A 72,089-nucleotide genomic window follows, 5' to 3' on the forward strand; every position below is an offset into this window, starting at 1 on the left:
GAATTGATAGATTGTTTTGTTCATCGAGTCATGACTATGCTGACAGGAAGCCCTCCACCCAGGATAAGTCTAGAGATCAAAAGGGTCCTTCAATTTTCTAAACAGAGCAAAGTGGGAGATTGGTACCTTTACCAAAACCGCATAGAGATAAGAATTTATGGTTGCCAGCTTGCACCACATAAGCTACCCAAATACCTCCCCATGAGGTTATTTTCTCTAGAGTACTATAGACAAATAATGAACTCTGATGAGATAAATTTTGTCTCGACCAAGAAAAGATCACAATTCAAAGTAAAAAACTAGTTAGGCCCCTTCATCTGCAATTCTAGAGAGGCGGGAGAGGAAGCAGACCAAATTTTACAGCGAATGAAGTTCCAAAAGAGTTTCATGTGGAGGTATGACCCTCAAGAATTTATGACCAGATTGAGAAAGAAGGCCAAGTTGGGACCTTATATTCACCACCCCATACGAGATAGAAAGATATGCAAATCAATCTGAGTGGGTGGAAAACACTCTTGTTGACAGAGACAGTACAAAGGTAGATGCATAGAATGCCTTATGTGACTTATAGAGACAATCTAATAAGAGCTCTTTTCTACAGGTACTTGAACAGCAAGAGTCAGCCATGAGCACTCTTCCTATCATGCAGGCTCCTTAGAATGAGGAAAAGAACCCCAAAAGGACCAGGGAGGAACCCTCAAGCTCAGGAATGGGCACATCAAATATAAAATATGAGACCAATTAGAGAAAAAAAACCTAGGCTAAATCCTGTTTCAGAGCAGGAAGACACAAAAGGCTCAGTAGAGATAACTAATACTAAGATGGACAGAAGTAAAGGCACAGCTCTATCTGAGGAAACATAGGGGTCATCCACATCACAGACCCAGATCTTGGAAAGGAAGCTAAGTGTAGAAGTATCATCATTCAGTAGACCTGCTGATAAGGGTAAGGATATAAAAGATAGATATAAAGAGATCAGGATGAGAAATGAGAAACTAAAGGCCCAAACTTATGCTCAGTATCTCAAACTCACACCTACTAATCAGACCAAGTTGATGTCTGCTTTCGACATCAAAGAAGGAAAACTACAGATGTCCTTCATAAAACCAACTGCACAACAGCCAAGGACATCAACAGATTACAAGAGAATTGATTTTGAAGTGATGGCAAGGGATATTCATCTCATAGACCAAATTGAGTTTCATAAATAGGCTGGAGAAATGATTTACTCCACCCTTACAGGTAAAGCCATAGTTGCCCATCAACTGCAGAATTCATTGAGCAATATCTCAGCTCAATATCAATTAGAGAAGGCCTCCTCACAGGCCAAGGATACTAGAATAAAGTCTTTAGAGGACTTAGTGATTGAATTGGGACATGATCCCAAAGACATTAAAGCCACTCAGCAGATTATTAAGAAAAAGAATGATGACATTGCAACACTGAAAAAAAACGATTGAAGATACCTCAACTACAGCATCCCCAAACACAAGAACTGTTAGAGAGCCAAACCAGACATGAAGAGTTGATGGACTTGGTCCTAAAACATAATTATCAGTTAAAGGAGACAGAGAAATAATTAGACACTTTAATTCAATTGAAGCAAATTGATATTGCCACTACATCTACAAAAGTCATCCAAACAGTCTCAACAGCAGTCCCTTCAATGTTGGAAGCCTCATTGGCTCCCACAGCTCCCATGCCTACAGCACAACCAGTTTCAACTGAGTACATTAGCAGTAGGTGCATCAGGAGAAGAAGTAGCAAAGTTGGTCAGAGCCATGGAAGAAATGACCATTAGGGCTACAAAAATGAACAAACTGAAAGAAAAGGTGACAAGCTTGGAAACAGATTACAAGCTTGCCAAGATCATGCACAAGGAAGAAGTGCAGAAAGCTGCCAGAATGAATGAAAGGTTAAAGGCCATAGAGAAAGATCTAACACTAAAGGAACCCCTTTGGCAAGCCAATGAACTATTATGGGCCAATATCATTGACTCTGTCAATGATGTTTGGCCATCCATTCAACTAATTTTTGAACAGATGGGCCTGATAAAGATAGCTACAGAAGCTATCTAGAAATTCAAGGAAGAACTAGGAGACATGCCTGAAGATGCTACCAGAATTATCCACTTCCTCAACAGTAAAAAAAAGTATGAACTCCAGGAATTGGATATAGAGGATCAAAAACAATTTTGGAGGTAAGAAAGGTCCTTTCCAAGAGAAACTTAATGTTAAACTTGGAGGACAAGTGTCAAAATATGCAAGTATCAGTTGACAGGTTTATGGCCAAGTTTCAAATTTTGAGAGAGAAAGGGTTACCCAGTCCCTTGATCATAAATGACAAGCTCATGACACAACAGGATCATGACAACAAAATCAGAGAGCTAGCTAAATAACAGGCCAGTACATCATCGATAAAGGCATTGCCAACAGGCAAAGTTCTTTACCAGACATTTGAAAACTTGTTTTTCCTCCAGCATCAAGTGAAACACCTATTCATCACTAGGCCTACTTTTGCAAAGTACACTGAGGAAAATGAGATATATAGAAGGATGTTGAAAATAAAGTTACCTGATGCTGAATTATGAGATAAATTGACTGATTTACAATAGTAAAATGTAGTAAAAAGGTTAATATGCAGCCAACAAGGTAAAAAGTAAAGGCAGGTCAATGTGGTTAAAGAGTATCAGAGCCAAAGAGTATCAGATGAAAGCCAAAAGTAACTAAAGCTTCCAACGTGAAAGTTCAAACAACAAAGAGCATAAAGGACTACAAACCAAACTATAAATGCCAACAACACCACAATAAAAGGGACGGCATGAAAGCAGTTCAATAGTTGTCTCTATCTTCTTGCAAGAAGATATTTGTATTTCCTAGATTAAATCTCAAGTTAGTTTGAAATATTTTATAATAATTTTTATATAAATACTTCACAATTCGAAGTATGTAGTGTGGATTCTTAGACATTTCTGTAGACTTCTTGATCAAAACACTATAGAGCTATTGTATCACTGACCGAGCCAGCAAGCTGGTTTGATGAATAAAGACAAGATAGTTCACAGGATTCATGTGTTGAGCGAAGTGCAGACAAGTATTTTCTCACGTTGTTGTTTTCTTTCTTAAAAGTTTTTCCAAAATATATATCTTAATCTGAATGCTATAACTGGAATATTATCTCAGAATTTTTTTAATTACACTTTGTTTTAACAGTTAGGCATATAAATGTTTTCTACTGATATCTAAGTTAAGGTATTCTTAATTGCTCCTTAGTTTAGGTTGTCTCTTTATCATCTATAGCAAAGGATTCTTAATTGCCCTTTTTTTAATTACCCTATGTTCCTCGTTTAAGTCCCGGTCTGAGAATTCTTGATTGCTCTCACCCTGATTCAAACCATTTCACCCCTCTGGCCCAAAGACCCACACTCTACTATGCTATCTTTCCCTTTGAACATTCCATTTAGTGAGTTAATTCTAGTTTTGTTTCCCTTCTATTGACTCCATAGTCCAATGGTCTAAAGACATCATTCTATCAATCTGTTTGAAGGATTCCACCATCCAATCTTGAATACAAATAAAAACCCCCCTGAACATTCATAGCTAGCCTGAAATCCCAGAAAACAAAGCTAAATCATATAGAGAGAGCCCTCTCTGAGCCATAGGTTGGCTAGAGCCTATGCTTAAAAGTTGGTTTGTGGTTACCTCGGACATTTTCTTTCTTCTAATAACTTCTAGAGAAAATTCTGAGTAAGAGGTTTATCGCAGAAGCTATGTGGAAGGCGCAGCAGGTCAGCGATGATGACATGAAGAAAGCACAACTGGTTACAGCGCTACAGGAAAGAGTTCTTACCTAGTACATCAAATATAGTATGACTCATCTAGTTTCTTTGCTAGTTGAGACGAAGGACACACTGAATGCATAATTTAGGAAGCTGGAGTCAAAAGCTCAGTGTGTGACTAAAATAAAGGAGATCAAGAAGTGGGTTAACAAGTCTGCGTGGGATATAGCTCAGCGACTGAAGTGTTTACTGAGCCAAGCTAATATTCATATTTCAGATGAAAAACATAAGTAATGGTACATAGCTATGCTATTGCCTCACTTAAGATTGTCGTTATCTCAGCAGAAGATTGGGTCTCAGGCCAAAGCATTGGAGATAGAAATGAAGCTAGAAGCTTCGTCGATCCAAGACATGAATATAGGAGTTCAACAGATCTAATCACAGTTAGCAAGCCTGCATATGGAGTTGCAGAATATAAAGAATGGAAAGGAGGTTGAATCAGAAACACATTTTGAAGCTTGGTTCATGAAGTGTAAGACTGAAGGTCATCATAAATATCAATGCCTTGTATTCCAGGATAATATAACTACGAGGGGTCCCAACTCGCTAAATCCATAATATCCTACTAGATCATGAACTAGTGCAAGTGCATGGTGTAGCATCTGTGAAGTGTTAGGACAGCACTCGATATATAATTTTTATCTATTGCATAATTTTGTACGACCTCCAAAGCAACTCTTTTGTAAATTTTGTAAATCGATTCGTCATGATGAAATAAATTGTCGAAGTTATGAATTGATGATGGAAATGACTCTGATGTATATAATGCATGCTAAAAACCATGCACAGGATGATCAAGGCTCACCTTTGGCTCACAGAGGATTCCAAGGATAGGGAAGAGGATGAGGAGGAGGAGCTGGAAGAGGTCGGGGCCAGATCATTTGCTACAACTGTGGAGAACCAAGACACTTTGTGCGTGACTGTCAGAATCCAATTCACCCTTCTTGTCAATACTATTGGAAATTTGATCATGTTATAGAATATTTCCTAGTATTAATAATGAAGATGCAAGAGAAGAAGAACCAACAGCCAACGCAGAATATTCAGATGATGAGATCTGAGCTGCGTGAAGACGATCCCAATATCAACATAGTCACGCTAAGCAGTGTAGCCATTGGTGAAGACAAGGTCGCATGCAAACAGATAGTATTAGATCTATGGTTTCGAAGAGCCAGAGAATAATGTTGTGTTTTATTTACATAGATAAAAATAGACTTTCATGGAGGCAAGAAAAAAATTTATGGATCCAGGTGCTTCTAAGTCTAAGAATCAAATGTCGCTAGTCCCACGAAAGGAGAAACCTGAGGAAGTTACTGCGACGCAGGATTCAAATCCCACAGTGTTAAAATAATTTTTGTAGACCCACATGAAGTTATTATGGGATCATAAGGCAATTGAAGGACTGCAAGAGATGATATATAGTTGCACCAACAAGGATAAGTCATTACCAGAATATCGTGCAGTCAATAAGGTGAACCGAAGCAAGAAGAGAACTGGTAGGGAGATGCGGTTGACAGCACAAATTGGTGATTTCGAAATGGACCATGTAATCCTAGACTTGGGATCTTATGCTAACTTACTACCAAAGAAAACTTGGAAACATATGGGGAAGCCTAAGTTACAGTGATCACCAATTCAATTACACATGGCGAACCAGCAAAAGATAATTCCAATGGGTCACCTTCATCAGGTAACTGTAGACATTGAAGGCACAAGTGCAATGACAAATTTTGAAGTTATTGAGATGATAGATGACAGTAACACATACCCAGCGTTGCTTGGGATTGATTGGACCTTTGAAATCAACGCAATCATTACTTTAAAGAAGCGAAGCATGGTATTTGAAAAGAATTATCTTTGAGTGATTGTTCCGTTGGATCTAGCATAAGGTGCATGATACATAGAACCAGTATGTGATTATTATGAAGACGAAGACATTGAGCACATATATAAGCTAACTGTGTGAAATGAATATTGGATCAATCCCACTGTGGATGGAAGTGTTAGTTGGGAGAAGGATAGTTTCTTCCAATCAGAGTCAGATGAAGAGTTAGAAAATTGGTAGAATCAGTTGCATGAGATATCTACGTTGCAATGCAATCATCTTACAAACTCGCTACAATGTATATCTTCTGAGGTACATAAGTTTCCTTATTATTATGGCTTGGATGATGTCAATATGTTTCTTGACCATTTTGAAAGCGATGTGCCAGAGGAGAATTGGTTCTAGGCCTTAGATATAGAGTTGAGAGCTACACCTGCAATATGGTGGGGTACGCACAATGATAATATCACTGACTGGAAGGAATATCGTAGAATGATTCTAATAAGATTTGGCTACGCAAACACCCGACTCATTGAAAAATACACAGGAAAGGATGATCCACGGGAACATCTAGCTCGATGGACTAAGGCATGGGGTGAGGTACCTCAACTAGAGTGGGTGCATATCTTTATTCATACCTTGGATGTTATCCAAATGAACTGGTATTTAAAGACTAATCTGCAACACGAGACTGTTGATTGGGATGAAATGATGGAGATTTTCTTGCTGACATTCAGTTTTGAAGACGACTTTGAATGCATTGATGAAGTGCTTTAGGAGATTAAAGCAGCAATCTTCCAAACACCCATAGAGCCTCACTTGGATATAACTTTATTGGAGTATGCAGCTACAATCACCCATATCAATTGAATCCCAAATACAAGGAAAAGGTAAGAGAAGAACTTGATAAGATTCTTGTGGCAGGAATAATTGAGCACGTAGAAGAATCAAAATGGGTAAGTCCTATGGTGGTCTAGGAGAAGAAAATGAAGGGTGATATCAGGATCTGTGTTGATCTACTAAAGTTAAATGATGCATGTGTACATGATCCATTTCCTACGCATTTTACAGATGAAGTTCTAGAAAATTTTGGTGGGAAGGAAACTTAATCATTCACAGATGAATTTTTTGGATATCACCAAATTAAGATTACGCTGGAGGATAGAAGCAAGACTATCTTCGCTACATAATGGGGCTCTTTCCAATATATAGTCATGCTTTTCGGACTAAAAAATGCTCCTGCGATATTCTTAGTGTGGTAGTCGCAGCGTTTAAGGAATTCATTCATAAATTTTTGGAAGTCTACTTAGATGATTGGATAGTTTTTGGGCTAGTCAAGAAGTATGTCTCTAGTTTGCGCCTCATGTTGGATACATGTAGAAAGTATCAAATTTCCTTGAATTTGAAGAAATGATTTTTTTTGTACCTTATGGAATACTTTTGGGACATGTTGTCTATAATAAGGATTGATGGTAGACCCTACTAAGATTGTTGTAATTATCAATTTGGATCCCCCTATGAACGTAAAGCAGCCACGCATGACTTTGGGTCATACTGGATACTACATGAAGTTTATTAAGGCGTATGTGTAGATGACTGTGCCCATGGAGAAGTTGTTAAATAAGGATGCTATGTTCTTATGGGACAACAACTATTAGAAGAGCTTGGATATCCTTAAGGAAAATATGGTTATGGCATCAATCCTAGTATTCCTGAATTGGATGAAGGAATTTCATGTGCATGTGGATGTGTCTTGTATAGTGTTGGGAGTTGTCTTAACTCAACCAGGGACAGGAGATATTGATCACCTGATATCCTTCACCAGTCTAAAAATATCTAAGGCAGAGAAGAACTATTCAACCACAGAGTGAGAACGATTGGTCACTTTAAAATGTAAACGGACCATTCTACTTTGAAGTACCTGTTATCGGGAAATCTAGTGTCCACTCGGAGCTGCTAGTCCCACTAAGACTGGTAGCTATCTTAGAAAAAAAATAACTAAAACCACTTTCTCTTTCCTTTATGAGAAGTAGATAAGAGGGGAACAAAAGATACCAACCTCAGTCTTGCGCTTGGTTCCTTGCTTGGTTCCTCTCCCTTCTGACAGATCCTTGCTGCTTTTCCTTCGTCTACCTAGCTTCAAAGAGCACCTATGGAATCAAAGCAGCATAATACTATCGAAGAACATAGATCTACAATCATAAACAATATAGGACCAGATATATATTGACCACACAAATGCATATATCATCAAACATACAAGAATGTGGAGGAAAACTCAAATAGCTTTATTAATATCAAGAATAGCAAAGAGTATTACAACCAATTATTCTGACCCAACATCATCCTCCCATCATGAAAGCCCTTCTTCACCTCATGAAAATCTTAGATCACCCAACACTATGATATTCCACCAAGAAACCAACAGCACTTCCTTACAAGATACAAAATTCCAGCCTCCAGATCTCTGTGATGAGGGATCCATATATAGATGATTGCAGGGGGGTGAGTCAGCTTCTGGGATTTTGATTAGTGTCCTCTCTCTGATAGTTCTTGATTCCACTTGGAGATTGATGATCTCTTACTCATCCCTAGGCAAATTCAGAGAGGCAAGTGTCACAGGAGAAGTTTCTGGAAGATTCCATGATGATCCACCTTGCAAACTGTCTCTGCCATTTGTCTACTCTCGCCCATTGCACCCTACAGAAGGGCTTTCTAGTATGCATTGCACCCTTTACACTGAGCAGGTGGGATGCATCGCACCCTCTGCACTGGGCAGTCTGTATGGTCCAGCTTTGACCAGTTCTGAGCAGTTTTCTGTGGAGAACTTCTGGGAGATGATGTAATTAGCTGACCTTGTTCCTTTAGGGTGTGAAGCAATACTTTTAGGGACTTAGGAGCCCTTGTTTTATGGACATGTATGATTGGGGTTGTAGTGCCAAAAAATGTCTATAATAGTTGCCCCCTAAAGCATGAGGTCGTTAATCTTTTGATGTCGGGTGAAATGCTTTATCATGAGAAACCGAAGTTTTTTCGAGCTGGAAGGCGACCTGTAATAAGATACAATACAATACATTATCTTCATAATATTTTTCATGATCTAGCTGAGGCGAGCATTCCCATGCTCAGCTTTATAAATTCATTTTCATGTACATAAGACAGACAACCGTCTGTGTTGCAGACTGGTGATTCTGATAGAGCCATCATCCTTTGATTCAGATGATCATCTGTACAGCAATGATGTACATTTGATGTCTTTATTTTCCTAAGTATATCATATCCCGGATGGATGAAACTATATCCGGGGTCTTCAAACTCGTCCAATCTTCACTGGAAGTACAAGTCGATCCATGTGAAAGATGTTTTGGAGTCGAACATGGAAAGACATTGCCTGATTACCAGCCAATGATGTAAGTTGTTAACAAGCGCGAGAGGAATCACCGATAATGATGATGGCCCTCAAGGTACTACAGTACAATTCGCGTGGTGTGAAAAAGGGATTTGGCGTCGAACACCACTCAAAATCTTTCGGTCAAAGGCCATTGATGTAAACATGTCACTGGAAGTGAGAAACTTGCCATTGAGGCATGCAAGCTTCAAAGTACTGAAAGGGTTGTTCTTAAGTCAACTTCTTGGATAATGAGCTGATGTCGACAAGAAGCGACCCATCATAGGAGGGCCTTAATGAACCCCACATCTATGATACGAAGCGGAGTAAATTATTTTGGAGGTGAAAACGATCTAATGATACAAGGTTCACGGTGGCAGTCATGAAAGAATGGAGCGTGAATGTATTGCAGCGGATGAGATACAGGTGAATTATCTGAGTGAATTCTCTTGAACATACCAGCGACACTGACATGGATTGGTAGCGTTAACCCCAAATATGGATGGTGCGATGGACCAATGGTGATATGACCGGTGAACGGAATAACCCAACCCGACTCGGACATGGAGTGAAAGTGTCATGTTCAAGAGCGACTTACTACCAATAAAGTTTCTTCAAGTTTTCTTCCCAATTTTTCCCCAGTCATTGCTGACCAGTACCTCTTTATTTTTATTAAAAGCTTGAGGAGGATAACATATTCTTGTTCTATAATTTTCCCTTCGGGTAAACCCGTCACTATGTTTTAATGAGCCTAGCGACAGTGAGACTCGTTCTTGTCTATATAGACAAGTTTGTCATTATTGGTTTTAACGAGTTTAACGACAAAGATAACTCGGTCCTTTTCAATTTTAGAGAGTCTGAAAGGGATGTAAAGGAAACTCCAATAATCCTTTTTCGTCATATAATCCCTTAAGTCCAAAAAAGTATAAAATAATACGAAAGGGATGAATTTTCGGTAATTTTAACGAGCCGAACAAAACAAGCACTCGATATTTTTGTGTAATAATCCCTCAGGTCCAAAAAGATTAAAATTTAGAGGAGGGATAGCACTCCCAGTAGCTTTAATGAGCTGGAGAGGCCAACTTCTCCGTAATATTTTCATATTTTATGAGTCATACGAAAAGAGCTTAAAGGAGACTCATTTTTTGAGGAACGAGTGATAATTTCAGGTAGCAGTTGATTCCAGGTAAGGTTTGGAATTTTCCAATCACGACAGTGTCACAAGGATGGCTAACAAGACCACTCTTCACAGTTGTTCCTCAAAAGGGGTAAACAATCAAATGGAGGTGAATGATCGGCTAAAACAGAGTGGAGGTGATGGTAAGAACACGACCAGGGCTCAAAAGCTGATGATAATGCATTCACAATGGTTATTTGTCGGGGATTGGTTCATTTTTTAATGAGCTTAAACTCTGGGGGAACGTTTGCTCATTGCTAAGGTTTAATTTTAACGAGCTTGAACTTCGCATAAAAATTGCTCGTGCCAGTCGTATAATAAGGTTGTCGCATTGATAGGTTCAATTTTTAGGGAGCTTGCACCATTTGAAACTTTGCTCCGGATCCTTTCATTATGCAAGCTAGGAGCAACCAATCCTACGAGTTTAAAGGGTTGAGAAACTACAAACTAAGAAAATAAATGGTTGCTCTTTACTTTCAGGAAAAAAGGTTTGCATGCCCCCAGGCATAGCGAAGTAGAGTTTCCAGGTTACCATATGAAAGTTCTCGCATTTGCAAGATTTCTCCATCCGCGTTGTAGAAAAAACACTTCCTTGGCGATGTCTACCAAAATAGACAAAGGTGAGTGGCGCGGTTGCCTCCACTCACATAACTTTGACGAGGGAATCTTATTCCAGTCTAATCCCATTTTCCTAAACGGACGGGTGTGTCAGACTAGTCATATATCCTCCATGGAAACCTACCCTATACCCAAGGTTTTCCAGCTGAAAGAGACCAGGGTGCATGCCCCCTGGGTTTCAGTTGTGTTCCCCTGAATTACTCGCATTCTTCAGGTGGACGGACCGAAGATTGATGAGACATTCCTTGCATAAAAAGACTAATTAGGGATGGCATTTGACTATTAGCTATGTGTGAGCCTGAGAATGAAAGCTGGTCTACAAGCTGGACCACTCGGCCTTCATGCGGAAAACACAATACTCTAAAGAGTGAGGAGATAATGGCTCCCATGCTATAAATATAGTCGCGCCGAAGGAGTAGATTATAATCTAGAGGTCCTAGGACTACTATTACGTTCATATAAATGGTTTTCCTTCCCAACGTTATGGGTACATTGGGAAGGATCCCTGATGGTCGACTGGTTCCTTTGTCAAAGCCTATCAGATTTCTCATCTCAGGCAGGAGCGATGGCGAACCAAGCGCTTTCCAAGCAGTTGAGGAAAGGATACTCATAGAAGCCCCTTCATCTATGATGGTATCGACCATGATCATTTTGTAAGCTTGTACAATGATTCAGAATGGTACACTAGCCGGTAAACGGGGTCTGCTTAGTAGATTCCAATCGAAGGAAACGACTAGGTTGCTTGGAGGTGGGATGGAATAGATGGTCGGTTATGACTCTGAAAAACTTCCTTCCTACGGTAAAGGAACAGGTAGATTGCCCCCATGTTCATCGGAGTCTGTGTTTACGAAAAGAATTTGAACGGTGTCGTTCTCATTCTCTTCGGTGATTGTATCATCTGAAGATGGACCTTTCGAAGACAAGACCGAGTCGACTGCCGCTTCAACCTTTTGACTTTCGTCTGGTATGGATTCAGCGGGTTTATCTTCAATGACAGATGCTTTGACTGACCACAATGGCGTGTCGGTCGGATTCTCAACTAGTGATGGACTCGGCAAGAGTTTCTTATATCCAGGAGGAAGCTATAGCAGTGAAGCAGGACAGTTATCCAAGACTCTTTTAGCTTCATCTAGGAAGGGACAATGCTAGACGATGTGATCGCCTTCACACAGTTTACAAGGAAGTTTACATTTCCTTTTCTGTCCAAATGCTTCGCTTTCACTAGTTGATGGTGTATTTTCAACATGATCTTCAGAGGTTGATGACACCGGATTGTGCAAACAAGGAGACCAGTCCCTTATGATCCGAGGGATGCAAATACAATCTCGATGATAGTGGTCTCCTTTGCAAATGACACATGGATATTTAGGCTTGGACGGTGCAGTGTGTGGATTTTCACTAGATGATGCCCGGTTACCCCTTTTTGCCTTTGGCTCCTTCTTCTTCTTTTCTTTCTTCTCCTTTCCCTTCTTATCCTTCTTAGTTACTTGATTTTTCGCTTTATCAGCTTCATCAAGTGAAGAGGAAGGAGGAGAGGTAGAATCAGATGAAGTAGAAGGTTAGGGGGTAAATTTAGTATCATCTAGTTGCTGACTTGATTGTTCAGGAATCACGGCGTTCTAAATGACGAAGGTGGAGAAGAGCCATATTGGCAAGCCAATCGTCAATCTTGGAAGCGACAATGTGGCCATATGAGGTGCACCAACATCTCCCCAAGAGGAGAAAGGACTAGGATTTCCTCCAAGGGGAAATCCTTGGTTGGTGGACTCCATTTTCCTCAACCTAAGACCAATGCAGGAATGGTGATATTATTCCGATTAAAATAAATTTTAGACACTTTGACACAACTTGTTTTTTCAATTTTCAAGTGTCGAGAAAAAACAAAAGATGACTCTAGTCGCCTTCGATTTTTAATGAACCTGAAGTGACAAGTGCTCAGATGGACCTTTTCCTTTAAGGAGTATGAAAAGGAACGAAAGAGACTACTCTAGAAATATAGACAAAGGGATTACCAAACCAATCGCAAAACTGCAGAATACTTTTTACGGTACGGTAGTCAATCTTCCTGAATGTTGTGTTCAGTGCATTGCGATCGATAGGGCGGCAGACACGGCTTCCTATGGATAAAGGATATAGCCTGTTGTGGTCTCCCAATATATAATCGACGGTACATGGGAGCACAAGTCCATATTGGCACTTGTCGTCTCAGAGAGGAGGAATCACCCAACCAACAATGAAAGCGACAATTACCAGGCTTTACGACGCTGTAATACGTCTCTAGCCTAGACTTCTAGATGTTATGCATTAGGTTCCAAATCGTTTTTATGTTCATTAAATTTATTTTACAGTTGATCTTTCTTAAGAAATTTGCGTTTCAGGTTCACCACGTGATGTAGATATACAATTCCTAAAATGCAATCTAAGATGATAAACAATCGTTTAATCTTCTTTTTGCAATGAAAATCCTAGCTTCTAAAGAGAGAGAGACGATATTCTTTCAACATAGAGCAGAGAGCACACACTAGATGCACTGTCCTAAATCAAACCAACAAGAAGTCTAAATGCAAATGCACATGCATGTATTTTTTTCAGCTTTCGTAATGTGTGAATGACAAGAAGAATGCTAAGGACAAATCTGAATTATCTTTTCAAAGTGACAGTACTAACAAATTTCTCTTCAAAAATGAAAGGAAGATAATGACGACACTTTGCTATTTTGAATTGAAAATTGCTTTTGACACTTGAAAAACTACTAATTCAAATCAAATAAAAGAGTAACTATATAATTGACCATCAAGAACAATTGAATTCTTTTCTTTGACTGAAAACGACACTTGCGACACTTCCAAATCAAAAGACGACAGTTTGATTATGTTACTTTTTGTAAAACAGAACTGTAAATGGCGCACAATACATAAAAACATTCACAATTCTTTGTACTATGGAGGCGGAATCATGCAAAGAAAGGGAGTTTCCACAGTGGTATACTGATCACAGACAGCAAAACTCCTGAATAAAGCTGAGGAGAGTGAACACAAAACCAAAATCTGAAAGCAGAAGAGGTCTTGTCTGATCAGAGCACCTGCAACACAAGGAAAGTGTGATGCAGCGTACCTACTACACACGGGAGGTGTGATGCATCCAGATTCCCAAGAGGAGAAAGTGCGATGGTCCAGGGACGAGACTTCAACTTGGTTATGGGTCACAGTTTGCAGCTTAGTTCATGGTTTAGGCCGAGCTAATGATAGTTAGTAAATAGAAATCACAGGGGCTGATCTAATGAGGTTACTAGAGCCACCACTAGGGAAATTAGGATGTTTGCAAATCGATTGTTCAGTTTATAAACAAAACCTGGAGATAGACTGAAGCAGCATTGATCTACTTTGCACTTGCATAGAAAATGTAGTTCGAAGGCTAGCTGGCTTAACTTCAGGCTCTATCTGTAAGTTTATAAAACAATCAAATATGGACAAGCAAACAATCTATCCGCTCCCCAGCAGAGTCGCCATTTTGTTATCGGGAAATCTAGTGTCCACTCGGAGCTGCTAGTCCCACTAATACTGGTAGCTATCTTAGAAACAAACAAACTAAAACTACTTTCACTTTCCTTTATGAGAAGTAGATAAGAGGGGAACAAAAGACACCAACCTCAGTCTTGTGCTTGGTTCCTTGCTTAGTTCCTCTCCCTTCTGACAGATCCTTGCCGCTTTTCCTTCGTCTACCCAGCTTCAAAGAGAACTTGTGGAATCAAAGCAGCATAATACTATCGAATAACAGAGATCTACAATCATAAACAATATAGGACCAGATATATATTGACCACACAAATGCATATATCATCAAACATACAAGAACGTGGAGGAAAACTCGAATATCTCAAGAATAGCAAAGAGGATTATAACGAATTGTTCTGACCCAACATCATCCTCCCAGCATGAAGCCCTTCTTCACCTCATGAAAAGCTTAGATCATCCAACACTATGATATTCCACCAAGAAACCAACAGCACTTCCTTATAAGATACAAAATTCTAGTCTCTGGATCTCTGTGATGAGGGATCTATATATAGATGATTGCAGGGGGGTGAGTCAACTTCTGGGATTTTGATTAGTGTCCTCTATCTGATAGTTATTGATTCCACTTGGAGATTGATGATCTCTTACTCATCCCTAGGCGAATTCAGACAGGAAAGTGTCACAGGAGAAGTTTCTGGAAGATTCCATGACGATCCACCTTGCAAACCGTCTCTGTCATTTGTCTACTCTCGCCCATCACACCTTACAGAAGGGATTTCTAGTATGCATCGCACCCTTTACACTGAGCAGGTGGGATGCATCACACCCTTTGCACTGGGCAGTCTGTATGGTCCATCTTTGACCAGTTCTGAGTAGTTTTCTGTGGAGAACTTCTGGGAGATGATGTAATCAGCTGACCTTATTCCTTTAGGGTGTGCAGCAACACTTTTAGGGACTTAGGAACCCTTGGTTTATGGACATGTACGATTGGGGTTGTAGTGCCCAAAAACGTTTATAACAGTACCTGATCAATAAGCCCTGGTCTAGGAGTATGATTTGAAGTGATAGTGTTATAGACATATTTGGGCACAGCAACCCCAATCACATATGTCCATAAACCAAGGGCTTCTAAGCCCCTAAAAGTGTTGTTTCATACCCTAAAGGAACAAGGTCAGCTGATTAGATCATTTCCCAGAAGTTCTCCCTGAAAAATTGCTCAGAACTGGTCAAAACTGGACCATACCGACTGCTCCATGTTAAGGGTGCGATGCATCTCACCTGTTAAACATAGGGGGTGTGATGCATACTGAAAATCCATTTTGTAGGGTACGATGAGCAAGAGCAGACAAATGGCAGAGGCAGTTTTCTAGATGGAAACCTAGAGAATCTTCTAGAAACTGCTCATTTGACACTTGCCTCTCTGAATTCGCCCAGGGATGAGTAAGAGATCATGAAATCTCTAAGTGGAACCAAGAACTATCAGAGAAATGACACTAATCAAAATCCCAGAAGCTAACTCACCCACCTGCAAATATCTATATATGGATCCCTCATCTTAGAGATCCAAAGGCTGGAATTTTGTATTTTTTAAGGAAGTGTCATTGGTTTCTCTGTGAAACATTGTAGTTTTGGGTGATCTAGCTTTTCATGAGGTGAAGAGGGATTTCATGCTGGGAGGATGGTGCTAGGTCAGACCGCTGGGTTGTAATCCTCTCTTCCACTACTTTTATCAATTAAGCTATTTCATTTTTCCTCCATATTCTTGTATATTTCTGAATTTTGTATTGATGTATGCATTTGTATGGTTAATGTACATCTGATCCTATATTGTTTATGGTTATAGATCTCTATGCTTTGATGGTATTATGCTGCTTTGACTCTACAGGTGTTCTTTGAAGCGGGACAAGTGAGGAAAGAGTGGCAAAGCTCTGTCAAAGGGGAGAGGAAACAAGAAAGTAGCCAAGTGAAAGATTGAGGTTGGTACTCTCTGCTTCTCTCTCATCTATCTCTCATAAAGGAAAACACAAGTAACTTTAGTTTGTTTGTTTCTAAGATAGCTACCTATCTTAGTGGGACTAGCAGCTCTGAATGGACACTATTTTTCTCGGTAACAGATAGTTAAGCCTGGGATATTGAATGTTGGACCTAATCACCTCTCTTGGATCAAGAATGGTGAAAATCCCCCTAATATTGATGAAGGATTACCTGATGCATAGCTCTTTGTTGTCAGAGTTGTTGATGAGCATTTGGTAGACATTATTCATTTTTTATCTATTGGCGTAGCTTCTAAAGGTTATACAACACAGCAAAAGAAGGAATTAGTTGTCAAGGCTACATATTTTTCCATGATCGCAGGACACTTATATAAGATGGGATCGGATGAAGTTCTACATTGATATGTGCCTGGATATGAAAGACATGGTATTCTAGCTGAAGCCCATGGTGGTGTCACTGGAGAACACTATGTAGGCAAGGAAACTGCACAGAAGATTCTGCGAGCAGGATTATGGTGACCTACAGTACATAAAGATTCTAAGGAATACTAAACTACGTGTGATGTGTGTTAAAGGACAAGGAGGCCATTGCAAAAGGATGAACTGTCATTAAATCCACAAGTCACGCTACAAGCATTTGATAAATGGGCATTTGACTTCGTTGGACCTATTATCCACCAGGGAAGAAGACGGGAGCATGTTATATTATCACTATGACACAGTACTTAACCAAGTGGATCGAGGCACAGCATGTGAAGGATTATAGCGTGAAAACTGTTGCGAAGGTTATATTCGAACTTATTTTGTCAAGGTTTGGATGCCCAAAGATTCTGATGAGTGACAAAGATTCACATTTCCTAAATCAGACAATTGCCACTTTAATAGAAGAATTTCAAATGTACCATCAGAAGAGTACACTGTATCATCCCCAGGAGAATGGAACTGTCAAAGCTTTCAACAAGATCTTGGAGAATGCCCTAAAAAACGTCTGCAATGCTAATAGGAATGATTTGGATGTGCGATATCGGCGGTTCTATGGGCATATAGGGCGACCTGTAAGAAATTGACTGGGAAAACACCATTTCAACCAGTTTATGGACAAGAAGCAGTGATATCAATGGAATATATAATGCCCAATCTCAGGGTCGAAAGAGTAACTATGATGGCATATCGTGACGTAATGGAGGAACGCCTAGCGCAACTACTTGTGTTAGAGGAAGACCACTTTTTGGTTGGCTTTCATCAGCAGGTGCAGAAAGCTAGAGAAAAGGTGTGGCATGATCGTCACATTAAGAAGCATACTTTTAAGAATGGAGATTTGGTCCTGATGTATGACAACAAGTTTACCAAATTTCTGGGGAAGTTTTAGATGCATTGGCTAGGACCGTACATGATTAAGGATATTTCAAATGGTGGCGCAGTTCAACTTGTGAAGTTGAATGGGGAAGTGTTTCCTAGTAGGATTAATGGGAGAATATTGAAGGTTTATAGGGATGATCCCACCCCTGCGCAATGACTACATGACAACAAGAAAGTCTTAGTGCTTCTGGCAGTTGAAAGAGAGTGCAAGACTATAAACTACTCTACCGGGGAAAATTCTATCAAAGGATGGTTACGTGATGTTTAGGAAGATGTCCTAGGTGGAAACTGTGACAAGGTAGCTATGTTATAAGAGGGGTCCCGTGTATCCTACCCAGAAAGTGAAAGTTGGAACAGCCACAGTTGATTTGATAGTAATTTTGTAGTTAAAAGGAGTGGGGGTAATGCATTTAAGGAGAATATCTATCAAACTTTACCGTCAAAAATGAATTAATGAGGGAGATATAGAGGGAATCAAGTTGTTGGAATTTGAAAAAGGCTATAAATATGGCACCCCGCTCCACATTTAGACAATTTACTTTCAAAGAGATTATTTTGTGATTTTGCACCTAAGTGTGAGCCACAAGAATTGTTGTATGTCTGAGTGGGATTGGACGAAGTTGGAGAATTAATTCTTGCAGAGAGGACTTAGATATATCATGAATTTTGTACCGCCTACCCATACTATGGCACCAAAATCCCATAGAATGAAGCCTGCTTCCCTAGCAGCAGCAACTAAGAAGCATAAAAAGTCGTAGCAAATCCTGGTTCGGAAATCGCTACGGAAAGTTCCAACCAAGAAGAGACAGAAGGGAAAAATGGATTTAAAAAATAGCCAATGGAACCACATGACTTAAATGAGGAGGAATTGGCCGGTGGCCTTAAATAAATCAGATCGGATGAAGTCGAACCCATTTCCAGGTTGCATCCATATTTGCCACCGCGAAAGCTAATGTCCAAGGTCACGAAGGACCCAGATGTTATTAATATAAGGTTTTCACTCCACTATTACCTGAATACGTACCTATTGAGGGATAAATGTTGGCCTAGGTACCGCAACTAAAAATGGAAGATTGGGATTTAATGATCAAAGTAAATACCCACAGTTTGAGCCCAACCAGTGCCTAAGACCTGTATATTATGAAGAAGCAGGTGTCACACGAGTTGAACCAATGAAGTGGGTTGTTGGAATTGAGCATGCGGGATTGTTGAACATGTTGTATGTTCCAGATTTCAGGTGTAGTAATATAAATACTATATGTGTGCACCAATTTTTGGCTCTGGTGCACAATAAGTGTCTTTGGCTCCAGACTCCCATCCCTATTGATGAAATAATGATCAAACGGATTACCACACTACCTTATTAGGGAGTGAATCCAGATGATGCTTTTGTAGGAAAGTCGTAGGAGAAGAAACTAGTAGATCAAATGAAGAGTGACTTTGGATTGTTCAACAAGTCTCGGGGCTACAATGTTAGGTCTATCAGAGATGAGGTTGTGTGTTTTTCTACCTCTATTTTGGTCGGGAATATTATGATAAAGTGTCGTGCAGATGAAGTGATGGCCCCTATTGTCTCCTTGGCTACGAAGTACAATAAGGGGCTCCAGTTCAACTAGGTAGGGTAACTGTATCGAGAATTCCTAGATGATTGTTGTGAAGTACTAGAGGAAGGAAAGTCGTTTCATTATGCATGGATGTTAATTCCAATTGCATTAGTAGATTGGAGAGAATCGAAGGAATCACAGTTCCTTACAGTAGACCTAAATATCTATGAAGTTGCATGATATGCATCATTATGGGCATCCAAAGACCCTACAAGGGCCATGGAGAATAAGATGTTTTGGGTTTTGTTAGAAATGGACCTACACATGGTGATGAACCAAAGGTTGTGGCTATCATCTACCCTATTTTCTCAATACCGTGATGTTACAAAGTTCAAGGTCGATTTTCACAATGTATATATATGTGCCAAGAAGGATTTGACAAAAGGTTGGTATGTGTTGCCATATATGGTATTAGAAGAAAATATTTTGGCTATTATCAGTAAGTGGTCGATCAATTAGCTCACCCTAACCGACACAAAAAAAGCAGCAAGAACAAACAAGGCTGCTACAGAGATGAAGGCTGAGAAGACATACCTGAAGAAACACCCTAAGAAAGATTCAAATAAGGTCACGATTGACTTGGAGGAAACCACTATGTTGAAGATAGAGTGCACATTTGATGCAGAAACTACTGAGGAGGAAGAGGGTGGCGCAGACCCTTTGTGGGCACGTAGGACTTCAAGTCTCCATTCATTATCAGGAATCATAAGAAGCTGATCGCTAATGGTGTGAAGAAGAAACAAAAATCAGATAAGTCCACCAGTGTCGAGCCAGTTGTCCTCACGGAGGGGGACTTTGATGAAATTGGGGATGCTATCAAATCTGTGATAGAAGATATCTAGGGACACATCAAATATCAATACCAATTAGTATTGACAAAGGTCCAACATGGCCTTAAGGAATCATAGGTACAGATAGGAATTATAGAAGTGAGTGTGGGTCAAGTGAGTGTGGGTCAAGAGAGATAGCCTCAATAAAAGAGCTTACCATAGACCTCCACGCAGTGCAATTGTCAGAGGCATCATTGCATGTCGAGACTTTAGAGGATAGGGTGCGCCTATTTCATATGAAGAAATTGAGCCTTAACCTTGTGGTGCTCATCATTCAATCATTGCATGAGATACATCAAGGAGTATTGGATGCGCTCCAGGTCTAGGAAAAGTGGGCATTATTGGTTATCAATGAATTCAATACTAACAACCAGCAAGTGTTCAAGGAAAAGGCATAGGTGCTAAAAGAACAAGGAGAGGTCATTGCACATAGTCAGCAGTTGGAAGCAGCGATAGCGCAAGTATGCAGTGAGCTTCCCGAGCTCCATATTCCAACAGAGGCAGATTTGGCTAAGAAATTACAGAAGTTGGAAACCGCAGTGAAAGAATCTAATGACGATGTGGGAAAGGTGCAGTTTGAGCTGTAGCTACAGATTTCAGAGCTTCAGATGAAGTTACATCCTACCACCCCTCTTGAAGTCCAAGAGCAGTGTGAGGCTGCTATCAAAGATAATATGGAAGTTCTTTTTGATATAGTTAAATATTGTAGCCAAAATTTTGAAAGTACGGAGGAAATGTGGACCTCACTTCAGGAGGACCCGCATCTATATAAAATTGAAGTTGACATACGCAAAAAGCAACTACAGTTTGATGAGATCAAGGTGATAGCGCGGACCTTAGCACCTATGTAGAGGTTCACCAAAATCCAAGAAGGGAAAACCATACAAACTTAGATAGATGAGTTGTGTCGAAAGGCCTCTATCATTTCAACGAGGATGCAGTCGTGGGCTGTTGAAGCAAGCCAACTGTCGCAAAATTTCGCTAGAAAATTGAAGGCCCTTCAGCAGATGCAAAGCACAATGTGCTTAGCAGTCGAAAGGCCAACTACAGAGAAGTTGGTTGAAGAGGTTTGGCAGGTTGTCACATAATGTACCACTGAACTTCATGCCTTGAAGTCAGAAATCAGCGGCCTCAAAGCATGCCTTGAGGACATACCAACAGAGTGACTCAGAACAAGTCACATCTTTGTGTTGGGGGCATGTTGGGACGGGGTCCTCTAAGGTTAATTTTTGCTAAGTCTTAAGTCAAATTTTGATAAGATATTGTAAAGACTCTGCATTTTGAGGAGTGAAGTGTGAGTAGCACAAGTTGTTAAGAGTCAAAGGGGATTTTAAGCAAGTCAAAGCCCATGGTTCGTGGACCATGGTAATGTAATGTAAACATTATAAATGGGAGTCATCAGGCAGTTTAAGTTAGTTCAATGTTATGATTAATGCTTAGAGTCTGAATTTTTCTTTTATGTATTTGGGCAAAGGGGAAGGCTCCTACTGTTGTGTGTGCGGAGACCTTGGTAAGTCCACAACTGAGTGTGCAGGCCCTTGTAGCAGTGTGCGCAGGGTCAGAAAAGTATATGTATTGAAGATTTGGAATAATAAAGAGTATTTGAAGAAATTTTGTGTCCAAACTGTATACTTATGTGTTTTATGTGTTTATGCTCAGTTGAATGCCATTTATTTGTAAGATTTTCTTGATTACACCATAAGATCTGGATCTATTGTTATATGTTATTTTATGCATGATTAGACCCTTAGGTGAAGCTCATAACTCTGTATAATTGGGATTTTCTTTAAGTTTAGGGATTTTGAGGATAAGGGTTCATGAAGGTCAAATAAAGCCTTAAACTAAAGAAATGCCTTACCCCTGCATCACATAGACTTCTAAATGCAATAACCTGGTTCTAGCATCCCCCAATACTACCTTCGGTGAGATTGTAGCCTACGTTAAGCAGGTTTTTCCTAAAGGGAGGGTAGTGTAGGGTTTTGTTAGTTAGCACAGCTAACTCTGAACCTGGTTCCGAGCCCCCTCAAGCCAATAGCAGGCATATGTCTTACTCAAAGCCCTGAAAGCTTTCAGAATCTATGTCCTACAATCAAGTATAACATCCTATGTTCCTATAGTTTCATTAAAAGATATCCTTATGCAAGGTGATAGTGAAGGAAAAAGAGGCAAGTGGATTGCTAAAATATAGGAATATGACATGGATATAAAACCCACCAATTTTATCAAAGGGTAGGGATTGGATAAAATTATGTCTGATGAAAATTACCTATCTTTGGGAATAAATTTATTGAAAAGAAAGGATGGAGGAAGTGGAAGAGAGTATGAACAACAAAGAATTCAGACCTCAAATCAGAAAATCCAAATGAAATACATTGTGTCCCACTGGTATAAACATATTGTTCATTACTTACTTTTCCTAAGGATCCCATTCAACTTTGATAAAGTTAAATACATGGCTCTGAGGTTGCAAGCCCAGAATTTGTAATCTCAAATGGCCAAATATATTGGAAAGATTGAGTGTGGATTTTTCTCTTATGTTATGTTGAATAAGAGATCCATAGAGTGATTGATGAGTTCCATAACTATGTCTATGGATGACATTATAGTTGGAGAGATGAAACCCATAAAATTCTCAAAGCAAGTTTTTATTGGCCTAATTTTTTTGTGAGGTGCATGCCTATGTTCAAGCCTGTGAGAAATGTCAAATGTTTCTAGAAAAACAAAGGTTGGCCCCGTTCCTTAATCCATGTTTTGTAGAAGAACCCTTTAGGAAATGGGGGTTATACTTCATTAAATAAATACATCCACCTTCTAGTGACAAGCACAAGTGGATACTCATAGCTATCGATTACTTCACTAAGTGAGTGGAAGTTACCCTAGTTAGAAATGCAGCTGATGTAGTAGTCATCAAGTTTCTGGAGGAAAACATCCTTGATGGGTTTGGCTTCAGAAAGAAAATTGTCACTGACAATGCTCAGGTGTTGAAGTTAGTCAAATTTATTGATTTTTGCCAAAGGTACAACATTATAGTAGGCCATTCCACTACCTATTATCCATAGGTAAATGGATTGGATTAAGCCTCTAATAAAACCTTAGTAAATATTATGAAGAGACAATAGTAGAAAATAAGAAGAACTAGGATTCATAGCTGAAGTTTTCCCTATGGGTTAACAGGGTTACCACAAAAAGGTCCACTGGAAAATATCCTTTTGAATTAGTGTATGGAAAAGCTGCAATTCTCGCTATACAATTAGCAATTCTAGTAGCTAAGATCATACAAGATGTTGAGGAGGAGCCAAATGCACTGACCAGAAGGATAAATTAATTGGTAGAGCTTGAACAGGAAAATAGGGAACAGGTAAAACCAGAATTTGCTCAATTATTAGGAGAGAATGAAATCTTTGTTTGACATAAAAGAAAGGGACAGATCCCTGCATCCAGGAGATTTGGTACTTAGATTGGATGTCAGAAGGGAATATAAAGGAAAACATGGCAAGTTTGACCTTTTGTGGTTTGGACCTTTCAGTATTTCTGAAGCAAAAGGAAACAATACTTTCTTGCTAGACAATTTAGATGGTGAAGTGCTTGAGTTGCCAGTGAATGGGAAGTTTCTCAAGCTTTATTTCCAACATTGAAGAGGTCCACTCTCATCCACTATAAATATCAGTGAGCCATTGCAAATACTAGCATTCTTTTGTAGTTTTTATTAATGCTCTTTTTTCTTATGAAGGTTTCAATAAATTGACTCCATTCCCAATGTATAGAAGGTAATAATTTGCAGGTTATCAATGCATTTCTTGCAATACATTGTCCCCAATTGGAGTCGATGTTGTATTTGTAATACTTTCTTGCATTTATTTCAAATGGTATTGTTTTCCATCCATGATACAGTAATGAATAGGTGCAGTCTAGGTCATTCAAAGGGAAATCAAAAGGAAGAGGTAGCACATCGAATCACCATTTCAGAGAAGGCTCAGCATATCGGGGGTCGGTATTAGATGGGAGACTTGAAATTTCAAGAGCCGAAATTCAAAGGAGGGTTGAAATGAAAAGGGAACGTTGAAATATCAAAGGCCAAAATGAAAAGGAAAATGTCGAAATTCAGGAGGTGATCACATCGGAACCTAGTATCGTAAGAATCGAAGGAAGGTATATCAGGGCCTGATATCAAAAGTTTGACCATCGAGGTAGAGGGTGCATCAGAACCCAAATATCTGAGGGTCATTCATTTCAAGACGTTGAAGATTGGGACCTTGTAACCTTTTAAAATATATAATTCTTTATAATTCTCGATATCGCTGAGAAAGGGGAAAAATAAAGAAATTGTTAAAAATATGAGGACCCCTAGACACCCTTTCTCTCTCCTCAAGATAGGACATGAGGCAATTGATTTTGGAATTTGTGAGGACCTAATGGGAAAATCTGGAAGACATGTGTCACCACCAAGGAGGCTCCATGTGGAGATGATGACATCAGCATGATGTCATTTTAGAGGTCAGCCATTCGGAGGAAGGAGATTTTGTAACACCATTTTTAAATATTTGATATGATGGAGGGGCTCCAGTGTTGTTAGCACGTGGTCATGAGCACTCAAGGGACCAGGGGCATAGAAAAGGCAGAGAACCCAAGTGCTATGTTGAATATCAAAGGTCCAATATTTTGGACCCCTATTGTAATTATGTTTCTGAAAAGACTTATATGAAGAGGCTTTGATGTTATGTGGCAGTGGGTCATGAGCATTCAAATAACCAAGGGAGGAAGAAAAAATATAAAGGAAATTAAGCCACCGACAATAGCTTGAAGGCTTAAGCACCCAAGTGCCCAAACCACTAGTCATGGCACCCAATCCTACATGGGAATTGAGATGAGAGTGCCAAAATAGGAAATTATCATGGGTTTACCTCTTTGTTTATAGATCGAGTAGGTTTAGTGGAAGATTGCCATCCATATCTGCCTAACCAACCCCCAGAAGCATTTCACAGGGGTAACTTGTGTGGGCGATAGACAGGCGCTACACCACTGAGTTTAAAATTCAAACAGGCAGGCCCACTGATCTAATGGCCCAGATTAATTCCAAGGGGTAACTGTTGGATCTGACCTCCTATTCTTTTACCTACCAGAGGATGGTGGGGACCACCCACCACGTTATAAGTTTGTCGGTGCCATTTTCAAGCGAGCAATGAAATTAAAATATAAATGATAACTTCTCCACCCCTACTTTCATCCACCTATCATCTGTCACTACCCAATCCCCTTCCGCCATGTGTCCCCCCCATGACGTCATCCCATGTTAGACTGAAAAATTCCTAAACATAGTTCTGAACGATGTGGTTGCCTTTCTAAGTTTGATTAGATAGTCAGAGCAAGGCTGCCTAGCTGTTGGAATCTTGTGGGAATGTTGTTCTTGTCAGCATAATACAGTCATATGTTACTGGAGGCCAAGAGCAAGGTGGATTCCTCCCATGAGAAGATTTCCACCCTTAAAGGTAAAACAGTGGTTAAGTATCTCATAAAGGAATTTCAATTGTTCAGATCGGTGAAGACATTATTCTGCCCTAGGCCAAACTATACAGGGCTCATAAATCTCAAGATTACATATTAGTGATTCGTTCATGCTCCTCTTCAATCTCCAGCACTATGGAAAATGTGTGAATAGTTCTTCATTCCTCCTGTGCTCTAGATCATCAACCCAACAACGCTGCCTCTTGAAACTTTCCATCATAGTTAAAAGATATTGTTGATTGTGTTGAATCATGACACTTTGATATTTTTTGTTTCATGTAAATATTATGTTTTCAAATAATCAATACTAGTTAGTTAGGATCCAACTAGTACAGTTGTGCCACTAGAGCATGTTGATATTTTGTTATGATGATTCACTGCCAAATCAAGAAAGAATATTTTGTAATGGGTTCTCCCTCTGAGGCCCTATAAAAATAGTTTATGATACAGAACCAAGGGTTCAGAATTTTGGTTTTCCAAGAGAGGAGTTGTACAAGTTTTCAATGAAATGTATGCTCTATGGAAGATTAATGAAATTTTTTGGCAATTCTAGCTCATATGAATGTGTAGTATGTATTCCTTCTTGTGTTTGTTCCATATGTTCTCACTCTTCTTCTCAGATTACATGTAATAGCAGTTGTTGGATATGTTTTCATGGATTTATGGATTCATCTATGTCTAATGTTGATCAAATATGCCTATAACTGATATGAATTATTATCCTTAAAAATGCACTCTATGTATCTTAGAACTTCATTTAATTTTTTCTCATCCACTTCATGTTGAACTTCGATGCACTAGATTATTATTTTAAGCCCTATGTGTTGGTTTTCTTTCCTCCTCAATTCTTCTATATGATATACTATAAATGACTGATAAAAATGCATGTTCATGTGGTGTTGGTTGCTAGAGTCAAATATTAATGCTTTCGTGAGTAATATTTTTCAACTAGATTTGCATTTATCCTCTTAAGGAAGTTTTTGAATCAATTTCATCTTAAATAAATTAAATACTGAGTGTAATATAAAATCTTAGAAAATCCTTAAAGCACTCATCAAGATGTCCTAGGCACTAGTCTTTCTTCAACCCAAGGGTTGTCTCTAAGAGCTACAATAGTTGACGAAATGAAACCACATAGACTTTAACTGTAATGTAAAAGTTAATTTTCAAATTCAACAATCAATTTATGCATACAAACGCAAATTGAAAAGAAGAAAGAAAGAACGAAACAAAATATTATCAAAGGTGACGACCTTTGAGTAATGACCAAAGGAAAATTCACTCAATTTCACACAAAATCAAGTGTTGTATTAGCTTCAAAGAGACACTAGTATGTTCAACAGGTCAAAGGAGGGACTGAAAACCAAGAAAAAATTCAAAACAAGGAAAGAATGCAGTGATTAGCACTCAAACAGGGATCAACACAGGCTCTGAGAGAGGGACAGAGTGTTGGGGTGTAGGCTTTCAAGGCAGAAAAATCACTGACATCACGGGTTTCTAATGGAGGAACTGCTCTGGGGCACAGGTTGTCATATAGAGATAGTGCAGTTGGCCTAAAGAAGATGAAAACATAAAAAAGAGGCTTTGCCAAGCTTTGACATAGATCTACTAATGACCAATGATTGTTTGAACAATACTAATTAGCAGAGAATTGTAGAGAAAACAAGAAAATCAAAGAAAACCACTATAGAGCTTACGATCCCCAGGGGGGTCACCAAGTAGTTATGCAAAAAATTCTCCTCTGCGAACAAAGTAAAACACCCTAGACCTAGTGGCTAACCTAGTAATAACAATGGGGGAAATCGCACTTGTATTCCTTTAGAGAAATTAACTTGAATAAGGAGGACTTACTTGGAGGATTTTTAAGTCTCTTTCTCCTCGCTTGAACTCTTTTTCTCCTACTCCAAGTGCTTCGATCTACACCTGCAACACAAGCAAGACAAGAAAACACCACACAAACAAGTAGATATATGCTAATTCATCGATTCAATGAATCATAAACATTGAAATACAATTGTAATAATATAATACAAATGTATAAGGAAACAAGAGAACTTTGCATTAATTAAATTAGGAGAAGTTAAAACCCAATGACCAATGACTTGTAGATGCCTCCCCAAGCTAATGTACTCCTTCCTTTGTCTCACGGAAATCTCAAATCCTCTACTCAAATGGAATAAGTGATATGTCTGTAAGCTCAATCCAATAGCATAAGGATGCAAATAAGGTCCTCCAAATCCAACCCTAAGCTCTTAGAAGAGGGTAAATTTATAAAATGAAATGTTAGTTTTTGTTTTTACCAATCTAGGCTTGAGATCCATGAAAGGTGGGAAATCGGCTTAAGAGATGAAGGTAATCCCATGATCATAGTAGTTCAAGGCCATTTTTTATAGTAAATGATTGAAACTGCTTAAGAAGATTTTTTGAGAGTGGAGATTTCCACAGTTATTTATATTGTCAGAATCTTTCGGATGTGAAGTGTGTAGAAAATTTCCCCGTCCGACGTTTTAAGTGGACAATCCACCCATCATCAAGGACCAGAAATCAAGCGTATGGTAAGCATGGGAGTTGATCAAACTGATGAGCCCCAATTTTTGGTAACAATTTGGGCTCATTTGGCCTACTTACCTTGATCAACCCTTCATTTTTTATCACTTATGCATCATTTCTTAGTATATTTGTGTTATTTGTAGGAAGAAGGGCAGTCATTATGCCTATGTGGCTAATACATGATGATTTCAGGGATTTTGACATTAAATGGAGCAAAGACCACGCAAATGAAGACAAGGAGACATCCAAGGTGGCATTGCGGATTTATAGGGAGGTTGTCCACAGCCTTGAATGACCTTCCTTGTGATCTCCACCCCAACTCCGAGCTCCAAAACTATCACCACCGAGCTAGAAGGCAGCCAACGGATTCTATAGGAACAACAGTTTACTTTTAGTTGGACAGCTAAGCTCCACTAATTGAGGAGGCCAGCTTGGCCCTCATCATGTATAAATATTAAGGTTGTAGCCTTCGATGAGACCCTTGAACTTTTGTTGTAGATTTTGGATTACGAGCTGTAGCTCTATTTTTTCTCTTTGTAAGCCAATTTTGGCATGTTGTTAGACTCATGATTATGATCTTTTAATAAAAGGCAGGCAGATTTGGATTTGATTCTGAGTTCTTAGGGGAGCTATAGCTCTCAGGTTAGGGCCCAACCTGAGAGCAATAGACCTCCTTTTCTTTGTATTGTTACTTGTCTTTCTTTTATCATTGCATTTCTTTCCCTTACATGCACTTGAAAAACACAGTTTGCTGAGTTGATTGTTTCAGTTTTGTTATGTAGGTTAGTTTCATGAATGCAGTTGTTTCAGTAGTTCAGAATTAGCTTAGGGAGATTGAAGTTACGTTGAGTTCAAAAAGGTTGAATGCATGCTCACTTTCACCTCTGTTTGGGGACCGGAAGTGTAGACCGTGCCAACTGCCAAAAACATTGTTTTAACATATGCATGCGAGTATTAATGTAATGTTTTCGATTGAAGAATTGTCCATGCGATTATATCTTGAATAATGACTCATGGTTCAGCATCATGCACAGTTTCCCTTCAACTTACATTGTTGTTCTTTGATTCCTAATAAAACAGTTAGAATAGGTTGGTGAACTTTCGTTTACATGCAAGATAAAGGTGATTTGTTTCCTTTACACTGCGCAGCACCACTTCATTGTGTTCTTATCCTTCTGAACCGTGCCTAAGCCACCTACTCATCCTCTGTTCAGCTCATTTTCCTTCCAACCCGTCTACTGTCCACGTTGCTCAATCTTTTTGACCTTCCACTACTCTACCCTTTTATCGACCAACCAGCTTTATCCACTCTCTCTCCATCTCATCTCTCTGTCCATAGGCCATCACAAGTTCCTCTTTCATCTTACCTATCCACCCATACAACTCTTTCACTCTTCCATCATCCAAAACCCCGACTATAGAACATCTTGTAGAAGCCTGCAAACACGGTTGCCAAGCACCTGAACGTTGTGGACTTCTGTCGAATGATGTGAGGGATCCCCTGGAACCTCTAAGAGTCCTCCTGACTGTTCCCAAGCCTTCCTCCCTTTCTAGCTACCCCTGCATAGTCAAGACCTAGTAAGAAGCACAATCATAATAACTCCACCCACTTGAGAAAAAATACCAAAAACGTGTTCTCTTCAATGGAAGTAGTTTAAATTCATGCATCTCATCTCACTAGAAGTAATGGCATCATTTCTAGAAGTTGCATTCCCACCATTGCATCATAAAGATTAAGCTAGTCAGATTAGGGCTTACTAGGGTTTCCATGTTTGGTTGGCTTTCAGTTCATTCTTGCAAAGTAGGTTAATTTCCTTTGAGATAGCCTTCGTTCATCATTTAGAAAGCTTCTTCTGAGAACATATAGAAGTTGGCTTGAGCCCTAGCGGACTTGTGCCAGCTGACCAAGTGACAGCTGCGACAAGAGCTAGTACTTGTGCATACAGCACCGTCGCTTCCAAGTTTGTTACGAACTACCGGGTTGATAAAATTAGAGAAGGAAGCTCCAGGAGTTGTAGCATTATTGCTACAATACTGGAGCCCACCATCTTTTTGGCGCCATTGCCGGGGAAGCGTCAGAGTATTAGTAATTGTTTCTTTTCTTCTATTTTCTTACTCTTGCCTTCTGCCAAGTAGTTTATTTCATTTCCATTCTGCAAAAGTAGCATAGACATTTCTTGCTTTCATAGATTAGCATTTCAATTCCGCAATTTCAATTTTGCAAGCATAGATTAGCCTTTCAATTCTACAAGCGTAGACTAGCATTTCCATTTGAGCAAAGTAGATTAGTCCTTTCCTGCTTTCATTTCAATTCTGCATTTTTATTTCAGCAAGATAGTTAGTTGTAGATTAATCTGTTTCAGTTTTGCAGGTACCAAAGAAAAAACAAAATCAATCAAAAAGTCTTTCCATTTCATGCCTCGTAGGAACCGAGATAAAACAGGCAAATTCCTACCCAACACCCCCACCACATCACTGAGTCACCCTTCTCTCTTCTTCGGTGACAGTGATCCAGAAGAACCTATAGGTGAACCTCCTGAGATATACGAAGATCCTATAGCAGAAGAAGAATTAGAGACCATCCCATCTGAAGCTATGGCTGACAATAGAAGAGAAGATGAGAGAATAGAAGGTGCCTTCCCCATCCGAGAGACCAAGGGAGACATGAAAATGAAAAACATTAGCCCCTCTGCTCTACCTCACTTCCATGGACTGACTACTGAAGATCCTGATACCTTCCTGTTTGAGTTTACTGTCCTTTGTAGAACCTATGACTATATTGAAGATGAGCAGAAGCTAAAACTCTTCCCTTCCACTCTTAAGGATGCAGCATTACGCTGGTTCATGGGCTTACCTGGGAATAGTATCACCACTTGGGCTCAGATGCAGCAAGCTTTCAATACCAAGTACCGGAACTACTGTAGGTCCAAGGAAACCAAGGGAGAAATCTTTCGGATGACCATGGGAAATGATGAGTCCTTAGAGGATTATGAGGAGAGGTTCCAACTTAGCTATAAGCGGTCCAGGTGCACACTTGACCCTGAATCCCTCAAGTTGGTCCTGCTCCGAGGAGTCCCTGAAGACCTTTTAGATACCCTTCACATGTTAGCTGGGGGAGATATTTACCAGCTGCCTTATGCGGACATCAAGATTGTGTTCAGAAACCACTCTAGGGCAGCCCGGAAACGAGGTAGAGGAAACCTCCTCTCAGCTGGTATCCCTTTCTCCAAGCATGAGTTTGCAAATCAATTAGAAGATCTTAAGAGTGAGGTGAGACAGACCATTGCCATGCAACTGGACACATTCAGGATCCAGCAGAAGAAGGAAGAAGCTGAGAGGGCCTTGGCTATCTTCTACCCTAGATGTACAAGGAGACACCCTAAGAACGAATGCCCATTGCATTCGGTTGAATTGTGCTTCGTTTGTGAGGAGGACCATCCCACAAATCAATGCCCAACCTTACCTGGACTTAAAGCTATGTACCAAGGGACAGAAGCTCCCACTGAACCTCTCTATTTCCTCAACCAAAGGAGGCCACAAGGACCTAGACCTTACCAGTAGGGGATGCAAGGGGCACCTCAAGCTTATTACAGCCCCAACCAATCGACTCCTATGCCTTCCTGGGGTCCCCCTGCTCATCCTTCCTGGTCTATGCCTCCTCCATGGTCTTATCCACCTTAGTACCCTACTCAACCCACTACTCATTCATATCATTCACATGCCCAGCCACAGCCTCAGTGGAATGCACCTCAGTCGGGGTGGAGGCCCCATTACAACACTCCTCCTGCCTTTTTGCCTTCACCACCAGTTCAACCTCAACCATTACCTCCTGCTCCTCCAAGGCAACCTCAAATGCCTGCTCAACCGAACCCGAACCCCAACAATAGACAGGCCCAGCAGGTATACACTGGGGAAACGTCATGTCCTACCTATGTTGTGGAGATCCAGGAGATCAATCTTCGATCTGGAAAGACTCTTCCGGATCGCCAACCTCCTCCCCCAGAGGACGAGGAGGACAACCAGGAAAGTGAACCAAAGGTTATTCCACCCTTTCCTGAGAGACTAACAGCCACCACACAACCCAACCCAGAGGAGGATGAGCTTCTGGGAGAACTCAAGCAGTTGTGTGTGAAAATACCACTTCTCCAAGCCATCAAGGATGTTCCAATATACAACAAACTGGTTAAGGAAAAGTGTTTTAAACACCCAGGCAGGCAAAAGAGAGATGCTTCAACCATCAATGTCTTAGGACAACTGTCTGACCTTATGTTAGGACAAGTCATCTGCCCAAAGTACCTAGATCCTGGGAGTCCTGTAGTAGATGTCCACATCAATGGCACCATCATACCTCACACCTTGATTGATCTGGGGGCTGCCATTAATGTGATGGCCAGGGATACCATGCTCAAACTCAGTCTTCAGGGTTCCTTGAGGAAGACCTCGACAGTACTGCAATTAGCAGATCGCTCCACTGTGACTCCCGAAGGGATTGTGTAGGATGTCTTGGTCTCTGTCGACTCTTGGGAATACCCTGCAAATTTCTTGGTTCTGCAACCCAAGGCAAAGCTTACTGGATATCCTCTTATTTTGGGAAGGCCTTGGTTAGCCACTGCAGATGCTTACATCAGTTGCCGTGCAGGAAACATGACCATCAAAAACGGTCCTATGTCCAAGCAGCTAGTCCTATATCCTCCTGCCCAACCCTCCTTCGAGCATGACTTACCACTGTGGTTGGAGGAAGGAGAAGAGGATGAGGTGTACTCAGCACCTTTTTGCACCCTAGATACCACTAGAAGAGACCCCCCAAATGAGGATGACTTGATTGAGACTTTGATCCAGAATCCACCTTCTGATGCACTATCCCTAGAGAAATTGGTGGAGGACGCCCAAGCCAGCACCTTAGTGGACCTTTGTGCCACCAACCCTGTCACTCCCAGAGTCAAGAATGTGGAGTTCGGCGCTGAGAGAACGTTAAAGATCAGCTCCTCCCTATCTCCTTCCCAGGAAAAGGAGCTGTGTAGCCTGTTGGCCAGTCACCTAGATGCTTTTGCTTGGAGCTATAAGGAGATGAAAGGATTCCATCCCTCGGTCTGTACCCATCACATATACATCAAAGAGGGTTGTAAACCGGTTAGGCAACCTCAGAGGAGAATGAATCCAGCCCTTAAGGACATTGTCAAGGAAGAATTGCAAAAACTGTTGGACGCCGGATTCATTTACCCCATCTCAGATAGTGAATGGGTGTCCCCTCTGGTGTTGGTTCCCAAGAAAAATGGGAAGTGGAGAATCTATGTGGACTACCGAGAACTGAACAAAGCTACCAAGAAAGACCATTTCCCTCTACCTTTCATAGATCAAGTGTTGGATGGACTGGCAGGAAAGAAGTTTTTCTCTTTCCTGGATGGGTTTAGTGGGTACAACCAAATCCAAATCAGCCCGGAAGACCAAGATAAGACCACCTTCACTTTTCCTTGGGGTACCTTTGCCTACCGAGTTCTTCCCTTTGGGCTGTGCAATGCTCCTGCTACCTTCCAGAGAGCTGTCTTGAGCATCTTCTCGGAGTTGGTCCATGATGCGGCGGAAATCTATATGGATGACTTCACTCCTTATGGGTCCAACTTCCAGGAAGCATTGTCCAATCTAGGAAAGGTCCTAACCAAATGCATTGAGATGAACTTGTCCCTTAGTCCTGAAAAATGTGAATTCCTGATGACTGAAGGGACTGTGCTAGGCCATACCATTTCTTGCCAAGGGTTACAAGTGGATCCTAACAAAATTGCTCTCATCAAGAAGGTTCCACCTCCCCAAAAGGTAAGGGATGTCCGGAGTTTCTTAGGATTAGCAGGGTATTACCGGAGATTCATTAAAGACTTCAGCAAGCTAGCCTCGCCATTGTTTGGCCTGTTGGCAAAAGATGTGGAGTTTAAATGGACTGACGATTGTCAGAGGGCTTTGAATGAATTAAAGGACAAGTTGGTGTCAGCCCCAATCCTGAGAGGCCCAAACTGGGCCCTACCTTTCCACATCCACACTGATGCCTCAAACAAAGCCATAAGGGCAGCTTTAGGACAAGTTGAACAAAAACTTCCATATGCCATTTACTTTGTTAGCAAAAACTTGTCCAAAGCCGAGCTGAATTACACTGTAACCGAGAAAGAATTCTTGGCTGTGGTCCATGCATTGAACAAGTTCTGACACTATATTACTGGCTATCAAACCTTTGTACATACGGATCATGCTGCAATTAGATATTTAATGAATAAACCAGATGTGAATGCTTGTATTATTAGATGGTTACTTTTGTTGCAGCAGTTTGATTTGACCATTGTTGACAAACCAGGTAAAGAAAATGTTGTTGCTGACTTTTTATCTAGATTGGATTTGTCTGCAGATGAGGATGGAACAGTGGATGACCAGATGCCCGATGAACATCTTTTTGCTATCTCAGTACTCTCTCCATGGTTTGCTGATATAGCAAACTACCTTGTTTCAGCACAGTTCCCTCCGCACCTATCTTCAAGAGAGAAGAGCATAATCATCAGAAAAAGTGCCTCATTTACTTGGATCAGGGGCAATCTGTTCAAGCTTGGCCCTGATCAGATCTTAAGGTGTTGTGTAAGGGAGGAGGAAGTCTTTGATATCCTCCTCACCTGTCATGATGGGCCTTGTGGAGGACATTTTGCAGCAAAGAGGACTGCCTTCAAAATCCTGCAGGCAGGCTACTATTGGCCCACACTTCATCAAGATGTCAGAAGATAGATCGGCCAATGTGACCGATGCCAAAGAATGGGGAAACCGACTCCAAGGGATGAGATGCCTCTCCAACCTCAAGTGACTCTTGAGCCATTTGAGAAGTGGGGTATGGATTTTGTGGGTCCAATCAACCCTCCTTCGAGGCAAAGGTCTTACATCATTGTGTGCACTGACTACCTGACAAAGTGGGCAGAGACTAAAGCAATCAAGGCAGCAACAGAAGAGAAGGTGGCCGAGTTCTTAAGAGGAAACATCTTCTACAAATTTGGCTACCCAAGAGAGCTGGTCACCGATCAAGGGAGCCAGTTCACATCCAACTTGATTGAAGACCTACTAGCTCACCACAAGATCAAGCATAGGACTTCCACCCCCTATCATCCACAGGCAAATGGGCAAGTGGAAGTCACCAACAGAGCTTTGGAAGGTATTTTGACTAAGGTGGTGAGCAGCAGTAGAAAAGATTGGACAGATCGCCTGGTTGAGGCCACATGGGCTTACAACACCACCTGGAAGACCACCACCGGCTTCACACCTTATGAGCTGGTCTATGGGAAGAAAGCTTTGTTGTCCATTGAGTTTGAGTACAACACTTTGAGGATGGCAGCTCAGCTAGATCTAGATCTCAGCCATGCACAACAAGAAAGGTTATTGCAGCTGAATGGACTGGACGAGCACCGGATGCAGGCCCTCCTTCACTCAGAAGTGGTTCAACTTCAGAGAAAGGTGTGGCATGACCAACACCTCCATGACAAGCAATTCCAGCCGGGAGATTGGGCCCTGTTGTATGACTCCAGATACAAAGATTTCAAGGGGAAGCTGAGAACCAGATGGCTAGGACCATATGCAGTGGAAAAATGCCATGACAATGGATCTGTTCTTATTCGAACCATTGATGAGGAATCCATCCCCATGCTTGTCAATGGGCATCGATTGAAGATCTACAGGAAACCTCTCTCAAGACAAGAGTTCATCAAAACTATGGAGAAATCAGTATTGGTCATAGAGAAGGGTTCTGCCTCTGCTTTGGGCATACCCTGAAAGATTTAAAAAAAATATATAATAATAATAAATAATAAAGATCCTTGGGTGAAAACCTTTCTGAGGCTCCCAAGGCAGGTGGTAGGGGTGAAAACCTCATTGAGGCGCCCCTATTGTCTTTCAAAAAAAAAAAGAGATTTAACAAAGATCCTTGAGTGAAAACCTCTCTGAGGCGCTTAAGGCAGATGGCAAGGGTGAAAACCTCATTGAGGCGCCCCTGTTATCTTTCAAAAAAAAAAACAAAAAAAAAAAGGAAAAAAGAAAAGACAATAAGCAAAAAGATAGGGACAACAAGTTTATAATGTGAAAATGCATGCAGGTTGCAGGTGTTCTAAGAAGGAGAGGAGGTCTTTTAACGCAAAGCCAAAGATCCTTATCATGCTGCCAGGAGACCTCACCAGCACCTCCTCCAAGAATACTCATTTCCCTCATTTTCCTCCAAGGTATGTGCACAATTTCATCATGGCTTGAGTCTTCTACAGGAAGATGCAGACTTTCTACAGGAAGATGCAGACTTTCTACAGGAAGGTGCAGACTTTCTACAGGAAACGCAACCTTTCTACAGGAAGTTCTGTATTTCTACAGGAAACTTCCTGTAGAAGTTCGGGACGGCCCAGAATTCATTTTATGAGGAGATCTAACGACCAAGGATCGGTTTGGAAGCATGCAAGCTACTGTTGTCACCCTTATACAACTGTTGTCACCTCTTTCCACCATCCTTGTCGACATGCAAAGAAGCTACCTGCACCATCAAAGCAGATCAGTGAGTTATCAGAGAGCAATTTTTGAGATGAAAAAAACGCTGAGATGTCATACCATATCCATCCCAGCCATCCATGAGCTCTGTGAGCGTGATCGTGGGGCCATTGCCTTCATCGTGCAGCATGCACCCGAGGAGGAAGAAATTGTTACAGGACATCCTGTAGGAGTCCCGTAACAGTTAAGCCCGCTAGAGTGCACACCATATACAATGAAGACGCAGGCGCATGCAGCTGAAGCCTCAAATCCATCGTCGGCGACCTATGAATACGAACCTCCGGGCCTGTGCAAATCCACCAGCAGCAAATAAATCCACTCATCGTCGTCCAGGAGCCTGAACAATCGTGTTGCGGTCGCACAGGTAAGTGTCTCGACCCTTTCTTCCGACGAATTGCATGAATTTTACTTTGAAAATGTTTGCAAAGTGTGAAATGGATGGGTTGAGCGGTTGTATGGTCAATCGATTGGCCACGTCGACCAGTCAGCTGGTCGAACCGGATGTGTGAATGGTGGCCGTGGAAAAAATGGGCAGTGGACACGTGAGAACCATCCACTCGGGGAGAAACGAGTTCTAACGAGAATGGCGGCGGCGGATCTGCGTAGTAAGGGAACTTGCAGAAGAATGATGGTGTGACGTCGCCCAATGGTCCGGCAGGGACAGCTCACCCCCGCACCACAGATTCTGCCGATTCAAATCTAATCGGCTAGATTATCACCCCCATGCATTTATCATTCACCGTTTGCGACTCGAGTGATCATTTGGATCCCTCTGCAGTTCGATACTCCGAGTCTTTGGCCATCAGAACGCCTGTGAAGCAACACCAAGAGCGCAGACCCACTGCAGTCTCCCCCGGAAATCGCGCACTGCTCCTACAGGAAAGCTATTTCTACAGGAAGTCGGGTTCCTCGCGTCAAAAGGTGGCGGATTAAAAAGGTAAGCCTGAACTCTCCATGCAATTGGTTTTTGAAGGTGGCAGAATCGTCGTCTACAGTCTGGTCGTAGAAAATTGTTGCAATTGTTGTCTGCCGTGCATGAACTATCGTCCTACAGGATGTCAGTGTAGTTGGCTGTGTTAAAGGTTCTCAGGGGGTAAGCTTTGTGAATTATGTGCATGACAGAGGCGTAATCCTACGCTCTGTCCCAGTAGACCGAATTTCTTCCGCATTTTCCACCTCCAGCTAACGCAGCAGTTTTTCACCATGCCGGGTGGGTTCATCAGAAGGGAGCCCACTGATTCAACGAAGTTAAGGGAAAATCCTGAGGTGGTGGAGCTCTTCACATGAGCACAATGGATATACTTCTGTGACAAATTGCAGGGCTATGACGACGAAGTGGAAGAAGATTTTTTGCAAGATTTGAGGCTGAAATCTAAAACGTTGGCCACCGTTACCTTCAGGGGTCTGAGCCTCAAACTCACCCCACAATTCATCAGCCGAGTTACGGAGCTCCCAATGGGATTACCATGGGATAAAGAAGAAAGGAAATTGAGCCAACAAGCTAAGAAAGAGTTCTTTCCACCAGAGGAGGAATTCTCAGAAGACAAAAATGGGGTTCGTAGAACCAGTTTACTGCCACCATGGAATGAAGTGAGCCTGCAAATTATGAAGTACATCACCTGCGAAGGCCGTTTTAGCATTGTATACGGGTATCATTTTCGGTTACTCACTGAATTACGGCACCAGATGGAGCTACCTGTAGAAAACAAACTTAGTCTCCCTTACTTTCTACTACAGTCTCTGATTGAGTGTGCAACCAAGTTGAAAGAAGGCATACCAGACCAGGTAGCCCACCATGGACTGATCAAACTCCTTGTGGAGGATGCGCTCCACACATACAAGGTTCCTCTCTCATGGGAAGCCTTCAGAAATTTGACAAAGGACGGGGATATAAAGATGCTAACCGAAGAGCTTGGTTCTTCTAGAAGTGAGGAGAAAGAGTCAGTGGCCGCAGTAAAGAAAGAAAAAGGCCAAAAGACCCCGACCACAGAGCAGAAGAAAATGCAAGAAAAGAAACAAAAGAAAAAGGATGACAAGGAGAAAGATGACACACCCATCTTGACAGCAAGAGAGCAAAGGTTGCAAGGCAGAGTGGACAAGGCTGAGAAGGTCCACATCAGCAAGAGTGCCTCGACAGCGACCGCAACCAAGTCAAAAAGCAAAACTCATGCAGCAAAGAAAACCAAGGCGGCGACACCGGCTTCTACAGGAAAGCCAAAACCGGCTTCTACAGGAAAGCCGAAACCGGCTTCTACAGGAAGCCCGAAAATTGCTGAAAAAGGGTCTTCTACAGGAAGCCCGAAATTAACTAAAAAAGGGTCTTCTACAGGAAGCCTGAAATTGACTAAAACAGGGTCTTCTACAGGAAGCCCCGAAAAAGTGAAACCCAAGGAGAAGAAAGCTGACATTCGTGAAAGGGAGGCAGCAGCTGTGCTGGCCGCCCTCAGCACACCTCCTAAGCCAAAGGAGAAGAGAAAGAGGGAGACCCCTCTATACTTTAAAGCTCGAAGAAGTGTGAGAATAAAGACGGGCAAGCCACAGCCTCCGTCCAGCAGCCCAATCATCATTGAAGATGCCCCTACTTCACCCAAGGAAAGGTCCCCCTCAAGGATATCAGTCACCTATGAGAGGGGAAGCCCGAAGAAAACTACGTGGCAAGAAAGATTAGACCAATTGACTGAAAAAGCTCGGCTACAGGATGCTGAAAATGCTCTACAGGAAACCTTAGCCAGGCTTAAAGAAACTGAGGAAATGGAAGGAGAAGCACCCTTATCACCACCAAGGGAGGGTGAAGTAGAGCCACCAAAGGAAGTGGAGAAAGAACATATACCAAAGCCCAGCCCTCAGCCAAGTCTGAGTTCATATTACAACTTTTTAGAGGTTGGCAAGATTATACCTCAGAAATTTATTGTGCCACTGTTTTTTGCATTAGAGGAAGAAAGAGTCCGTACACACACGTGGATGAAAATAGCCAAGTCAAAGGGTGTGGCGGACATAGGTCCCTTACAGGAGCAGCTCAAGGAGGCCAGAAGTGAATTGTCCATGGCCAAACACGTGGCAAATTGCCAACGCGTGTTTCTACAGGAAGAAAACCAGAAGCTGAGATTGCAGCTACAGGAGCTGAGGGCAGGGATAGGTACATCCTCCAAGGACACCACAGAGGAACAGCAAGGCAAAAAGGAACTGAACACCGGTCTTGGGGAGCCAACCACACTTCTATAGGAAGCAGAACAACAAGCACAAATTGAGGTGCAAGCTCTCAGAGAACAGCTGCAGCAGAAGGAAGCACAATTGGCCTGCATGGCCAGCTGGGCCATGGATGCCATCCAATGCAGGCAGTCGGCCAAGTCCTACGGGTTGTACTTGAAAGATCAATGGCTGCAATTCCAAATCAATACCTTGGCGCAAAGAGGTATCTCTCAGCTCCAAGACCCGCAGCAATTCACTGAAGTTTGCAGTACTAGTTCATCAGAGGATAGGGCCAAATTAGCGGAGTTTTACCTCCATAATCTGGCCCTGCCTAATGTTGTTTCATGGGATCCCAATACGGCCTTGGGAGATATGCAATTAATGGCCTTTGCCTCATGGCTAAACCATGAGGACAAAAGAGCAGCAAAGCCAAAACAATCATGAACCGAGAGTTGAACGAGCCATTGTTCATCAGACCAGAACCAGGGGATCCAGTTGCACTAATCTCGGCACACCAACATTTGTCCACTGACCCTCAAGCTTCATTAAGATATATGGATCAACAGGCCGAAGCCATAGCTCACTTTGAGGACATGGAGAGACTGCTAGGAGACAACGCTGTCCAAGCATGCACACGCAGATGGAATACATTGGCACACAGTCTGAAAATCCGAGAGTACCACACCCCAACTCGGATGAGGGAAGCTCTGGTACGGGTAGCCCTCTATAAGAAATCCATGCAAAACCTCCAGGCCAGCTGGATTGGCCTTAAACTCAGCCCACCACTGCTGTTAGGATTAATGGAAGGTAGTACAGAGAAAGATGATAATGAACAGTGGGAAGAGGTAAACAGAAGGGCTGGGTTTCATATCAGCAAGGAGAACACTACTACAGAGGCTTGGGATGTAAGGGTAGCAGTCAAAGCAATGAAGGATGAAGAGTTGGACTAGTTTCTCAAGGATGAGCAAATATTTTAGCTGGGGGGTGATGATGAGCCCCAATTTTTGGTAACAATTTGGGCTCATTTGGCCTACTTACCTTGCTCAACCCTTCATTTTTTATCACTTATGCATCATTTCTTAGTATATTCGTGTTATTTTTAGGAAGAAGGGCAATCATTATGCCTATGTGGCTAATACATGATGATTTGAGGTTTTTTGACATTAAATGGAGCAAAGACCACGCAAATGAAGACAAGGAGACAGCCAAGGTGGCATTGTGGGTTTATAGGGAGGTTGTCCACAGCCTTGAATGACCGTCCTCGTGATCTTCACCCCAACTCCGAGCTCCAACAGCTATCACAACCGAGCTAGAAGGCAGCCAACGGATTCTACAGGAACAGCAGTTTACTTTTAGTCATGTATAAATATTAAGGTTGTAGCCTTCGATGAGACCCTTGAACTTTTGTTGTAGATTTTGGATTACGAGCTGTAGCTCTGTTTTTGCTCTTTGTAAGCCAATTTTGGCATGTTGTTAGACTCATGATTATGATCTTTTAATAAAAGGCAGGCAGATTTGGATTTGATTCTGAGTTCTTAGGGAGCTATAGCTCTCAGGTTAGGGCCCAACCTGAGAGCAATATACCTCATTTTCTTTGTATTGTTACTTGTCTTTCTTTTATCATTGCATTTCTTTCCCTTACATGCACTTGAAAAACACAGTTTGCTGAGTTGATTGTTTCGGTTTTGTTATGTAGGTTAGTTTCATGAATGCAGTTGTTTCAGTAGTTCAGAATTAGCTTAGGGAGATTGAAGTTACGTTGAGTTCAAAAAGGTTGAATGCATGCTCACTTTCACCTATGTTTGGGGACCAGAAGTGTAGACCATGCCAACTGCCAAAAACATTGTTTTAACATATGCATGTGAGTATTAATGTAATGTTTTCGATTGAAGAATTGTCCATGCGATTATATCTTGAATAATGACTCCTTGGTTCAGCATCATGCACAGTTTCCCTTCAACTTACATTGATGTTCTTTGATTCCTAATAAAACAGTTAGAATAGGTTGGTGAACTTTCGTTTACATGCAAGATAAAGGTGATTTGTTTCCTTTACACTGCGCAGCACCACTTCATTGTGTTCTTATCCTTCTGAACCGTGCCTAAGCCACCTACTCATCCTCTGTTCAGCTCATTTTCCTTCCAGCCCGTCTACTGTCCACGTTGCTCAATCTTTTTGACCTTCCACTACTCTACCCTTCTATCGACCAACCAGCTCTATCCACTCTCTCTCCATCTCATCTCTCTGTCCATAGGCCATCACAAGTTCCTCTTTCATCTTACCTATCCACCCATACAGCTCCTTCACTCCTCCATCATCCAAAACCCCGACTATAGAACATCCTGTAGAAGCCTGCAAACATGGTTGCCAAGCACCTGAACATTGTGAACTTCTGTGGAATGATGTGAGGGATCCCCTGGAACCTCTAAGAGTCCTCCTGATTGTTCCCAAGCCTTCCTCCCTTTCTAGCTACCCCTGCACAATCAAGACCCAGTAAGAAGCACAACCATAATAACTCCACCCACTTGAGAAAAAATACCAAAAATGTGTTCTCTTCAATGGAAGTAGTTTAAATTCATGCATCTCATCTCACTAGAAGTAATGGCATCATTTCTAGAAGTTGCATTCCCACCATTGCATCATAAAGATTAAGCTAGTCAGATAAGGGTTTACTAGGGTTTCCATGTTTGGTTGGCTTTCAGTTCATTCTTGTAAAGTAGGTTAATTTCCTTTGAGATAGCCTTCGTTCATCATTTAGAAAGCTTCTTCTGAGAACATATAGAAGTTGGCTTGAGCCCTAGCGGACTTGTGCCAGCTGACCAAGTGACAGCTGCGACAAGAGCTAGTACTTGTGCATACAGCACCGTCGCTTCCAAGTTTGTTACGAACTACCAGGTTGATAAAATTAGAGAAGGAAGCTCCAGGAGTTGTAGCATTATTGCTACAATACTAGAGCCCACCACAAACCTATAAGTAATGAGAGGCCAAAGACTAAAATAACAGTTACAAAGATAAATTATTAAATTAAGAGCATCAACGGTCAAAAGAAATTGATTTAAAATCAAAGAGAGGTAAAAATGTAATAAAGGAAAAAGCCAATATAATAATATTAATAAGATATTGGTTAGTAATTTTATTATTATTATTGGTCAAACCTAGCACCAAAAATATATTTATTGTTAATATATAATATAACTTTAACATAGAATTAATATTAAATAATACAAATAATGAATAATGTTAATGCTAATTGGTTATATTTTATATAGAAATAATATTAATTTTATTATATGGTTAATAATTTACATATTTTTAAATTTATAAATTTATAAATTTTAAATATAATTAAGAAAAAATTAATTATTATTATTAAATAGTTAGAAGTTAAAGATTTTACTATTTTTGAAAAAATAATAATAATTAATCAAATCTTAAGAATATAATATATATAATTCAAAATTTATAATATTATATATAATTTTTGAGAAATTTTTAATTTATTATTATTGTTTGCATACTTCGAGTTATAATAAAATTTATGTATGAATATACACATATTAGTAAAATTATTATTAAAATATTTCAGGGTTGAAAGATAGGGAAGGGAGTTTATTTTATAAAGGATATATGATGCTTTTATATTGATATAGATAAATTTATTGATTAATTTATTTAGTATGGGAATAATAGAAATATATTCTAGAAATAGGAGAACATAGGAAAAAAATCGGGAAGCTTTAGAATTTGAAAAACACCACAATAATTTTAATAGGGAAGATGGTTATAAGCTTAGCCACTCCTGGAAGCCTATAATCCATCTCCCTTCTTCTTAATCCTCCCCATTTTTTCCCATCTTCCCTCTCTTTCTAGAAAACCTATTTATTCTCATAATAAATAAATTTATCTATATCAATATAAAGGCATCATGTCTCCTTTATAAAATAAAACCCCTTCCCTATCTTTCAGCCCTTAAATATTTTAGTAATAATTTTTCTAATATGTATATATTCATACATAAATTTTATTATAACTCTAAGATAATATGCAAACAATAATAATAAATAAACAATTTCTCAACAATTAAATATAATATTATAAATTTCGAATTATATATATTATATTCTTAAGGTTTGATTAATTATTATTTTTTTTTTATTTTTTTTTCAAAAATATTAAAATCCTAAACTTCCAACTATTTAATAATAATAATTAAAATTCTTCTTAATTATATTTTAAAAATTTAAAAATATCTAGATTATTAACCATTTAATAATATTATTATTATTTCTATATAAAATATAACCAATTAAAATTAACATTATTCATTATTTATATTATTTAATATTAATTCTATGTTAAACTAATATTATATATTAACCATAAATATATTATTAGTGCTAGGTTTGACCAACAATAATAATAATCTTAATAATAATAATAAAATTACTAACAGATTATCATTATTATTACATTGACTTCAGCCTCTATTACATTTTTATCACTCTTTGATTTTAAATCAATCTATTTTAACCGTTGATGCTCTTAATTTAATAATTTATCTTTGTGATTGTTATCTCAGTCTCTAGCCTCTCATTACTTATATGTTTGATCATCTCCCACGCTTACCATACACTTTCTTTCTGGTCCCTGATGATGGGTGGTGTCCACTTGAAACGTCAAATGGGGAAATTTTCTACACAGTTCACATCCAAAAGATTTTAACAATGCTTAAGAATATATTAGAAGTGGAATATTCAAGATAAAATATTGTTTTTCCTAAAATCCATAACCAACACACCTACATTAACTAGGATACTGCACTGGAAACTCTTTTGCTCAGTTCTACAGCTACTCTGGGGCACAGGGGCACAGTGATGGTACCCATGTTGGCCCTAGAATCAAGGATTTTGACCTTAGTTTCCAATTTGTCTTGTACTTACAGAAATAAGATGATTAAAGATTTGTGGGGGGTGATTGCAAGCTTATAAAGGATGATGATTAACCCAGTTTAAAGGCATTAGGTCCAGCATAAAAGTATAACTCAAGTATGTCAAGTAACCAAAGTGCAAAACAATAGTGAAAGTGTGACACTTAAGTGCGACAAGTGGTGAGCACCAGTATTGCAGCAATAACGTTGCAACTCCTGCGCTTCCTACTTTACTTTTATCAACCTGGTAGTTCATAACAAACTTGGAAGCAATGGTGCTATATGCACAAGTACTAGTTCTTATTGTAGGCTGTCACTTGGTCAACTGGCGCAAGATCACTAGGAGCTCAAGCCAACTTCTATGGATTCCAGAAGAATCTCTATATGTGATGAAAGAAAGGAAAGCTTACTCTACAGAGGCTACTCTACTTGCAGAAAGAGAAAGAAGACTGAAATGCAAAGTAAACCTAGCAAACCCTAATTAACCAACTAATCCTATTTTTGTAGAAAGAGAGACGAAAAACCATGAAATGGATTCTATTACTTAATCTAAGAAGCAAACAAAATCTACTCAAGCTATTTCTAGAAGGAAATAAGAAAAATACATCTTTTTGGATTTGTGTTTTTAGGTGAAATTGTCATGCATGTAATTTATTTGTTTGTGAATGTGGCAATGAAATGTGGCGATGGAGGGTGACTTTGGAGTTTGCAGAGGTGTAGGAAGGTGTGGATGGGTCCTAGGAGGTCCTAGGTGGCCTTCTGGAGGCTTTTCCTGTGATCGGAATTCAAAAAGACACCTACAAGAAAATCTACAAGAGGCTGCAGGGGATCTACAGGAGGATGCCGCGAACTATTTTAGAGGATTTTGAAGGTAGGAAAACGAGTGGAAAGGGTAGCTGATGGCTAGGAGGATGTGTTAAGGTGTCGAGGGTTCATCAAGAAGGATTAGGGAAGAGGAAGATGGTTGGACTTTTTCAAAGAAAGAGAGGAAAGTTCATAAGAAAAGTGCAGAAAATTAAGGCAGATTTGTGAGAGACTTTGGATGACCTGTTGAACACGGATCAAAGAGAGATGGTGATGGATGATTGGTTGACTTATTGTGAGTATAGATGTACTGCAAGAGAACTGAAAATCAAACACGAAGATGAAGCAAGCAGAGAAACTAGCTACACTAAAAAAACAGAACTGTTCATCAAGCTAGTGTAAATTCTGATCTAGGATAGTAAATGTTGAACAATGCTATATGGAAAGAAAACATGGAAGGAAATTTATCGTAAAGACAGAAATGAACATGGTGAAATAGATCTACAGCAAAATCATTAACCTTCTAACAAACTACAGCACTATAAATCCTATGGAAAAGGCAAATCTGTGTTTTTTTGTGGCAGCAAGAGGGTCTTGGCCTCGGTTCATGGTCCCAAAGGGAGGAAAGGAGTCCAAGGCTCTATTGATGGCCTTTTTGTATCTTTTTCCTACCACTGCTCAACCAGCTACAGCAAACTAAAATGGAAACAACGTTTTAAATCACCAAAAGTAACCTATCCTTAACCAAGAAACAAATCTATCTAACAGCAATGAATTCATAAACTGAAACAAAACATATAAATACAAAACAAGAGGTGCTTGGCTGCTTAGATTGGGCCCTAACCCAAGAGCTTCAGCCCTCTGAGGTAACTCAGTGCTAACTTAGAAACAATCTCATCTTCATTATCAAAATAACAATAAGATTACATGAAACTGTCTACAAAAGTAAGCTTGAAGTGGAGCAGAGAAAAGCTGCAACAAAAGTGCAAAAATTTGACTAACATCCAACAAACTAATGAGGCCCTAGACCTCTCTACTTATACAACTAAATCTCCCAACAGCTCCCTTAAAATCAAGGAGGCTTGGCTCCCAAAACTTGAGATAGACAGCAGTTATCCTCCACTTGCTCGGCTGCCTCTTTGGTGCATTGATGTGGCTGCTTGTGCTCCGAGCTTTCTGAAGGAGAATTCGAAGTAGGGAGTCATAAATGAGGGGGGAACCCTCCTATAAATCCTCTCCCTTGTCTTCTTCGAATATTTGTTGCCAAATTTTCATTAAATCTTTGACTTTGTCTCCAAAATTGACCAAAAATCTGCATTAAGCACACATTAGACTTCACGGCATAATGACCAACCCAACTCACTCTATTAGCATAAATATAATAAAAACATGCAATAAACTAATGATAATGGTGGATTAAGTTAAGTTATGAGGCAAAATGAGCCCATATAATTACCCATTTATGGGGCTCATCATCACCCCCCTACTGAATGTGTTGCTCATCCTCTGAGCAACTAGTCCACCTCCTCATCTTTGATGGTCATGATGGCCTCCTTGACATCCCATGATTATGATGTGAGATCCTTTTCTCTATCATGGAATCCTGCCTTTCTATCCACTTCTTCCCACTGTTGTTGTTCTTCTTCCTCTTTTCTGCCCACTAGCAGTCCTAGCAGCTGTTGGGGACTTAGTTTGAGGCCAATCCAATTGACCTTTAAACTCTGCATTGAGTGCTTGTACAGTGGCACTCTCCTTAATGCTTATTTCATCCATTTTGGGGAGTGATACTCCCTTATCTGCAAGTTGTGTGGCAGTGTATTCCACCTCCTCATACAAGCATGAATACAGTCATCTCCAAGTAATATTTCCATGTCCTCAAAATGTGCAATGGCATGAGCCTGATCAGTGATATACTTAGGGGAACTTTGAGGATTATTTGCAAGCAACTAGTGTGTACTGATGAGAGGCATGGGGTCTGATGGCTCAGCTCTGATCATTAGGGGTTCATTTTGCTCTTTTTCCATCAACGTTTTTATTTATGTTGCCCTTTTCTCCTCATGATTCATCCATGAGGCCATGGCCATTAGTTGCAGGTCCCCTAGCCTAGAATTGGGATACCATCAGTTCATATCGGTGAGGGCCATGTTATGCAAATAGAACTCTGCTATCTTTGCCTTGTCTTCTGCTGAAATTTGGTCACATAGATTCATGAATTGTTTGTAATCCTGAAAAGGCATTGTGCCTCTTTGTGCCAAAGTCTTGATTTGAAAATGTAGCCACTGGTCTTTGAGGTATACTCCATATGATTTTGTTGGCGTTTTGCACTATAGTTCCTCCATATACCAGTTGGCCATGCATGCCAATCATGTTTCTTTTTCTTACAGTTGTCTTCTAAGCAACTCATTTTATGTTTCCAAGTGAGTTCTTCTAATTGTCTCTCTATGTCTTACAGCACTTAATTCCCTACCCATCTCTCTAAGCTAGTTCTCCATGTGGCCAATATCCTCTACCCCCTTGGATTTGGTGATTTGCATCCATCTATGGCTCCTTATTCTTTCTTTCTCTAGCTCAAAGAAAAGTGGGACTGCAAATTTCTGTGGAATGATTTTGCCCCCTCAAGAAGATTGTAGTAAGAGCCCAAACTAGGCTGGGGTTTAGGTTCTTGAGTCTCTATTGTTTCCTCCTTCCCCTTTGGCTGTTCTTCTACCCTTTTCTCAAGTTTTTCGGTCTCCTGTAGCTTAGTTAAGGTCTCCTGTAGAACAGTCTATGCCTCTTGTAGAGCTGCTTTTGAGTCCTATAGTTGTGCTCTTTCCTTCCAAGTGGAAGATCTAGGACTTCCTGTCACACGGAATCAGTCAAGGGTGCGGACACAGCTGACCTTCCTAGAATTCTAAGACATTCTAATGACAAACAAAACAAACTGGAGCTATCCTTCTCTAAACATATGTTATGATATGAGAAATCAAGTGTTTCGTTCTTACCTTTGTCCAAACGTTGTTGTAGAAGTCCAAGCTTTGTTGATCTGGATGAGCTCCTCCGTTTCTCCAAAACCTGTAATCACCAACAGTCAAACAATTAAATAGCACCTGATTATAACATAAAACAAAGCATATTCAACACATAGACCAAGGAGTACATGAAATAACCCATTAACAACAAGTTATTGAGAAGAATGGACCAATTTGCATTAAAGGTAATCAAAAGGAACCATTACAACCTGAGCCTTGGTGTTGTGCAAGCTCCTTCCAGGGTCCACAAGAGTCTTCCTCTACTTTGACAAAGCTCACCCACTTCCAAATAGAACAAGTAAAGATGACAATCTCTCCTCACAAGCTTCTAAATGGGAGTCCTAATTCCTGCAGCATTTACCCTTAGAAATCTATAGCTTTCAACCTTCTTCCTTCTGGCTCAATGCCTATTTTTATAGTGCTCAAGAGGAAGTTAATCAGGTCCACCATCAATGGGATAGTTCCCTCTTTGGATGGGATCACTCCCTTATTGATGGGATAAGTTCCTCTTTGATAGGAGTGCATGAACCATCTAGAGGCGCTCAATACTCATCCAAGAATCTTCTAGAATGCTCTAGAAATGACCACAAGTAAGTTTTTGAAGATAAAACTTGCGCATTTTAACCTTTTCAGAGGGACGCACCTGCCCCTTTAGATACAGAGCGTCCTTGGACGCAGACCTTATGAACAAAAGGTGCGTACCCGCAGGCAAGGCTTGAGAGAACCTGCGTACCCAGAGATAAACATATTTTATAAGGACTTTCTCTCTTTCTTGGAGTTTGACATGAATAGCAGAGGCATAAGACTTGCTCAAAAGGGTAGTATGACTGTTGATAGAGCCATACTGACTGTAAATAGCCATGGTGACATTTTTTAGTGTAACAGATTGCCCCCTAAAGTGCGAAGCCTGGAATAGATTAGGGTTTTGTATTATCTAGGAAGGGTGAAGCGCTTTATCATTTCGAGGATTATCTCATGGAGAACCTGGTTGGAACCTGCAATTTTCAACACAAAATACATGGATAAGATTATATCATCACTGAGGTAGGCATTCCCATACTCAGATAAAAACTTTAACTAACAGACTAACTACTCTGATACAGAAATGATCTTGTAGTACATCATAATCATAGACTTTTGTAGACACAGTATGGACGCAGCCATCTGTTTATGATTAGTCTACTTAGATAATGAATACAAAACTCCTCGCAGCCTGGATGGTAAAGATTTGATCCAGGGTCTTCATTCCTACTTCTCGAATTGGTACGATTCTAGCCATGCGAATAAATGAGTCGATGTCGAACATGGTAGAAACCACTTGATTACCAGTCGATGATGTAAACTGTTAACAAGCGTGAGAGAGACCACCAGTAATGTCAATGGTTCTCAAAGTACCCAGTACAATCCATGAGATGTGAATGAATGAGTTGATGTCGAACATTTCACGGAATCCTTCGATCGAAAGTCAATGATGTAAACTGACGTCAAAGGCGAGAAACCTGCCATTGATGCATGCAGACTTCAAGGCACTGACGATTTCTAAGTCATCTCTCTAGATAATGTGCTGATGTCGATAGAAAGAGACTCGTTGCAGGCAAGCCCACAACACGAAATCATTGTTCAAGTTGAAGAAATATTGCTGTAAGGACTGACTCAGGGATGGTCAAATGGATGACAAGGTATTTTGCAGATGAAAGTTTTGTTTGCAGACCTCTTGGACACATAACGACACGACAGATGGTTTGGTGTTAAATAACTCAAAGTTAATCCCCGGAACCCGGTTGAAGACTTTCAAAAGTGGTTTGATTCACTGTGAGGTAAAAGATTTCCCAACCCAGGTGAATGAAAAGTGTCGTGTCCAAGAGTGGTGATAAAGTTTCTTTTGAGACAAAAGGTAACAAATAGGCTCGTTCTTCTCTCTTTTCCCCCACCATTTCTGGCAAGTACCTCTTTATTTTTAACAAGCTTGAGGAGGATAACATATGCTTGATTATAAGCTCATCCTTCGGATGATTCCAACCCAGTTTTGATTCGAACCCTAGGAAGGAGTGGTTCGTTCCTGTTTGTAATTGAACAGGTCCTTTACTGTGAAATGTTTAACGAGCCCAGTATAGGAGAAACTCGGCGTTTTTCAATTTTAGAGAGTCTGAAAAACTTAAGGAAACTCCAAGTTGAACTTTTTCGTAAATTTGTGTCCCTCAAGCCCGAAAAAGTATAAAATAATACCTGGGGGAACCGCTTGATCTTGCGACCAAGGAGTACTTTCATAATTAGTGTCACTGACCTGAAAAGTAAAAAGCGATCAAGGACACGTCGTTTTATTTCCGTATCGAGTTTGAAACGACAAAAACACGGCAATCTTTTCCTGATTTTACGGTCAGAAAAGAGCTATAAGGGGACCGTCTTTTAATTCCGTTTTAACGAGTGTAAAAGAAACGCTCGGCAATCTTTTCATGTTTTAGGAGTCAGAAAAGGGCTTAAAAGATGACTCTGATATTTTGTTTGTGAAAAATGACAATTTTCCCTCTAAGTCCCTTTGTCCTGCACAAAAGCGACACATTACTCATACCTGTTTAAGATAGGCAAAAATTCATCGAAAAACATCTTTCCATGGTGAAAAATGAACAAATTCATCCAAAAAACCTATAAAAAGACTTTTTACCATGTCATTTTTACCGTTTGACTGTTGAGGTTGAAAAAGGAGCTTTTGACAAGAAACTTCCCGTGGTCGCTGCGGAAAATCCGACCGTTAGAATCGAACGCCGTCTCTTCCAGGTATTTCACAACATCCTCCTTGTCAATTTCATCCGTTTAGAATTTTGTTTTAAGTTTCATTTTTTATTTTTGGGGGGTTTTGGGTTTTGGAAACCGCCCTGCGGGGGACGCAGGTTTCCTAAAGGCTGGCCTGCGTCCCCCGACTTTTTCCTACACAGGGAAAAGGTCGGGGGACGCAGGTTACCTTCAGGCCACCTGCGTCCCGGCGCACTGTGCGCCAAACGCGGGGTGCGTCCTCCGCAAAACGCGGGTTTTGAAACCCCAAACTCCCAAACCAACCATTGAAATTTCTCAAAACTAATTTTAATGCCTGTTTATTCATGTGTAGGGCACTTATCATGCTGGATTGGAGAGAAAGAGAGCATGAGGAGGTTGATGAAGCTGCAATCAATCATCAACCTTCCCTCGATGCCCTAAGAGGATGTGGATTATACAAATACTGGTCCATACCCGGTATGAGAGCTCAGGTAAGGTTCTTGGAGTGGCTGGTCGAGAGATGGAACGTTCAAGAACAATGCTTTTATATCGGCGGGCAACAACTCGAGATAGAGCCTGCTGACATTTACTTTCTTACTGGCTTGCCGAATAGAGGTGAGCAACTCAATCTGGCTGGGACTAGGCCGGGTGGCCAATCCCTTGATAGTCTCCGAGCAGATTGGTGCCTACCTGATCGAGAGCACAAGAAAGGCATAGAGATCAAATATGTCTCTCAACGTGAACTCATGGTCTTATCTTTCACTGTGACCAGGATTTGTGGCTCAGCCACTTTACATATTGCTACTGGGTCTCAATTTCGGATGGCAATTGATTGTCTCCAAGGCACCATTTTCAACTGGTGTGATGCGTTGTTGGCTAACTTGAAAGCCCAACTGACCAAGGCAAAGACCGGAAGACTAAAGACCTTTGGATATGGGCCTATAGTCGTGAGCTTTGCCTTAGAGAGGATACCAATGCTGATCCCTCAGCATCTCACTGTTGATATTTCGGGTCCTCAGGAGCCAAAGCTGGTACGATGGGTTGCTGTGATGGCCCGGCATCCGGACGAGGGTGCGGCAGTTGTTCGATTTACTGACAGTTATTTTCACTGGTTAGAGGACCAGGTGTTCTCGATTCAGGATTTTCCGTATGCCGGAATAGATTTTCGAGGTGATCCGGACATGGTTCTTCCACAGGGAGAACAATGGGATGACAGAGGTACTTTATTTCTCACGAGTTTTCAAATTATGTATTTTTTTTGTTTTTTATATATACATCGTCTCAAAACTGACAGTAAAATTTTCAAAATGCAGATGTTGGTCCACAGCGTCCAGCCAACCTCCGGCCTTTCGAGAGAAGACATCCAGTTGCACCGGTACCGGCCCCACAGGACGCGGCGGCTGCAGAGGTACTGACTGAGTTGGAGCATGATCTACAGCGTCTGACGGCGGATATACCGGAGACTTCTATGGATGATATTCCTATCAGACTTCAGCGCTACGTAGTCGCGGTCCCTGGACCGTTGAGGAGATTTTTGCGCAAGGTAGCCCGTGCAGTGGTGTCGTATAGGGAGCACCACCAGTGATTGGCTAGTCACTTTGTAGACACATGTGACATTTTGACTTTTTGTACTTATCATTTTGCCGATCATAAGGTGTTTTTCAACCTATGATCGAAGACGATGTATATTTTTTGACACACTTCTATCTATATATATATCACTATTACCGGCTTATCTTGTTTAACATGTATGATGAAATGTTTTTTTTTTTAATTTACTTGCATGATTATCGTAAATGTCTGTCCAACACTCGAGAAGCAATTGCATCTGCTAATGTATTCAAGGACCTTGGAATATGCTGATATTCAATGTAATCAAATTCACGTTCCAAGAGACGCACTCTCAAAAACAACCTTAATAACACAGGATTTCTAATGGCATAAACTCTATTAAGCTGTAATACAACAAGTTCAGAATCTAACCTCACTATCAAACGTCGAATTCCAAATGAAATAGATTCGGATAATAATTCAACCACTGCACTGTATTCTGCAATGTTATTCGTTGTTTGACCGAGGCTTACCCCATGCATAGAAACTAACTCGTCAGAGGGTGAATAGATAACCCAAGCTGCGGAAGAGATATTCCGTGTACTACGACAAGCACCATCAGCAAATCCAATGTATGTTTGGAGGGGCGTCGACATCTACAATATCAAGAGCAAAACCAAGATAAGCCAGAATAACGACGAAAAACACACTCACTAAGCTAAGCACACTGACTAACTAACAATCATACTAGCTAGAAAGAAAACCTAACCTAACTAAAAATTCTCCATACCCACCATTTAAGCATAATACCTCTTTAGGTAAAGTCCATTTCTGGGTTTATCCAAAGAGTCCCCATCAAAATCTACTAGCTCATAAGCCCCTTTTGCTAGCTTTCGCTTTACAATATAGGGTCCATGCCACATAGGAACGAATTTTCCAGCACCTAGCTTATCGTTAGCTTGATCATATAAGAGCACTAGGTCTCCCTCCGAAAAACTTCGAGGGGTCACATTTCTATCATACTGAGCTTTCATTCGTTTCGCGTGAGTCTCGATTGCCAATGCAGCGTCACGTCGAGTCTCATCTAATTTAGCTAAGTACAATAAACGTTTCTCCTCTTCGGAAGTAGCTGGAAGTAATTCGACAGCCATTTGAAGTGATGGGATTTCACATTCAATGGGTAACACTGCTTCTAAGCCATAAACTAGCTGGAAAGGAGTGAACCCTGTTGAGGTTTTCACTGAGGTTCGGTATGCCCATAGCGCCGAAAATAACATGTTGTGCCAATTCGACCGATGAATACCAATGGTTCGTCGGATCATGATAACCAGAACTTTGTTGATAGACTCAACCAAACCGTTGGCTTGCGGATAATAAGGAGTAGAGCTGTCATGGCGCAAACCAAGCTGGCTTGTAAGTTCAGTCATCATGGTGTTTCGAAAATGGCTCCCATGGTCAGTAATAATTGCTTGTGGGACACCAAACCTAGTTATTATATGATTGAATATGAAAACTGCAGCTGTTTTGCCGCTTGCGTCGAATGTAGGCATCGCCTCGGCCCATTTAGTGAAATAATCAACCGCGAGGATGATATACGCATGCCCCCCGGCCGAGTGAGGGTTACAAGTAATAAAGTCGATACCCCATTTGGCGAAAGGACCAACGGCAATTATAGGGTGGAGAGGAGCAGGTGGTGCGCGCATCTTTCGATCAAACACTTGGCAGTTGTGGCACTTCCGGACTGCAATGATACAATCTTTAAACATAGATGGCCAGAAGTAACCAGCGCGCAACACCTTCTGAGCTGTGGCATACCCAGACATATGACCGCCACATGCTCCAGAGTGACAATCATTCAAAACTCTCTCAGCCTCTTCGTGAGTTAGACAACGTCGAAAAACTAAGTCTGCCCCCCGGCGATAAAGTGTATCTCCAATAATTTTGTATTGCTGGGATTGAAACCTAATTTTTCGACGTTCCGCTTTTGAAGCTTCAGGCCGAAAGGTTTGGGTTTGGAGATAGACGATTATATCCCCGAACCACGGATCTAAAGTACTGATAAGAAACAAAGATTCGTCCGCAATGGACTCTTCTGCCACAGTCTCTGTGTCAGTACGCGGGAAATCACACATCAATTCCGCAAAGACTAAGGATTTCTTAGACTTGGACTTCTCGAACTCCAAGTCGAACTCTTGCAGGATAACGATCCATTTAGAGTACTTGCCCCCTAGCAATTGTTTTGTTAAAATGTAAATCATAGGGTTGCAATCCGAAATAACTGTAGTTTTACGGAGAAGAATGTAGTGACGAAAACGCTGGACAGCTTGAACGGCTGCCAGGGCCAATTTCTCCACATGCGAATATTTTAACTCAGTGGGATTTAAGGTTCGACTGAGATAATATATCACATGTTCTGCTCCGAATTCATCTTCTTGAACTAACACCATTCCAATAGTGGAATATGAAGCTGCGAGGTATAAGAAGTAGTCCTGGTTGTAGTTGGGAGGATGCAACAATGGTGCATGGGTCAACGCGTGTTTAAGTGCATCAAAAGATTGTTGGGCAATCTCGTCCCAAAAGAATTGAACGTTCTGTTTCAACAACCGTGTAAAACCTTTAGTGACCTCGGCGTATTTTGGGATGAATCGACGTAAAAAGTTCGCTTTCCCTTGCAAACTTTGGAGTTGGCGCAAACTCGAAGGAGGAGGCAATTTGATGATCGCCTCGACTTTCGAGGGATCGACGCGAATGCCGGCTTTTGAAACAACAAATCCCAGCAATCGACCTGTTTCTATACAGAAAACACATTTGTGGGGATTCAACCGAATTCGATAATGCCTACACCTCATAAAGATTGCTCGTAGGTGGTCAAGGTGGTCAGCTCGTCGTAAAGAATGAGCAGGCAAATCATCGAGATACGGTTGCACAATGTGCTTGATGTCGTGAAATGCGTAAGACATCGCCCGTTGAAAAGTGGCCCCGGCATTCTTAAGCCCAAAAGGTAATTTGCAATAAGCAAATGTCCCCCATGGACAAATGAATGCTGTTTTTGGTTGGTCGGTAGGTAGAATATTGATTTGATTATAGCCCGAAAAACCATCCATGAAGGAAAACATTTCACTTCCGGCATAATCATCAATAATTTGATCGATATAAGGCGTAGGATAGTTGTCTTTTGGACAAGCTCGATTGATATCCCTATAGTCGATACAGATTCTTATTGTTCCTTGTTTCTTATTGATGGGAACAATATTCGATACCCAATCCGTTAACGGGATCGGATAAATTAAACCTGCTTTCAACAGCTTTTCGACTTCTGCTTTAATCGCAGCCGCTTTTCGAGGGTGAATCTGACGCAACCGTTGCCAGATGGGTTTAGCATCCGGGTAGGTTTTGATTTCATGAACAACAATGGCAGGATCGATTCCCGGCATTTCCTCGTAAGACCATGCAAACACATCGCGGAATTCTTGGAATAGGGCCTTGTAAGTTTGGATTTCTTCTTCTGTACATGAGGCACCTATATGAATGTTCTCCTCAATTCCGGGTTTCACTGAAATATCAATGGGAATAGTACGAGAAATATTCCCTAAATTCAACTCTGAATCAGAATGTTTCGTTGGATCCTGAGCGTCTTTGACATATTCAGCGGTAAAGATAGATGAAAAATCATTTTCAAATGCATCGTCCTTAGGTAAAAACGAAGATCTGTGATGGAGATCTTCCCATGGTAGATCGTCTACACTTAGGATTTCGCGAAGTTGTTCGTCAGATGACACGACTTCGGGAAACGATATCCGTTCTAAGGTTGAGGTGAAAAGTGATTCTTCACTGACCACATTCATTTGGTCGACTTCGGTTGAATGAAAATCGGTAAAAGACATGAGAGCTTCATAAGCAATTTCATATGGACTCAAAGGCATAGCATTACCGAATGAGTCTATCTCAGAGTCAGATGGGACATACCAAGGATCATCATAAATAATGTTTTCTGACGTAATCATATGAATCGTTGCAAACGAAGGTTCTACGCTGAGTGGAGGGAGAGGAAAAGTTCCCAGTAAACCGGAATCCTTAACTAAACCTACACCAACGTCCCTATAAGGGATTGTCGTCTTACCGACATGCTGGATACTCTCTGAAGAGGCTGGGTCGGATGAAAAGTATGTCAGCTGATCAATAGTCACGATCTTACCATTATGTGGAAACTTAATTACTCTGAAGACCGATGAAACGACCGCTGTCATAGCATATGACCAACTTCGACCCAAAAGAAGGTTGTAGTCTAGAGGGGCATCAACCACTTCCACATCCAGACTAACGGTTTTACCTTCTACCCCTATAGGCAATTCCTGTAGAATACCAAACGGACGGAACCCACGGCCATCAAAGGCCTTAAGGATGGTGGGGGATTGGTTCAACGAAGGAGAACCAAGGGATCTCCAACATTGAATTGACATAATACACGTAGAAGCTCCCTCATCAATCACAGTTCGATGAATAGGCTTGTTTTTTACTATCACTGGAATTTGGAAAGCCATTTGATGGGGGAGTCGTGGTGTACTATTTTCTAGATCGAAGATCATTAGATTCGGATCCTGAACGTCAACAGCTCCTATAGCCGACAAAAGCAATTTTCGTTGTGCTGGACATGATTGCAGCACTTCTAACGCCGACATTGCTGAGGGTGAAACAGCTAAGTCCTCAACAATGTTGTAATTCTGGGCCGCTCTCACATGTGGATTGAAAGCAGACCTTCGAAGTACACCCTTGGCGGGCGGTTTAATTACTAAGTCTGGGTTAGGTTTCTCGATCTGTAGTGGATCGGAACCAGGAGCTGAGGTTGATGGGTTAGAGTGAGAAGATTCTGCTTCCTTACCATCAACAGGATTCTTACTACCATAATCTTGCGATCGAGTCGCAATCCTCACATGAGACATCATCAAAATGGGTTCTTCACTGGCATTCGAGGAAGAACCTATCATCTTATTCTCCTGCTCCGGAAATGGATTTTTTAACACAGCAGGAGTGGGAGAACCTTTGACTATTTTCACTACCTCGGCCCGATGAGGGCAATCTCTCGTAAAATGATCCTCTTCACAAATAAGACAAGGATATCGAGGTTTGCGCTTTTTGTCATTGGTTTCCGACTTTTCAGTTTTCTCCTTTGGAGCCTTGTCTGCTTTAGCCTTCTTCTTTCCTTTCTTCTTTCCACCGTTTTTTGATTTGGCCGTAGATGACTCTACAGCGTGAATATCGGCGGTAAGTTCAGGAGAAGACTCTCCTGTCGGGGAATCGGGCAAAGTGATAATAGGAGTAGTTGAAGCCTTGGAAGACTTCTTCTTGCTCTTTGTATTCACGATACCAATCATACCATCAGCGGCATGAGATCCCGAAGGAGCAGCAGCGATTTGGTTCGACTTTGGAAGATCCGGAATCTTCTCGTGTAATGTACCCGACTGCGTATAAACTAAGTCAAGGTATTGTGCCTGAGCAATGACTTGCTCCTCAGTAACTACTCCGGCCTTAGCTACATCCTCAGTAATCCTTGGTAATAATGATTTAACAAACCATTCAGCTAAGATTTGGTCCGGGATAAAAACTTTCACTAGCCTTCTTCGACGTCTCCACTCATGAATGTGATCTGAAATATACGTGGAGGTTGATTGTTTTAGTGAAGTTAATAACTCCGTACCGTTATCGTATCTGACCGGTAACTGAAAATGAGTTAAGAACGAGGTAGCTAACTGGCTAAAATTGTAAAAAGAGGCCCGTGGTAACTCAATGTACCACTTGGCCGCGAGACCAATGAGTGTACGCTGAAAAAGACGTAAGCGGATCGAATCATCCGAGATGGAATTTGAAGCACACCAGAGGTGGTAAGTCATCACGTGATTGGACGGATCCTCTCCAGACTTACCTTCGAACTTGGGTATATCGCTGGGCAACTTATTTGGCATTGGCGGCCAGAACGGAAGATATTGAATTGGATCGTTCGTTAGGCGCGTCAAGTCTGGTAAATCCAAAGTTGCGATAAACGGTAACTGCCGGTTAGGATCTCTAAAACTCTGGGTCACAATACCGGCCCCAGGAGGAGGATATCCAGGATAACTAGGAACAGGAGTCGCATTTGGGATATTATATCCTCCTGGAAAACCAGGATTAACCGGACCGTACTGGGGTTGCTGAGGTTGTTGATAAGTGTACCCAGGATACGGTTGATACTGGTAAACCGGTTGTTGGACGGCTTGCTCAGGTTGATACTGTCCCTGGTACAGAGGTTGAACAAATTGAGGTTGAGTAGTAACAACCGTACTTATACTAGGTTGGCCTACAGGCATCTGGACTGTGGTTTGAATCGTAGATCCAGACAACGGTACAGATGTCTGAGGAGTGGTTACAGAGACAGTAGAAACCGGAGCCGTCGATACTCCAGAAGTAAGTATGGTAGATGTGGCGGTAGTTGCAGCAGCCATTTGAGATGGAGTACTAGGTGCAATTGGCGGCTGAGTAACTACCGAAGTTACAGGGGTCTGAACACTTGACTGGACAGGTTGTGGTTGCTGGGGTGGACCAGGAACTACAGGTTGTCCTGCTTGAGGTACCGACTGTATACTTGGCTGCAACGTCTGTTGACCCTGTGACGGATCCCACACTAACATTCCAGGGTATTGACCCATAACAGGTTGAGGGTACTGAGATCCATAGCCGGATTGAGGATAGGATTGATAATTGTAAGGTGCAGTCCCATATGATTGCCCTTGAGGTGGTTGATAACCTTGACCTGAGTATTGACCTTGAGGTTGATAACCTTGAGGTAAATATGGGTACTGGGGTTGACCTTGACCTTGAGGTTGGTATCCTTGAGGTTGATACCCTTGGGGTTGCCATCCTTGAGGTTGCCATCCTTGAGGTTGATATTGATACTGAGGTTGACCTTGGGGTACATATTGAGGCAGGGGTTGACCTTGAGGTATGTATTGCCCCATAGGAGCGTACTGACCTTGAGGTTGCCCCCCAGACACGAATGAAGTACCTTGAGGTTGCCCCCCAGGCATTAACGAAGGCTGCCCCCCAGGCGGTAATTGGCCACCTTGAGGTTGGGTAACGGGAACTGAACCTGACATCATGTAAATGTCTCCTACACTCAATGGTACATTACCACTGTTTCCAACTAATAACCCATGATCAACGGGTTGAGGAGACGCTCCCGCAAAGGTACCAGAAAGAGATTGATACCCAGTAGGAACAGAAGGACCGCCATGTAAAAAAGATTCAGGACTTTGTGTAAACACAGATGACTGACCAGACATATTTACAGGAGTATGAATACCTCTAGGTGGAAAAGGAGTACGAGGTGTAGAAAAAACCTAGCCCAAAGTTGTCTAAATAATTGGTTAACGAAAGGTACCAAGTAGTACTTCTAGGAGGACTGTAAAAGATGGATTCACGCTCCCTTAGATCAAGGGTAATTTGATCTTCAGGATCAGAGACGCCTATTTCTTCCTCTGGAACAAGTTCTTCTATAGCGATCAAACCAACAGGAAGATTTTCGGTGATAATTCTTTCTATTCTCGGTGAATCAGGAACACTAGGAGTCGGAGTAACAGGTTCGGATATTTCTGGTTCTTCGCCTGTATCGCTAGCAGACGAAAAACTACCAACAAGCTCAGAAACTGTAACAGCTTCGGGATTATAACCTGTCTCTAAACTTTGGTAATCTGGATGGACTACCAAGGAAGATTCTCATTCTTCAGGTGAACCTACTCTACTGCCACTAGGAGGAGTTACAAGGACCTTTAAACCTTCTAAATTACTGGGGTCGTCTCGAGGAGGTTCACCCCTAAGTCTACGGGATCTTCTCAACAATTCGGCCACAGAAACAACTTCAGGAGACTGGCCCCGAATTCTACGGGACTGTCTCGGTAATTCCGCCACAGCTAAAAACTTTTAACTACTACACACGAAAACAAAATAAAATTTCAAATCAAACCACCTAAATCCTCTAAAGAACCAAACAAATTTGAATCACACGCCTAAAGAATCTAGGGCGTCAAACCAAACACAAACAGTATCTTCCGGACCAAAAGCGCTAGTTGGTGATTAGGTCCAACCTCGCAGGATTCAGTACAGAAATGGTGGGTGGAACAGTTACGCCGACAACCTGCTTAATGAATAGACTGGACCAAGTTCCTCCACTTTAACCGTCTCGAGTGAAGTGAACCCCCCAGAAAATCCAAGTGAGTATAGCCGACGTCTGCTCCAGGTACAGTGGGACCTTCCCTCCACCGTCACCTTGGGTAGAATCCTAGAGATTATGGTCACTAAGGTTACCAACGGCCACAAGTACACCTGGGGGAACAGTCTAAACTCCGACAACACGCAAGGGCAGAGTAGCAAGCTCAATCCCCTTACCGGCTCCTTGACAGTAATCCAAGGTTTACCGATAAGTGACCCCTGGCTCCTCGACAATGGTTAATCCGAGGTTTACCGTTTGTAATACGTACTGTCTGGCGTCGTTCCCAACGAGGGGGGAATGATCCCCTCACTGGTTCGGACACGAGCTCGTGCTTCTCCTTTAAGAGGAGCTTTCCCAGAGTGTAAATGTAACAATTGGATTTGATTCTATCACAAGATCGACTACTTGTTTGGTTTTACTGCCTTGGAGAGTTAAGTACTCACCTACTCCAAGACACTAGCCTAAGCTATGTTGGTGCTTCAGAGCCCTAGAAAATAAAAGTTACTAGTTCAATTTTACTTTAAGCGTTACTTTTATGGTTGTTCTTTAAAGTCACAAGGTAATGGAAGTGAAACCAATGGTGTGTAGACTCGACTCCAACCACTACAAAGATGCACCTAAGATGATCTATACTACTTTTGCTTTTTCAATGAAAATATTTAACTAAGAGAGTTGAGAGAATGCAATTTTTAGAGAAAACAACTTCCTTAGAAAAGACAATCAAAGAAACAATTCTCTTTTTCTTTTCGAGCACACAAACATAACCACTCTTTACTTGCACGAAAAACTCTTTTTCTTTCAAAAACTTTCAAAGCTACTTGAAACAAAACTTTTCAAAGGAGATATTTTTGTATTTTCTCTTTTTAATAAAGCATGTAAACCTACCTTTAACAAAAAATAATCTCAAAAGCTACAAAACTATGAAAATTTGACTCACAAGCAAACCAAAAGAGAGATTACTCTAAGTAAACCTAACAAGGCAAAAGCTCTCAAAGACGATTCTAGGATGTTTTACTTGATCAAAATCAAATCAAGGACTAGCTAATGCAGAATCAAAAGGCTAGTCAAAACAAAACTCAAATCTTTTTGTTCTTTTCGTAAAATGGAATTCAAGACTTAAACAACAAGCACTTCGAAAATGGCCCAAAAGACAACTTGATGGTAAGTTACTTCTACAGGTAGACTTTAGAACAGGTCTGACTTCTTAGAAGGTTGACAAAACCAGAGATATCTAAGGCTTGACAACTCCTACCGCTAAAGTCACTACAAGACCTACTCAAAATCAAACCCTAGGGCTTATACTTCGACGAAATCCACTAAAACACTTAATGCTAATGAAACCAGTTCAGGTGAAGATTCTGGACAAGGGACTGATGAATCTGGGCAGAAAAAACTAAGAAAAAACAAAATCTAAGAGCAAAAAAGGCAAAAAGTGGAATTTTCTTAAATTTTGGCAGGGGACGCAGGCAACCCGTTAGCACAGGTGCGGGCCCGCTCTGTGCACACAGCAAAAGTGCGTCCAGGGACGCACTGTGCAGCATTCAGAGGGTGCGTCCTACTGAAAAACTCAAGAAAACTTAAAATAAAACTAATCCTAAGCTAACCCACCCAGAGACAAGATCACAGAGCCAAAACCAGAAAAATAAACCAATTTTCTCAAAGCAAAGTTCAAACAAAAGAAAAGACTCTTCTCATCAATGGAATCTATCCCCAGTGGAGTTGCCAATTTGTCACACGGAATCAGTCAAGGGTGCGGACACAGCTGACCTTCCTAGAAGTCTAAGACATTCTAATGACAAACAAAACAAACTGGAGCTATCCTTCTCTAAACATACGTTATGATATGAGAAATCAAGTGTTTCGTTCTTACCTTTGTCCAAACGCTGTTGTAGAAGTCCAAGCTTTGTTGATCTGGATGAGCTCCTCCGTTTCTCCAAAACCTGTAATCACCAACAGTCAAACAATTAAATAGCACCTGATTATAACATAAAACAAAGCATATTCAACACATAGACCAAGGAGTACATGAAATAACCCATTAACAACAAGTTATTGAGAAGAATGGACCAATTTGCATTAAAGGTAATCAAAAGGAACCATTACAACCTGAGCCTTGGTGTTGTGCAAGCTCCTTCCAGGGTCCACAAGAGTCTTCCTCTACTTTGACAAAGCTCACCCACTTCCAAATAGAACAAGTAAAGATGACAATCTCTCCTCACAAGCTTCTAAATGGGAGTCCTAATTCCTGCAGCATTTACCCTTAGAAATCTATAGCTTTCAACCTTCTTCCTTCTGGCTCAATGCCTATTTTTATAGTGCTCAAGAGGAAGTTAATCAGGTCCACCATCAATGGGATAGTCCCCTCTTTGGATGGGATCACTCCCTTATTGATGGGATAAGTTCCTCTTTGATAGGAGTGCATGAACCATCTGGAGGCACTCAATACTCATCTAAGAATCTTCTAGAATGCTCTAGAAATGACCACAAGTAAGTTTTTGAAGATAAAACTTGCGCATTTTAACCTTTTCAGAGGGACGCACCTGCCCCTTTAGATACAGAGCGTCCTTGGACGCAGACCTTATGAACAAAAGGTGCGTACCCGCAGGCAAGGCTTGAGAGAACCTGCGTACCCAGAGATAAACATATTTTATAAGGACTTTCTCTCTTTCTTGGAGTTTGACATGAATAGCAGAGGCATAAGACTTGCTCAAAAGGGTAGTATGACTGTTGATAGAGCCATACTGACTGTAAATAGCCATGGTGACATTTTTTAGTGTAACACTTCCTCTTTCATATGTGATGGGGGTTTTAGAGGGAGATTCTTCCCCTTTGACAGTGGGTGAATCTTCAAATACAATAGGCACTGTTGAATATGGTTGTGGTTTTCCTATTTTTATCCTTGTGCTTTTCCAAGCCCTGAAATACACTGATGTTCACCTCTTCCTCTTTTGTTTGGGTTTAAATGGGGTGCTGAGGGAAGCAAGAGCAGCTTTTGCCTCCCTTTCTAGGGTCTCAGGGGACACTTATGTCTTCTCTACCCCTTTTTCCTCTCCTTTTGTCTTCTCTGTCTCTGTTGGCTTTGCTTCCTCTTGCTTTGTTTTGGTTCCTTCCTCCTCTGGTTTAGTTTCCTCCTTCTCTATTTTGGTGTCTTCCTCCTCTGTTTGTTCCTCAGTTTCCTCCCCTTCTTCCCCTTGCTGCTCTTCCCCTTCATTTTCAGAAGGACTGTGGTCATATGTGAGGGCCTTTAAATCATCTTCTCTTGTCATATTTCTGAATATTTCCCATGCTATGGGGATTGTGAAGGTGTGGAGGGCTTCTTCCACTAGTAGTTTAATTAACCATGGTGAGCCAACTGATTTGGACCTCCTACCTTTAACTTAATGCTGGAGTCTATAAGGGACTGCAGGAGAAAATAAGGGATGCTGAGTTTTTTGGGTGTGGGAGTGTCCATGCCATATCTCAGCTCATGGAGAAGTCTAAAATGGTATCCATAAACTATGTTATACCTCCCTTCACAGGAAGTATAATTGATGATTTGATAACTGACCTCATCCCAAGGGTAAGGTATGCTTGTTCTTCTAATGCCATTTTTGTCTTCTACAAGATGTTCATTTGGTTGGAAGAAGGTTTTCTTGGCAACTTGTCCCATTGGCTTTTCATCTCTGCTCCAAGGTAATCTAAGGGGGAGGCTAGTAACTCTACTGATGAATTCTGGGGTGATTTCCATGGTGAGACCTTTGAAAGTAATAGTGGCACGGGTCTTTGAGCGAGGTACTAAAGCAAGGGAAAAATGGATACCAATTTGCTCTGGTGAAAATGGATACCACCTCGGGATGTTCATGGAGCCTGACTAAATTTGTGGGTTCCTTCCTCATGAATCCCCCTGTCATTTTTCTTACCCTTTTGGAACATCTCAGGTAGATATGGAGACAAAAAAATTTGGAGAAACAGGAAACAGAGAAAAACTGTGTTTTTCTTAAGAAAACAGGCAGAAATGTTTTTATGGAATTCCTCTCCTTCTATAGGCTTAATTCCTCCTTAAAATTGTATCAATTCTTGCACATATTAATATTCAAGGGGGTTCTATACATAACCTACCTCCTCAAGCTAGAATTTGAGCAAAAACCCCGTATTTCCTCCTTAAAAACTGCTTACTTCCCCTCCTATAGAACTGGTTGTAGGTGCTCCTATAGAACCTGTTACTGCTCCTGTAGAACACCGATAGCAGAAGGATGGATGAAAATGATAAAGAATGATAGTTTTGAGGTTATGGAGGTAGTATAGAGCTTGCTACAGCTAAGTGGACGAGGATGAAATGGAGGAAAAGGTGGTGAAGGAGTTTCCAGGAGGAGTACTTATGTCTTCTTTGAGATATTTCCGGTAATGGGGTAAGCTGGAAAAAAGGTACGTTGTGATATTTGGACCATTGGTCCCCACTGCCTTGTCATCATGACTCCTCATGACTCCTTCCCGCAATCACTTCCCATCATTGCATCAGAGTTTGTATACCCTCCACTACCTATCCTTTGGATTTTCTGTGAGTTGACTAGGCACACGTGTGGTGGCATCTCCGGATGAGCGCATTCAACTGGACAAGGGTAGCCAGTTAACTGGCCACCTTTTCTCATTCAACCCTAACCATCTCATTCACTTATGCATATTTTTGAATTACACAGATAAAATAGAGGAGAGAGTTAGACACTTACCTGCAAGTCGAATGTTCGTGTTGTGGTGCATCTTGGTTCCTTTGCTACTGCATGCTCGTATTTCAGCTGCTACATGCATGTATCTCCTCTGTTGTATGCTTTCTGCTCCCTAATATGTGGCTTATTTGCTTTGTGCAGGTACCCTCTGGCTAGATCTGGCTTTAGACATCCTCTTCAATCCTATGGTTGCACCTATTTTGCTATTGTGGCTTGATTATAATGGGATCAGCTGCTACACGAAATCCTACAGGAGCTCCTATAGCTGCTTCCCCCTTTAAAAATTTTAGCTGATTCTTGTGCTAGAAGCTGTAAGGATGCTACCAGAGATGATGATGTTGATGGAGAGGTATTTGGTAAGTTGCAGGTGAGATTTGGAGGTGTTGTTCCTTTTATTTTTTGGTTTTTTTCTAAAAACTGGTTTCTGTGTTTTTTTTTAGCAAGAAGGAAAGAAATCAATGATGATGAGGCGGTGCAGGTGTGGGATGGATAGCCAGGAGGGTGGATAGTTGTAGGAGGGCCTACATGCTCTTCATGAAACTTCCCATCTCCTCAAACTATTTTTAAAATCCATTTCGAGCTCTCTGTAATTTCTACAGGAGCCTCCTGTACAACACACAGGGCCTCCTGTAGGATACACGGTGTTCGGAAAAACACACAATGAGGCGGAAGAAACGTCAGAAATGATTGATAAGAGTGTTGAGGAGGTGAAATAGGCTTTGTGGCATCTTCTCTTGCTTCCTGTGGTCCACCTATAACCTGCAATGCATTTTAAAAGTCAATTTCCTCTTCCTTCTTTTCTCTGTTTTTTCTTTTTCTTTTCTTTTCTTTTCTTTTTTTCTTTTTTTGAAAGACAACTAGGGTGCCTCATAGAGGTTTTCACTTGAGTCCTTATTATTTTTCTTTTTTCTACTTCTTCAGATATTCAATGAACTCTCGCTTGGAGAGGGGCTTCTTGTAAATTTTCAACCTATGTCCATTGAAAAGCATGGGGATGGCTTCCTCATCAATGGTTCTGATCAGAACTGAACCATTTTCATTGCATTTTTCCACGGTGTAGGGTCCTTGCCATCTTGTCCTCAGCTTGCCTTTGAAGTCTTTTTATCTTAAGTCATAGAGCAGTGCCCAATCTCCCTCTTGGAATTGCTTCTCCTTGATATTTTTATCATGCCATATTTTCCTTTGAAGTTGGACTACCTCTGTGTGGAGAAGGGCCTACAATCTTTGTTCATCCAATCCAATGAGCTGGAGTAGCCTTTCCCTCTATGCATGGTTGAGGTCTAGGTCTAGGTGAGCTGACATCCTTAGTGTATTGTATTCAAATTCTATTGATAGCAAGGCCTTCTTCCCATAGACCAGTTCATAGGGTGTGAACCATGTGGTGGTCTTCCATGTTGTGTTGTAGGCCCAGGTGGCCTCAACTAGTCTATCTGCCCAATATTTTCTACTGTTACTCACTACCTTGGTCAAAATTCCTTCCAAAGCTCTGTTAGTGACTTCCACCTGTCCATTGGCTTGTTTATGGTAAGGGGTGGAAGTCCTGTGCTTGATTTTATGATGTGTGAGTAGGTCTTCAATCAAACTGGAAGTGAACTGGCTGCCTTGATCTGTAACCAGTTCTCTTGGATACCCATACTTATAGAATATGTTTTCTCTTAAAAACTTAGCTACTTTTTCCTCTGTTGTTGCCTTGATTTCTTTTGTCTCTACCCATTTTGTCAGATAATTGGTGCACACAATGATGTATCGCCTTTGTTTTGAAGGAGGGTTGATAGGACCCACAAATTCCATGCCCCACTTCTCAAATGGCTCAAAGGTCACTTGAGGTTGCATGGGCATCTCATCCTTTGGAGTAGGTTTCCCCATCCTTTGGCACTGATCACATTGGCTGGTATATCTCTTCACATCTTGATGAAGAGTGGGCCAATAGTAGCCTGCTTGCAAGATTTTGAAGGCAGTCCTCTTTGCTACAAAATGAACTCCACGGGGCCCGTCATGACAGGTTAGGAGAATGTCAAAAACCTCCTCCTCCCTGACATATCTTCTCAAGATCTGATCTGGGCTAAGTTTGAAGAGATTACCACCAATCTAAGTGAAAGGGGCACTTTTCCTCACGATCTTTCTCTTCTCCTTTGAGAACATGTGTGGTGGGAACTGTGTTGAAACCAATTAATTTGCTATATCAGCAAACCATGGGGAGAGTACTGAGATAGAAAATAGGTGCTCATCTAGCATTTGCTCATCCACCATTCCTTCCTCACCTGCAGGAAAATTTACTCTAGACAAAAAGTCAACAACAACATTTTCTTTACCAGGCTTATCAACAATGGTTAAATCAAACTACTGCAGCAAAACCAACCATCTAATAATGCAATCATTTACATCCGGTCTATTCATTAAATACCTAATTACAGCATGATCAATGTGTATGAAAGTTTGATAGCCTCTGATGTAATGTCTAAATTTATTTAAGGAATGCACTACAGCTAGGAGCTCCTTCTCAGTTATTGTGTAGTTTAACTCTGCCTTTGACAAGTTTTTACTTATAAAGTATATGGCATTAGGTAACTTTTCATTAATTTGTCCCAAGGCTGCTCCTATTGCTTTGTTCGAGGCATCTGTGTGAATGTGGAAAGGTAGGGTCTAGTTTGGGCCTCTCAAAATTGGGGCAGTCACAAGTTTTCTTTTCAAGGTATCTAGGGCTTTTTGACAGTTTTCAATCCATATTAACTCCACATCTTTTCCCAAAATACCAAACAATGGAGAGGCTAACTTACTTAAATCTTTAATGAATATTCTGTAATATCCCACTAAGCCTAGGAAACTTCGGACATCTCTCACCTTTTGAGGAGGTGGGACCCTTTGGATGATGGCAATTTTGTTGGGGTCCACCTGCAATCCTTGTTGAGATATTGCATGACCTAGCACGGTCCCTTCAGTCATCAAAAATTCACATTTTTCCAGACTAAGGGACAAGTTCATTTCAATACACTTGTCCAAAACTTTTCCTAGGTTAGATAAAGCTTCCTGAAAGTTAGAACCATAAGGAGTAAAATCATCCATATATATTTCCACTGCATCATGAACCAATTCAGAAAATATACTCAATACTGCTCTCTGGAAAGTGGCTAGAGCATTGCACAAACCAAAAGGAAGGACCTGGTATGCAAAGGTACCCCAAGGACAAGTGAAAGTGGTCTTATCTTGGTCTTCCAGACTAATTTGAATCTGGTTGTACCCGCTAAACCCATCTAGGAAGGAGAAAAACTTTTTCCCTACCAAACCATCTAACACTTGATCTATGAAGGGCAAAGGAAAATGGTCCTTTTTAGTGACTTTGTTTAGTTCCTGATAATCAACACAGATTCTCCACTTACCATTTTTCTTTGGCACTAGCACCAAAGGAGAGACCCATTCACTATCATAGATGGGGTATATGAATCCTGCATCTAATAATTTGTGCAATTCTTCATTAACAATGCCTTTAAGGGCTGGATTCATCCTCCTTTGAGGCTACCTAACTAGTTTGCAATATTCCTTAATGTATATGTGATGAGTACAAACTGAATGGTGCACTCCCTTTATCTCCTTATAACTCCAAGCAAAGGCATCTAAATGTTTTCTCAAAAAGCTGCATAGTTCCTTCTCCTAGGAAGTGGATAGGGATGAGTTGATTTTCAAGGTTCTTTCTGGGAAAAACTCTATATTCTTAACATGGAGAGAGGTTGGGTCGGCCACACAGAGATCAGTTAAGGGATTGTCTTGGGTTTCTTTCACTAGATCTTCTAATGGAAAAATACTAGGGGGTGGATTCTGAATTAAATTTTCAATGATATCATCCTCATTTTGTGGTTTTCCCCCCATGACAGTTTCTACTGCACACAGTGGTGCAGAATAGACTTCATCCTCATCCTCCTCCTCCAACCAGAGAGGTAGATCATGTTCTAGTAGGGGTTGGGCAGGAGGGTATAGGATTAGCTGCTTGGACATATGCTCATTCTTGATGGTCATGTTCCCAGCCCAACAACTGATGTAAGGATCGGCAGTGGCCAACTAGGGTCTTCCTAGGATGAGGGGATACCCAGTGAGCTTTGCCTTTGGATGGAGAACTAAGAAATCATCAGGGTACTCCCAAGAATTGATGGAGACCATCACATCCTCCACAATCCCTTCAAGGGTCACGGTGGAGCTGTCTACTAGTTGCAGTACTGTCGTGGTCTTTCTCAAGGAGCCCTGGAGTTTGAGCTTGAGCATGGTTTCCTTTGTCATCACATTAATGGTATATCCCAGATCAATTAAGGCATGTAGGATCATGGTGTCATTGATGTGGACATCAACTACTGGGCTTCCAGGGTCTAGATATTTCGAACAGTTACCTGCCCCAACATCAGGTCGGACAGTTGTCTATGACATTGATGGTTGGGGCATCTCTTTTGTGCCTACCTGGATGCCTGGAGCACTTCTTTTTTATCATCTTATTGTATATAGGCACATCCTTTATGGCTTGGAGAAGTGGTATCTTTACACATAATTGTTTCAATTCTCCCAGAAGTTCAGTTTCTTCTGGGGTGGGTTGTGTTGTCCCGAATAGTCTCTCAAGAAAGCGTGGAATTTCTTTTGGTTCACTTTCCTCTTTATCTTCCTCAACCTCCTGAGGGGGAGGTTGGATATCTAGGAGAACCTTCTGAGATCATAGGTTAAACTCCTAAATCTCCACAACATAGGTTGGGCATGATGGTTCCCCACTATATACTTGTTGAGCCTGTCTGTTGTTCGGGTTCGGGTTCGGTTGAGCAGGCATTTGGGGTTGCCTTGGTGGAGCAGGAGGCAATGGTTGTGGTTGAGCAAGTGGTGGAGGAAAAAGAGTGGGAGGAGAGTTGTATTGGGGCCTCCACCCCTGATGAGATGCATTCCACTGAGGTTGTGGCTGAGCATAAGAGTGAAATGAATGAGCGGCTAGTTGGGCATGATATTGAGATGGATAGGACCAAGGAGGAGGTGTGGACCAGGAAGGATGAGCAGGGGGGGCCCAAGAAGGTATGGAAGTGGCTTGATTTGGGTTATACTATGCCTGAGATGTCCCTTGCATTCCTGCTGGTATGGTCTAGGTCCATGCGGTCTCCTTTAGTTCATGAAATAGAGTGGTTCAGTGGCTCCTTTGGCCCCTTGGTATACAACTTTAAGTCCGGGCAAGGAAGGGAACTTATCTGTAGAATGATCTTCTTCACAGACTGAACAAACCTTTATAGATTTCAATGGACATTCATTCCTAGGATGCTTTCTGGTGCACCTAGGACAAAAAATGGTCAAAGCCCTCTCTGCTTCCTCTTGTTTCCTTTTGATATGCAAGGTATCCATTTGCATGGAAAGAGTCTACAATCTCACTCTTGAAGTCTTACAGCATATTTCCAAGTTCACCTTTGAGGGATGAACTGGATAAGGAAGTACTGGCTATGGGTTGACTCCCCCTACCTCTCTTTTTGGCTACCCTAGAATGGTTTCTAAAAATAGTCTTTATGTATTCATAAGGTAGTTGGTAGATGTCTCCTCTAGCCAGTAGATGTAGGGTGTCTAGAAGGTCTTCCGAAATTCCTCTGAGCAGGACCAACTTCAGAGGTTCGAGGTCAAGTGTGTACATGTCCCTTTTATAACTGAGCTAGAACCTCTCTTCATAATCTTCCAATGATTCATCACTTCCCATGGTCATTTGGAAGATTTCTTCCTTGGTGTCTTTTGACCTACAGTAGTCTCGATATTTGTTATTAAAGGCTTGCTGCATCTGAGCCCAAGTTGTGATGCTATTGCTAGGTAACCCCATGAACCAATGCAACACTGCATATTTGAGGGTATAAAGAAATAGTTTCAACTTTTGCTCATCTTCTGCATAGTCATAGGTTCGACAGATAATAGCAAACTCAAACAAAAGGGTGTCAAGATCTTCTGTAGTTAATCCATGAAAGTGAGGTAGGGTTAAAGGGCTTATGTTCTTCATTTTAGTGTCCCTATTGGTCTCTCAGATGGGAAAGGTACCCTCTACTCTTTCTCCATTCCCCCTAGCATTTTTGTTTTCAACCATTGTCTCAGGAGGGATGTTTTCTTCTTCTTCTTCCCCTATAGGTTCTTCAAAAATCTTTGGTTGTTCACCTAAAGATTCTTCTTGATCACTGCCA

The sequence above is a fragment of the Pinus tabuliformis genome, chromosome 6 (genome assembly GCF_031772625.1).
Source record: "Pinus tabuliformis cultivar Carrire ecotype Pingquan chromosome 6, CPIR1, whole genome shotgun sequence".
Taxonomy (NCBI): Eukaryota; Viridiplantae; Streptophyta; class Pinopsida; order Pinales; family Pinaceae; genus Pinus; species Pinus tabuliformis.